Genomic DNA, 72,089 nt, shown 5'->3' on the forward strand with positions numbered 1-72,089 from the left:
TTTTCACCCAATCTTGATGACACTTTCAGGTAATGATCAGTACCCCAATCCCACTTGGCTCACCAAATTTCGTTCTTCTAGGTTAAACCGTTTTTTAGCAGTAACAGTTTTAATTTTTAGGTTTCACTCTTTTTTCTCCTATATGGATATATGTATTTGGAACTCTAAATCAAACACGGTTTGTGCTAGCTCCTTGAAACTTGACACAATAAAGTAATTCCAAGTTCTATCTCTATGGTTTGTTTCCCATTGATGTCTCCCTAAGCAGAGACTGTCGCAGAAGACTTTCATGGAAAGGGGTTGCTAAGCTTCCAAAAACTACGAGTTTCCTGAAATCTCAGCACACATTTTTTCACCCAATCTTGATGACACTTTCAGGTGATGATCAGTACCCCAATCCCACTTGGCTCACCAAATTTCGTTCTTCTAGGTTAAACCATTCGTTGTCAGTAACAGTTTTAATTTTTAGGTTTCACTCTGTTTTCTCCTATATGGATACATGTAGTTTGAACTCTAAATCAAACACGGTTTGTGCTAGCTCTTTGAAACTTGACACAATAAAGTAGTTCCAAGTTCTCTCTCTATGGTTTTTTTCCTATTGATGCAGCCCTAAGCAGAGACTGGCGCGAATCACTTTCATGGAAAGTGGTTGCCAAGCTTCCAAAAAACTACGAGTTTCCTGAAATCTCAGCACACATTTTTTCACCCAATCTTGATGACACTTTCAGGTAATGACCAGTACCCCAGTCCCACTTGGCTCACAGAATTTCGTTCTTCTAGGTTTAAACGTTCGTTGGCAGTAACAGTTTAAATTTTTAGGTTTCACTCTGTTTTCTTCTATATGGATACATGTAGTTGGAACTCTAAATCAAACACGGTTTGTGCTAGCTCTTTGAAACTTGACACAAGAAAGTAGTTCCAAGTTCTCTCACTATGGTTTGTTTCCTATTGATATATCCCTAAGCAGAGACTGGCGCATATCACTTACATTGAAAGGGGATGCCAAGCTTCCAAATAACAACGAGTTTCCTGAAATCTCAGCACATATTTTTTCACATAATCTTGATGACACTTTCAGGTAATGATCAGTACCCCAATACCACTTGGCTCACCAAATTTTGTTCTTCTAGGTTAAAGCGTTCGTTGGCAGTAACAGTTTTAATTTTTAGGTTTCACTCTGTTGTCTCCTATATGGATACATGCATTTGGAACTCTAAATCAAACACGGTTTGTGCTAGCTCTTTGAAACTTGACACAGTAAAGTAGTTCCAAGTTCTATCAATATGGTTTGTTTCCTATTGTTGTAGCCCTTAGCAGACCCTGGCGCATATCACCTTCATGCAAAGGGGTTGCCAAGCTTCCAAAAAACTACGAGTTTCCTGAAAGCTCAGCACACAATTTTTCACCCAATCTTGATGACAGTTTCAGGTAATGATCAGTACCCTAATCCCACTTGGCTCACCAAATTTCGTTCTTCTAGGTTAAAACGTTCGTTGTCAGTAACAGTTTTAATTTTTAGGTTTCACTCTGTTTTCTACTATATGGATACATGTAGTTGGAACTCTAAATCAAAGACGGTTTGTGCTAGCTCTTTGAAACTTGACACAATAAACTAGTTACAAGTTCTATCTCTATGGTTTGTTTCCTATTGATGTAGCCATAAGCAGAGACTGGCGCAAATCACTTTCATGGAAAGGGTTTGCCAAGCTTCCAAAAAACTACGAGTTTCCTGAAATCTCAGCCCACATTTTTTCACCCAATCTTGATGACACTTTCAGGTGATGATCAGTACCCCAATCCCACATGGCTCACCAAATTTCGTTCCTCTAGGTTAAAGCGTTCGTTGGCAGTAACAGTTTTAATTTTTAGGATTCACTCTGTTTTCTCCTATATGGATACATGTAGTTGGAACTCTAATTCAAAGATGGTTTGTGCTATCTCTTTGAAACTTGACACAATAAAGTAGTTCCAATTTCTATCTATATGGTTTGTTTCCTATTGATGTAGCCCTAAGCAGAGACTGGCGCAAAAGACTTTCATGGAAAGGAGTTACCAAGCTTCTAAAAAACTAGGAGTTTCCTGAAATCCCAGCACACATTTTTTCACCCAATCTTGATGACACTTTCAGGTAATGACCAGTACCCCAGTCCCACATGGCTCACCAGATTTCGTTCTTCTAGGTTAAAGCGTTCGTTGGGAGTAACAGTTTTAATTTTTAGGTTTCACTCTGTTTTCTCCTTTATGGATACATGTATTTGGAACTCTAATTCAAAGATGGTTTGTGCTATCTCTTTGAAACTTGACACAATAAAGTAGTTCCAAGTTCTATCTATATGGTTTGTTTCCTATTGATGTAGCCCTAAGCCGAGAGTGGCATGAATCACTTACATGGAAAGGGGTTGCAAGCTTTTAAAAAACAACGAGTTTCCTGAAATCTCAGCACACATTTTTTCACCCAATCTTGATGACACTTTCAGGTAATGATCAGTACCCCAATCCCACTTGGCTCATCAAATTTCGTTCTTCTAGGTTAAACCGTTCGTTGGCAGTAACAGTTTTAATTTTTAGGTTTCACTCTGTTTTCTCCTATATGAATACATGTAGTTGGAACTCTAAATCAAACACGGGTTCTGCTAGCTCTTTGAAACTTAACACAGTTCCAAGTTCTATCTCTATGGTTTGTTTCCTATTGATGTAGCCCGAAGCAGAGACTGGCGCAAATCACTTTCATGGAAAGTGGTTGCCAAGCTTCCAAAATCTACGAGTTTCCTGAAATCTCAGCACACATTTTTTCATCCAATCTTGATGGCACTTTCAAGTAATGATCAGTACCCCATTTCCCACTTGGCTCACCAAAATTCGTTCTTCTATGTTAAACCGTTCGTTGGCAGTAACAGTTTTAATTTTTAGGTTTCACTCTGTTTTCTCCTATATGGATACATGTAGTTGGAACTCTAAATCAAAGACGGTTTGTGCTAGCTCTTTGAAGCTTGACAAAATAAAGTAGTTACAAGTTCTATCTCTGTGGTTTGTTTCCTATTGATGTAGCCCTAAGCAGAGACTGGCGCAAATCACTTTCATGGAAAGGGTTTGCCAAGCTTCCAAAAAACTACGAGTTTCCTGAAATCTCAGCACACATTTATTAACCCAATCTTGATGGCACTTTCAGGTGATGATCAGTACCCCAATCCCACATGGCTCACCAAATTTCGTTCTTCTAGGTTAAAGCATTCGTTGGCAGTAAAAGTTTTAATTTTTAGGTTTCACTCTGTTTTCTCCTATATGGATACATGTAGTTGGAACTCTAATTCAAAGATGGTTTGTGCTATCTCTTTGAAACTTGACACAATAAAATATTTCCAAGTTCTATCTATATGGTTTGTTTCCTATTGATGTAGCCCTAAGCCGAGAGTGGCGTGAATCACTTACATGGAAAGGCATTGCAAGCTTTTAAAAAACAACGAGTTTCCTGAAATCTCAGCACACATTTTTTCACCCAATCTTGATGACACTTTCAGGTAATGATAAGTACCCCAATCCCACTTGGCTAACCAAATTTCGTTCTTCTATGTTAAACCGTTCGTTGGCAGTAACAGTTTTAATTTTTAGGTTTCACTCTGTTTTCTCCAATATGGATACATGTAGTTGGATCTCTAAATCAAACATGGGTTCAGCTAGCTCTTTGAAACTTGACACAGTTCCAAGTTCTATCTCTATGGTTTGTTTCCTATTGATGTAGCTCGAAGCAGAGACTGGCACAAATCACTTTCATGGAAAGTGGTTGCCAATCTTTCAAAATCTACGAGTTTCCTGAAATCTCAGCACACATTTTTTCACCCAATCTTGATGGCACTTTCAGGTAATGATCAGTACCCCAATCCCACTTGGCTCACCAAAATTCGTTCTTCTATGTTAAACCGTTCGTTGGCAGTAACAGTTTTAATTTTTAGTTTTCACTCTGTTTTCTCCTGTATGGATACAGGTAGTTGGAACTCTAAATCAAAGATGGTTGTGCTAGCTCTTCGAAACTTGACACACTAAAGTAGTTCCAAGTTCTATCTCTATGGTTGTTTCCCATTGAGGTCTCCCTAAGCAGAGACTGACCCAAAAGATTTTCATGGAAAGGGGTTGCCAAGCTTCCAAAAACTACGAGTTTCCTGAAATCTCAGCACACATTTTTTCACCCAATCTTGATGACACTTTCCGGTAATGATCAGTACCCCAATCCTACTTGGCTCACCTAATTTCATCTTCTAGGTTAAACAGTTCTTTGGCAGTAACAGTTTTAATTTTAGGTTTCACTCTGTTTTCTCCTATATGGATACATGTAGTTGGAACTCTAAATCAAACACGGTTTGTGCTAGCTCTTTGAAACTTGACACAATAAAGTAGTTCCAATTTCTATCTCTATGGTTTGTTTCCTATTGATGTAGCCCTAAGCAGAGACTGGCGCGAATCACTTTCATGGAAAGGGGTTGCCAAGCTTCCCAAAAACTACGAGTTTACTGAAATCTCAGCACACATTTTTTCACCCAAACATGATGACACTTTCAGGTAATGATCAGTACCCCAATCCCACTTGGCTCACAAAATTTCGTTCTTCTAGGTTAAACACTTCGTTGGCAGTAACAGTTTTAATTTTTAGGTTTCACTCTCTTTTCTCCTATATGGATACATGTAGTTGCAACTCTAAATCAAACACGGTTTGTGCTAGCTCTTTGAAACTTCACACAATAAACAAGTTCCAAGTTCTATCTCTATGGTTTGTTTCCTATTGATGTAGTCCTAAGAAGAGACTTGCGCATATCACTTTCATGGAAAGGGGTTGGCAAGCTTCCAAAAAACTACGAGTTTCCTGAAATCTCAGCACACATTTTTTCACCCAATCTTGATGGCACTTACAGGTAATGACCAGTACCCCAGTCCCACATGGCTCACCAAATTTCGTTCTTCTAGGTTAAAGCGTTCGTTGGCAGTAACAGTTTTAATTTTTAGGTTTCACCCAGTTTTCTCCTATATGGATACATGTAGATGGAACTCTAAATCAAACACGGTTTGTGCTAGCTCTTTGAAACTTGACACAATAAAGTAGTTCGAAGTTCTATCTCTATGGATTGTTTCCTATTGATGTAGCCCTAAGCAGAGACTGGCTCAAATCACTTTAATGGAAAGGGGTTGCCAAGCTTCCAAAAAACAACGAATTTCCTGAAATCTCCGCACACATTTTTTCACACAATCTTGATGACACTTTGAGGTGATGATCAGTACCCCAATCCCACTTGGCTCACCAAATTTCATTCTTCTAGGTTAAAGCATTCGTTGGCAGTAACAGTTTTAATTTTTAGGTTTCAGTCTGTTTTCTCCTATATGGATATATGTAGTTGGAACTCTAAATCAAACACGGGTTCTTCTAGCTCTTTGAAACTTGACAGAGTTCCAAGTTCTATCTCTATGGATGTTTCCTATTGATGTAGCCCGAAGCAGAGACTGGCGCAAATCACTTTCATGGAAAGTGGTTGCCAAGCTTCCAAAATCTACGAGTTTCCTGAAATCTCAGCACACATTTTTTCACCCAATCTTGATGGCACTTTCAGGTAATGATCAGTACCCCAATCCCACTTGGCTCACCAAATTTCATTCTTCTAGTTTAAACCGTTCGTTGGCAGTAACAGTTTTAATTTTTAGGTTTCACTCTGTTTTCTCCTATATGGATACATGTAGTGGGAACTCTATATCAAAGACAGTTTGTGCTAGCTCTTTGAAACTTGACCCAATAAAGTAGTTACAAGTTCTATCTCAATGGTTTGTTTCCAATTGATGTACCCCTTAGCAGAGACTGGCACAAATCACTTTCATGGAAAGGGTTTGCCAAGCTTCCAAACAACTACGAGTTTCCTGAAATCTCAGCACACATTTTTTACCCAAACTTGATGACACTTTCAGGTAATGATCAGTACCCCAATCCCACTTGGCTCACCAAATTTCGTTCTTCTAGGTTAAACAGTTCGTTGGCAGTAACAGTTTTAATTTTTACTTTTCACTCTGTTTTCTCCTGTATGGATACAGGTAGTTGGAACTCTAAATCAAAGATGGTTTGTGCTAGCTCTTCGAAACTTGACAAAATAAAGTAGTTCCAAGTTCTATCTCTATGGTTTGTTTCCTATTGATGTAGCCCTAAGCAGAGACTGACCCGAATCACTTTCATGGAAAGGGGTTGCAAGCTTTCAAAATACTACGAGTTTCCTGAAATCTCAGCACACATTTTTTCACCCAATCTTGATGACACTTTCAGGTAATGACCAGTACCCCAATCCCACTTGGCTCACCAAATTTCGTTCTTCTAAGTTAAATCGTTCGTTCGCAGTAACAGTTTTAATTTTTAGGTTTCTCTCTGTTTCCTCCTGTATGGATACATGTAGTTGGAACTCTAAATCAAACACGGTTTGTGCTACCTCTTTGAAACTTGACACAATAAAGTAGTTCCAATTTCTATCTCTATGGTTTGTTTCCAATTGATGTAGCCCTAAGCAGAGACTGGCGGGAATCACTTTCATGGAAAGGGGTTGCCAAGCTTCCAAAAAACTACGAGTTTCCTGAAATCTCAGCACACATTTTTTCACCCAAACATGATGACACTTTCAGGTAATGATCAGTACCCCAATCCCACTTGGCTCACCAAATTTCGTTCTTCTAGGTTAAACCCTTCGTTGGCAGTAAAAGTTTTAATTTTTAGGTTTCACTCTGTTTTCTCCTATATGGATACTTGTAGTTGCAACTCACAAATCAAACACGGTTTGTGCTAGCTCTTTGAAACTTCACACAATAAACTAGTTCCAAGTTCTCTCTCTATGGTTTGTTTCCTATTGATGTAGTCCTAAGAAGAGACTTGCGCAAATCACTTTCATGGAATGGGGTTGCCAAGCTTCCAAAAAACTACGAGTTTCCTGAAATCTCAGCACACATTTTTTCACCCAATCTTGATGACACTTTCAGGTAATGACCAGTACCCCAGTCCCACATGGCTCACCAAATTTCGTTCTTCTAGGTTAAAGCGTTCGTTGGCAGTACCAGTTTTAATTTTTAGGTTTCACTCTGTTTTCTCCTATATGGATACATGTAGTTGGAACTCTAATTCAAAGATGGTTTGTGCTAGCTCTTTGAAACTTGACACAATAAAGTAGTTCCAATTTCTATCTCTATGGTTTGTTTCCTATTGATGTAGCCCTAAGCAGAGACTGGCGCGAATCACTTTCATTGAAAGGGGTTGCCAAGCTTCCCAAAAACTACGAGTTTACTGAAATCTCAGCACACATTTTTTCACCCAAACATGATGACACTTTCAGGTAATGATCAGTACCCCAATCCCACTTGGCTCACAAAATTTCGTTCTTCTAGGTTAAACACTTCGTTGGCAGTAACAGTTTTAATTTTTAGGTTTCACTCTCTTTTCTCCTATATGGATACATGTAGTTGCAACTCTAAATCAAACACGGTTTGTGCTAGCTCTTTGAAACTTCACACAATAAACAAGTTCCAAGTTCTATCTCTATGGTTTGTTTCCTATTGATGTAGTCCTAAGAAGAGACTTGCGCATATCACTTTCATGGAAAGGGGTTGGCAAGCTTCCAAAAAACTACGAGTTTCCTGAAATCTCAGCACACATTTTTTCACCCAATCTTGATGGCACTTACAGGTAATGACCAGTACCCCAGTCCCACATGGCTCACCAAATTTCGTTCTTCTAGGTTAAAGCGTTCGTTGGCAGTAACAGTTTAAATTTTTAGGTTTCACTCAGTTTTCTCCTATATGGATACATGTAGATGGAACTCTAAATCAAACACGGTTTGTGCTAGCTCTTTGAAACTTGACACAATAAAGTAGTTCGAAGTTCTATCTCTATGGATTGTTTCCTATTGATGTAGCCCTAAGCAGAGACTGGCTCAAATCACTTTAATGGAAAGGGGTTGCCAAGCTTCCAAAAAACAACGAATTTCCTGAAATCTCCGCACACATTTTTTCACACAATCTTGATGACACTTTGAGGTGATGATCAGTACCCCAATCCCACTTGGCTCACCAAATTTCATTCTTCTAGGTTAAAGAATTCGTTGGCAGTAACAGTTTTAATTTTTAGGTTTCAGTCTGTTTTCTCCTATATGGATATATGTAGTTGGAACTCTAAATCAAACACGGGTTCTTCTAGCTCTTTGAAACTTGACAGAGTTCCAAGTTCTATCTCTATGGATGTTTCCTATTGATGTAGCCCGAAGCAGAGACTGGCGCAAATCACTTTCATGGAAAGTGGTTGCCAAGCTTCCAAAATCTACGAGTTTCCTGAAATCTCAGCACACATTTTTTCACCCAATCTTGATGGCACTTTCAGGTAATGATCAGTACCCCAATCCCACTTGGCTCACCAAATTTCATTCTTCTAGTTTAAACCGTTCGTTGGCAGTAACAGTTTTAATTTTTAGGTTTCACTCTGTTTTCTCCTATATGGATACATGTAGTGGGAACTCTAAATCAAAGACAGTTTGTGCTAGCTCTTTGAAACTTGACCCAATAAAGTAGTTACAAGTTCTATCTCAATGGTTTGTTTCCTATTGATGTACCCCTTAGCAGAGACTGGCACAAATCACTTTCATGGAAAGGGTTTGCCAAGCTTCCAAACAACTACGAGTTTCCTGAAATCTCAGCACACATTTTTTACCCAAACTTGATGACACTTTCAGGTAATGATCAGTACCCCAATCCCACTTGGCTCACCAAATTTCGTTCTTCTAAGTTAAACCGTTCGTTGGCAGTAACAGTTTTAATTTTTAGGTTTCACTCTGTTTTCTCCAATATGGATACATGTAGTTGGAACTCTAAATCAAACACGGGTTCTGCTAGCTCTTTGAAACTTGACACAGTTCGAAGTTCTATCTCTATGGTTTGTTTCCTATTGATGTAGCTCGAAGCAGAGACTGGAACAAATCACTTTCATGGAAAGTGGTTGCCAATCTTCCAAAATCTACGAGTTTCCTGAAATCTCAGCACACATTTTTTCACCCAATCTTGATGGCACTTTCAATTAATGATCAGTACCCCAATCCCACTTGGCTCACCAAAATTCGTTCTTCTATGTTAAACCGTTCGTTGGCAGTAACAGTTTTAATTTTTAGGTTTCACTCTGTTTTCTCCTATATGGATACATGTATTTGGAACTCTAAATCAAACACGGTTTGTGCTAGCTCTTTGAAACTTGACACAATAAAGTAATTACAAGTTCTATCTCTATGGTTTGTTTCCTATTGATGTAGCCCTAAGCAGAGACTGGCGCAAATCACTTTCATGGAAAGGGGTTGCCAAGCTTCCAAAAAACTACGAGTTTCCTGAAATCTCAGCACACATTTTTTCACCCAATCTTGATGACACATTAAGGTAGTGACCAGTACCCCAATCCCACTTGGCTCACCAAATTTCGTTCGCCTAGGTTAAACCGTTCATTGTCAGTAACAGTTTTAATTTTTAGATTTCACTCTGTTTTCTCCTATATGGATACATGTAGTTGGAACTCTAAATCAAAGACGGTTTGTGCTAGCTCTTTGAAACTTGACACAATAAAGTAGTTTCAAGTTCTATCTCTATGGTTTGTTTCCTATTGATGTAGCCCTAAGCAGAGACTGGCGCAAATCACTTTCATGGAAAGGGGTTGCCAAGCTTCCAAAAAACTACGAGTTTCCAGAAATCTCAGCACACATTTTTTCACCGAATCTTCATGACACTTTCAGGTGATGATCAGTACCCCTATCCCACTTGGCTCACTAAATTTCATTCTTCTAGGTTAAGCAGTTCGTTGGCAGTAACAGTTTTAATTTTTAGGTTTCACTCAGTTTTCTCCTATATGGATACATGTAGTTGGAACTCTAAATCAAACACGGTTTGTGCTAGCTCTTTGAAACTTGACACAATAAAGTAGTTCGAAGTTCTATCTCTATGGATTGTTTCCTATTGATGTAGCCCTAAGCAGAGACTGTTTCATATCACTTTAATGGAAAGGGGTTGCCAAGATTCCAAAAAACAACGAGTTTCCTGAAATCTCAGCACACATTTTTTCACCCAATCTTGATGACACTTTAAGGTAATGACCAGTACCCCAATCCCACTTGGCTCACCAAATTTCATTCGTCGAGGTCAAACCGTTCATTGTCAGTAATAGTTTTAATTTTTAGATTTCACTCTGTTTTCTCCTATATGGATACATGTAGTTGGAACTCTAAATCAAAGACGGTTTGTGCTAGCTCTTTGAAACTTGACACAATAAAGTAGTTCCAATTTCTATCTCTATGGTTTGTTTCCTATTGATGTAGCCCTAAGCAGAGACTGGCGCGAATCACTTTCATTGAAAGGGGTTGCCAAGCTTCCCAAAAACTACGAGTTTACTGAAATCTCAGCACACATTTTTTCACCCAAACATGATGACACTTTCAGGTAATGATCAGTACCCCAATCCCACTTGGCTCACCAAATTTCGTTCTTCTAGGTTAAACCGTTCGTTGGCAGTAACAGTTTTAATTTTTAGGTTTCACTCTGTTTTCTCCTATATGGATACATGTACTTGCAACTCTAAATCAAACACGGTTTCTGCTAGCTCTTTGAAACTTCACACAATAAACTAGTTCCAAGTTCTATCTCTATGGTTTGTTTCCTATTGATGTAGTCCTAAGAAGAGACTTGCGCAAATCACTTTCATGGAAAGGGGTTGCCAAGCTTCCAAAAAACTACGAGTTTCCTGAAATCTCAGCACACATTTTTTCACCCAATCTTGATGACACTTTCAGGTAATGACCAGTACCCCAGTCCCACTTGGCTCACAAAATTTTGTTCTTCTAGGTTGAAACGTTCGTTGGCAGTAACAGTTTAAATTTTTAGGTTTCAATCTGTTTTCTTCTATAAGGATACATGTAGTTGGAAATCTAAATCAAACACGGTTTGTGCTAGCTCTTGAAACTTTACACAAGAAAGTAGTTCCAAGTTCTCTCACTATGGTTTGTTTCCTATTGATGTATCCCTAAGCAGAGACTGGCGCATATCACTTACATTAAAAGGGGATGCCAAGCTTCCAAATAACTACGAGTTTCCTGAAATCTCAGCACACATTTTTTCACCCAATCTTGATGACACTTTCAGGTAATGATCAGTACCCCAATCCCACTTGGCTCACCAAATTTTGTTCTTCTAGGTTAAAGCGTTCGTTGGCAGTAACAGTTTTAATTTTTAGGTTTCACTCTGTTTTCTCCTATATGGATACATGTATTTGGAACTCTAAATCAAACACGGTTTGTGCTAGCTCTTTGAAACTTGACACAATAAAGTAGTTCCAAGTTCTATCTCTATGGTTTGTTTCCTATTGTTGTAGCCCTAAGCAGACCCTGGCGCAAATCACGTTCATGCAAAGGGGTTGCCAAGCTTCCAAAAAACTACGAGTTTCCTGAAATCTCAGTACACATTTTTTCACCCAATCTTGATGACACTTTCAAGTAATGATCAGTACCCTAATCCCACTTGGCTCACCAAATTTCGTTCTTCTAGGTTAAGCAGTTCGTTGGCAGTAACAGTTTTAATTTTTAGGTTTCACTCAGTTTTCTCCTATATGGATACATGTAGTTGGAACTCTAAATCAAAGACGGTTTGTGCTAGCTCTTTGAAACTTGACACAATAAAGTAGTTACAAGTTCTATCTCTATGGTTTGTTTCCTATTGATGTAGCCATAAGCAGAGACTGGTGCAAATCACTTTCATGGAAAGGGTTTGCCAAGCTTCCAAAAAACTACGACTTTCCTGAAATCTCAGCACACATTTTTTCACCCAATCTTGATGACACTTTCAGGTGATGATCAGTACCCCAATCCCACTTGGCTCACCAAATTTCGTTCTTCTAGGTTAAAGCGTTCGATGGCAGTAACAGTTTTAAGTTTTAGGTTTCACTCTGTTTTCTCCTATATGTATATATGTAGTTGGAACTCTAAATCAAACACGGTGTGTGCTAGCTCTTTGAAACTTGACAGAAGAAAGTAGTTCCAAGTTCTATCACTATGGTTTGTTTCCTATTAATATAGCCCTAAACGGAGACTGGCGCAAATCACTTCCATTGAAAGGGGTTGCCAAGCTTCCCAAAAACTACGAGTTTCCTGAAATCTCAGCACACATTTTTTCACCCAATCTTGATGACACTTTCAGGAAATGATCAGTACCCGAATCCCAATTATCTCACTAAATTTCGTTTTTCTAGGTTAAACCGTTCGTTGGCAGTAACAGTTTTAATTTTTAGTTTTCACTCTGTTTTCTCCTGTATGGATACATGTATTTGGAACTCTAAATCAAACACGGTTTGTGCTGGCTCTTCGAAACTTGACACAATAAAGTAGTTCCAAGTTCTATCTCTATGCTTTGTTTCCCATTGATGTCTCCCTAAGCAGAGACTGGCGCAAAAGACTTTCATGGAAAGGGGTTGCTAAGCTTCCAAAAACTACGAGTTTACTGAAATCTCAGCACACATTTTTTCACCCAATCTTGATGACACTTTCAGGTAATGATCAGTACCCCAATCCCACTTAGCTCACCAAATTTCGTTCTTCTAGGTTAAACCATTCGTTGGCAGTAACAGTTTTAATTTTTAGGTTTCACTCTGTTTTCTCCTATATGGATACATGTATTTGGAACTCTAAATCAAACACGGTTTGTGCTAGCTCTTTGAAACTTGACACAATAAAGTAGTTCCAAGTTCTATCTCTATGGTTTGTTTCCTATTGTTGTAGCCCTAAGCAGACCCTGGCGCAAATCACCTTCATGCAAAGGGGTTGCCAAGCTTCCAAAAAACTACGAGTTTCCTGAAATCTAAGCACACATTTTTTCACCCAATCTTGAAGACACTTTCAGGTAATGAGCAGTACCCCACTCCCACTTGGCTCACAAAATTTCGTTCTTCTAGGTTGAAACGTTCGTTGGCAGTAACAGTTTAAATTTTTAGGTTTCACTCTGTTTTCTTCTATATGGATATATGTAGTTGGAACTCTAAATCAAACACGGTTTGTGCTAGCTCTTTGAAACTTGACACAAGAAAGTTGTTCCAAGTTCTCTCACTATGGTTTGTTTCCTATTGATATATCCCTAAGCAGAGACTGGCGCATATCACTTATATTGAAAGGGGATGCCAAGCTTCCAAATAACTACGAGTTTCCTGAAATCTCAGCACACATTTTTTCACCCAATCTTGATGACACTTTCAGGTTATGATCAGTACCCCAATCCCACTTGGCTCACCAAATTTTGTTCTTCTAGGTTAAAGCGTTCGTTGGCAGTAACAGTTTTAATTTTTAGGTTTCACTCTGTTTTCTCCTATATGGATACATGTATTTGGAACTCTAAATCAAACACGGTTTGTGCTAGCTCTTTGAAACTTGACACAATAAAGTAGTTCCAAGTTCTATCTCTATGGTTTGTTTCCTATTGTTGTAGCCCTAAGCAGACCCTGGCGCAAATCACCTTCATGCAAAGGGGTTGCCAAGCTTCCAAAAAACTACGAGTTTCCTGAAATCTCAGTACACATTTTTTCACCCAATCTTGATGACACTTTCAAGTAATGATCAGTACCCTAATCCCACTTGGCTCACCAAATTTCGTTCTTCTAGGTTAAACCGTTCGTTGTCAGTAACAGTTTTAATTTTTAGGTTTCACTCTGTTTTCTCCTATATGGATACATGTAGTTGGAACTCTAAATCAAAGACGGTTTGTGCTAGCTGTTTGAAACTTGACACAATAAAGTAGTTACAAGTTCTATCTCTATGGTTTGTTTCCTATTGATGTAGCCATAAGCAGAGACTGGTGCAAAACACTTTCATTGAAAGGGTTTGCCAAGCTTCCAAAAAACTACGATTTTCCTGAAATCTCAGCACACATTTTTTCACCCAATCTTGAAGACACTTTCAGGTGATGATCAGTACCCGAATCCCACATGGCTCACCAGATTTCGTTCTTCTAGGTTAAAGCGTTCGTTGGCAGTAACAGTTTTAATTTTTAGGTTTCACTCTGTTTTCTCCTATATGGATACATGTAGTTGGAACTCTAATTCAAAGATGGTTTGTGCTATCTCTTTGAAACTTGACACAATAAAGTAGTTCCCAGTTCTATCTATATGGTTTGTTTCCTATTGATGTAGCCCTAAGCCGAGAGTGGCGTGAATCACTTACATGGAAAGGGGTTGAAAGATTTTAAAAAACAACGAGTTTCCTGAAATCTCAGCACACATTTTTTCAACCAATCTTGATGACACTTTCAGGTAATGATCAGTACCCCAATCCCACTTGGCTCACCAAATTTCGTTCTTCTAGGTTAAACCGTTCGTTGGCAATAACAGTTTTAATTTTTAGGTTTCACTCTGTTTTCTCCTATATGGATACATGTAGATGGAACTCTAAATCAAACACGGGTTCTGCTAGCTCTTTGAAACTTGACACAGTTCCAAGTTCTATCTCTATGGTTTGTTTCCTATTGATGTAGCCCGAAGCAGAGACTGGCACAAATCACTTTCATGGAAATTGGTTGCCAGTCTTCCAAAATCTACGAGTTTCCTGAAATCTCAGCACACATTTTTTCACCCAATCTTGATGGCACTTTCAGGTAATGATCAGTACCCCAATCCCACTTGGCTCACCAAAATTCGTTCTTCTATGTTAAACCGTTCGTTGGCAATAACAGTTTTAATTTTTAGGTTTCACTCTGTTTTCTCCTATATGGATACATGTAGTTGGAACTCTAAATCAAAGACGGTTTGTGCTAGCTCTTTGAAACTTGACACAATAAAGTAGTTACAAGTTCTATCTTTGTGGTTTGTTTCCTATTGATGTAGCCATAAGCAGAGACTGGCGCAAATCACTTTCATGGAAAGGGTTTGCCAAGCTTCCAAAAAACTACGAGTTTCCTGAAATCTCAGCACACATTTTTTAACCCAATCTTGATGACACTTTCAGGTGATGATCAGTACCCCAATCCCACATGGCTCACCAAATTTCGTTCTTCTAGGTTAAAGCGTTCGTTGGCAGTAAAAGATTTAATTTTTAGGTTTCACTGTTTTCTCCTATATGGATACATGTAGTTGGAACTCTAATTCAAAGATGGTTTGTGCTATCTCTTTGAAACTTGACACAATAAAGTAGTCCCAAGTTCTATCTATATGGTTTGTTTCCTTTTGATGTAGCCCTAAGCCGAGAGTGGCATGAATCACTTACATGGAAAGGGGTTGCAAGCTTTTAAAAAACAACGAGTTTCCTGAAATCTCAGCACACATTTTTTCACCCAATCTTGATGACACTTTCAGGTAATGATAAGTACCCCAATCCCACTTGGCTCAACAAATTTCGTTCTTCTAGGTTAAAACGTTGGTTGGCAGTATAAGTTTTAATTTTTAGGTTTCACTCTGTTTTCTCCTATATGGATACATGTAGTTGGAACTCTAAATCAAACACGGGTTCTGCTAGCTCTTTGAAACTTGACACAGTTCCAAGTTCTATCTCTATGGTTTGTTTCCTATTGATGTAGCTCGAAGCAGAGACTGGCACACATCACTTTCATGGAAAGTGGTTGCCAATCTTCCAAAATCCACGAGTTTCCTGAAATCTCAGCACACATTTTTTCACCCAATCTTGATGGCACTTTCAGGTAATGATCAGTACCCCAATCCCACTTGGCTCACCAAAATTCGTTCTTCTATGTTAAACCGTTCGTTGGCAGTAACAGTTTTAATTTTTAGGTTTCACTCTGTTTTCTCCTATATGGATACATGTAGTTGGAACTCTAAATCAAACACGGTTTGTGCTAGCTCTTTGAAACTTGACACAATAAAGTAATTACAAGTTCTATCTCTATGGTTTGTTTCCTATTGATGTAGGCCTAAGCAGAGACTGGCGCAAATCACTTTCATGGAAAGAGGTTGCCAAGCTTCCAAAAAACTACGTGTTTCCAGAAATCTCAGCACACATTTTTTCACCCAATCTTCATGACACTTTCAGGTGATGATCAGTACCCCTATCCCACTTGGCTCACTAAATTTCATTCTTCTAGGTTAAGCAGTTCGTTGGCAGTAACAGTTTTAATTTTTAGGTTTCACTCAGTTTTCTCCTATATGGATACATGTAGTTGGAACTCTAAATCAAACACGGTTTGTGCTAGCTCTTTGAAACTTGACACAATAAAGTAGTTCGATGTTCTATCTCTATGGATTGTTTCCTATTGATGTTGCCCTAAGCAGAGACTGGCTCAAATCACTTTAATTGAAAGGGGTTGCCAAGCTTCCAAAAAACAACGAGTTTCCTGAAATCTCAGCACACATTTTTTCACCCAATCTTGATGACACTTTAAGGTAATGACCAGTACCCCAATCCCACTTGGCTCACCAAATTTCGTTCGTCTAGGTTAAACCGTTCATTGTCAATAACAGTTTTAATTTTTAGATTTCACTCTGTTTTCTCCTATATAGATACATGTAGTTGGAACTCTAAATCAAAGACGGTTTGTGCTAGCTCTTTGAAACTTGACACAATAAAGTAGTTCCAATTTCTATCTCTATGGTTTGTTTCCTATTGATGTAGCCCTAAGCAGAGACTGGCGCGAATCACTTTCATGGAAAGGGGTTGCCAAGCTTCCCAAAAACTACGAGTTTACTGAAATCTCAGCACACATTTTTTCACCCAAACATGATGACACTTTCAGGTAATGACCATTACCCCAATCCCACTTGGCTCACCAAATTTTGTTCTTCTAGGTTAAACCCTTTGTTGGCAGTAACAGTTTTAATTTTTAGGTTTCACTCTGTTTTCTCCTATATGGATACATGTAGTTGCAACTCTAAATCAAACACGGTTTCTGCTAGCTCTTTGAAACTTCACACAATAAAGTAGTTCCAAGTTCTATCTCTATGGTTTGTTTCCTATTGATGTAGTCCTAAGAAGAGAGTTGCGCAAATCACTTTCATGGAAAGGGGTTGCCAAGCTTCCAAAAAACTATGAGTTTCTTGAAATCTCAGCACACATTTTTTCACCCAATCTTGATGACACTTTCAGGTAATGACCAGTACCCCAGTCCCACTTGGCTCACAAAATTTCGTTCTTCTAGGTTGAAAAGTTCGTTGGCAGTAACAGTTTAAATTTTTAGGTTTCAATCTGTTTTCTTCTATAAGGATTCATGTAGTTGGAACTCTAAATCTAACACGGTTTGTGCTAGCTCTTTGAAACTTTACACAAGAAAGTAGTTCCAAGTTCTCTCACTATGGTTTGTTTCCTATTGATGTAGCCCTAAGCTTAGACTGGCGCAAATCACTTTCATGGAAAAGGGTTGGCAAGCTCCCAAATAACTACGAGTTTCCTGAAATCTCAGCACAAATTTTTTCACCCAATCTTGATGACACTTTCAGGTAATGATCAGTACCCCAATCCCACTTGGCTCACCAAATTTTGTTCTTCTAGGTTAATCCGTTCATTGGGAGTAACAGTTTAAATTTTTAGGTTTCACTCTGTTTTCTCCTATATGGATACATGTAGTTGGAACTCTAAATTAAACACGGTTTTTGCTAGCTCTTTGAAACTTGACATAATAAAGCAGTTCCAAGTTCTATCTCTATGGTTTGTTTCCTATTGATGTAGCCCTAATAAGAGACCGGCGCAAATCACTTACATGGAAAGGGGTTGCCTATCTTCCAAAAAACAACCAGTTTCCTGAAATCTCAGCACACATTTTTCACCCAATTTGAGGACACTTTCAGGTGATGATCAGTACCCCAATCCCACTTGGCTCACCAAATTTCGTTCTTCTAGGTTACAGCGTTCGATGGCAGTAACAGTTTTAAGTTTTAGGTTTCACTCTGTTTTCTCCTATATGTATATATGTAGTTGGAACTCTAAATCAAACACGGTTTGTGCTAGCTCTTTGAAACTTGACAGAAGAAAGTAGTTCCAAGTTCTATCACTATGGTTTGTTTCCTATTAATATAGCCCTAAGCAGAGACTGGCGCAAATCACTTCAATTAAAGGGGTTGCCAAGCTTCCCAAAAACTACGAGTTTCCTGAAATCTCAGCACACAGTTTTTCACCCAATCTTGAAGACACTTTCAGGAAATGATCAGTACCCGAATCCCAATTTTCTCACTAAATTTCGTTTTTCTAAGTTAAACCGTTCGTTGGCAGTAACAGTTTTAATTTTTAGTTTTCACTCTGTTTTCTCCTGTATGGATACATGTAGTTGGAACTCTAAATCAAACACGGTTTGTGCTAGCTCTTTGAAACTTGACAAAATAAAGTAGTTCCAAGTTTTATCTCTGTGGTTTGTTTCCCATTGATGTCTCCCTAAGCAGAGACTGGCGCAAAAGACTTTCATGGAAAGTGGTTGCTAAGCTTCCAAAAACTACGAGTTTAGTGAAATCTCAGCACACATTTTTTCACCCAATCTTGATGACACTTTCAGGTAATGATCAGTACCCCAATCCCACTTGGCTCACCAAATTTCGTTCTTCTAGGTTAAACCGTTCGTTGGCAGTAACAGTTTTAATTTTTAGGTTTCACTCTGTTTTCTCCTATATGGATACATGTACTGGGAACTCTAAATCAAACACGGTTTGTGCTAGCTCTTTGAAACTTGACACAATAAAGTAGTTCCAAGTTCTATCTCTATGGTTTGTTTCCTATTGTTGTAGCCCTAAGCAGACCCTGGCGCAAATCACCTTCATGCAAAGGGGTTGCCAAGCTTCCAAAAAACTACGAGTTTCCTGAAATCTAAGCACACATTTTTTCACCCAATCTTGATGAAACTTTCAGGTAATGATCAGTACCCCAATCCCACTTGGCTCACCAAATTTCGTTCTTCTAGGTTAAACCGTTCGTTGGCAGTAAGAGTTTTAATTTTTAGATTTCACTCTGTTTTCTCCTACATGGACAAATGTAGTTGGAACTCTAAATAAAACATGGTTTGTGATAGCTCTTTGAAACTTGAAACAATAAAGCAGTTCCAAGTTCTATCTGTATGTTTTGTTTCCCATTGATGTAGCCCTAAGCAGAGACCGGTGCAAATCACTTTCATGGAAAGGGGTTGCCAATCTTCCAAAAAACTATGAGTTTCCTGAGATCTCAGCACACGTTTTTTCACCCAATCTTTATGACACTTTCAGGTAATGATCACTACCCCAATCCCACTTGGCTCACCAAATTTCGTTCTTCTAGTTTAAACCATTCGTTGGCAGTGCCAGTTTTAATTTTTAGGTTTCACTCTGTTTTCTCCTATATGGATACATGTAGTTGGAACTCTAAATCAAAGACGGTTTGTGCTAGCTCTTTGAAACTTGACAAAATAAAGTAGTTCCAAGTTCTATCTCTATGGTTGGTTTCCTATTGATGTAGCCCTAAGCAGAGACTGGCGCAAATCACTTACATGGAAAGGGGTTGCCAAGCTTCCAAAAAACAATGAGTTTCCTGAAATTTCAGCACACATTTTTTCACCCAATATTGGTGACACTTTCAGGTAATGTTCAGGACCCCAATCCCACTTGGCTCACCAAATTTCGTTCTTCTAGGTTAAACCGTTCGTTGGCAGTAAAAGTTTTAATTTTTAGGTTTCCCTCTTTTTTCTCCTGTATAGATACATGTAGTTGAAACTCTAAAACAAACACGGTTTGTGCAAGCTCTTTGAAACTTGACACAATAAAATAGTTCCAAGTTCTATCTTTATGGATTGTTTCCTATTGATGTAGCCCTAAGCAGAGACTGGCGCAAATCACTTTCATGGAAAGTGGTTGGCAAGCTTCCAAAAAACTACAATTTTCCTCAAATCTCAGCATACATTTTTTCACCCAATCTTGATGACACTTTCAGGTAATGATCAGTACCCAATCCCACTTGGCTAACCAAATTTCGTTCTTCTACTTTAATCCATTCGTTGGGAGTAACAGTTTTAATTTATAGGTTTCACTCTGTTTTCTCCTATATGGATACATGTATTTGGAACCCTAAATCAAAGACGGTTTGTGCTAGCTCTTTGAAACTTGACACAATAAAGTAGTTCCAAGTTCTATCTCTATGATTTCTTTCCTATTGATGTAGCCCTAAGCAGAGACTGGCGCAAATCACTTTCATGGAGAGGGGTTGCCAAGCTTCCAAAATCTACGAGTTTCCTTAAATCTCAGCACACAATTTTTCAACCAATTTTGATGACACTTTCAGGTAATGATCAGTACCCCAATCCCACTTGGCTCACCAAATTCCCTTCTTCTAGGTTAAATCGTTCGTTGGCATTAACAGTTTTAATTTGTAGGATTCACTCTGTTTTCTCCTATATGGATACATGTAGTTGGAACTCTAAATCAAACACGGTTTGTGCTAGCTCTTTGAAACTTGACACAATAAAATAGTTCCAAGTTCTATCTATGGATTGTTTCCTATTGATGTAGCCCTAAGCAGAGACTGGCGCAAATCACTTTCATGGAAAGGGGTTGCCAAGCTTTCAAAAAACTACGAGTTTCCTGAAATCTCAGCACACATTTTTTCACCCAAACTTGGTGACCCTTTCAGGTAATGATCATGACGCCAATCCCACTTGGCTCACCAAATTTCGTTCTTCTAGGTTAATCCGTTCGTTGGGTGTAACAGTTTAAATTTTTAGGTTTCACTCTGTTTTCTCCTATATGGATACATGTAGTTGGAACTCTAAATCAAACAGTGTTTGTGATAGCTCTTTGAAACTTGACACAATAAAGCAGTTCCAAGTTCTATCTCTATGGTTTGTTTGCTATTGATGTAGCCCTAATCAGAGACCGGCGCAAATCACTTACATGGAAAGGGGTTGCCTATCTTCCAAAAAACAACCAGTTTCCTGAAATCACAGCACACATTTTTTCACCCAATCTTGAGGACACTTTCAGGTAATGATCAGTACCCCAATACCACTTGTCTCACCAAATTTCATTCTTCTAGGTTAAACCGTTCGTTGGCAGTAACAGTTTTTATATTTAGGTTTCACTCTGTTTTCTCCTATATGGATACATGTAGTTGGAACTCTAAATCAAACACGGTTTGTGCTAGCTCTTTGAAACTTGACATAATAAAGTAGTTCCAAGTTCTATCACTATGGTTTGTTTCCTATTGATGTAGCCCTAAGCAGAGACTGGAGCAAATCACTTTCATGGAAAGGGGTTGGCAAGCTTCCAAAAAACTACGAGTTTCCTGAAATCTCAGCACACATTTTTTCACCCAATCTTGATGACACTTTCAGGTAATGATCAGTACCCCAATCCCGCTTGGCTCACCAAATTTCGTTCTTCTAGGTTAAATCGTTCGTTGCCATTAACAGTTTTAATTTGTAGGTTTCACTCTGTTTTCTCCTATACGGATACATGTAGTTGGAACTCTAAATCAAACACGGTTTGTGCTAGCTCTTTGAAACTTGACACAATAAAATAATTCCTAGTTCTATCTTTATGGATTTTTTCCTACTGATGTAGCCCTAAGCAGAGACTGGCGCAAATCACTTTCATAGAAAGGGGTTGCCAAGCGTCCAAAAAACGACGAGTTTCTTGAAATCTCAGCACACACTTTCTCACCCAATCTTGATGACACTTTCAGGTAATGATCAGTACCCCAATCCCACTTGGCTCACCAAATTTCCTTCTTCTAGGTTAAACCGTTCGTTGGCAGTAAGAGTTTTAATTTTTAGGTTTCACTCTATTTTCTCCTATATGGATACATGTAGTTGGAACTCTAAAACAAACACGGTTTGTGCTAGCTCTTTGAAACTTGACACAATAAAATAGTTCCAAGTTCTATCTCTATGGATTGTTTCCTATTGATGTAGGCCTAAGCAGAGACTGGCGCAAATCACTTTCATGGAAAGTGGTTGGCAAGCTTCCAAAAAACTACGATTTTCCTGAAATCTCAGCACACATTTTTTCACCCAATCTTAATGATACTTTCAGGTAATGATCAGTACACAATCCCACTTGGCTCACCAAATTTCGTTCTTCTTCTTTAATCCGTTCGTTGGGAGTAACAGTTTTAATTTTTAGGTTTCACTCTGTTTTCTCCTATATGGATACATGTATTTGGAACCCTAAATCAAAGACGGTTTGTGCTAGCTATTTGAAACTTGACACAATAAAGTAGTTCCAAGTTCTATCTCTACGATTTCTTTCCTATTGATGTAGCCCTAAGCAGAGACTGGCGCAAATCACTTTCATGGAGAGGGGTTGCCAAGCTTCCAAAAAACTATGAGTTTCCTGAAATCTCAGCACACATTTTTTCACCCAATCTTGATGACACTTTCAGGTAATGATCAATACCCCAATCCCACTTGGCTCACCAAATTCCCTTCTTCTAGGTTAAATCGTTCGTTGGTATTAACAGTTTTAATTTGTAGGATTCACTCTGTTTTCTCCTATATGGATACATGTATTTGGAACTCTAAATCAAACACGGTTTGTGCTAGTTCTTTGAAACTTGACACAATAAAATAGTTCCTAGTTCTATCTTTAAGGATTGTTTCCTACTGATGTAGCCCTAAGCAGAGACTGGCGCAAATCACTTTCATGGAAAGGGGTTGGCAAGCTTCAGAAATACTACGAGTTTCCTGAAATCTCAGCACACATTTTTTCACCGAATCTTGGTGACACTTTCAGGTAATAATCAGTACACCAATCCCACTTGGCTCACCAAATTTCATTCTTCTAGGTTAAACCGTTCGTTGGCAGTAACAGTTTTAATTTTTAGGTTTCACTCTGTTTTCTCATATATGGATACATGTAATTGCAACTCTAAATCAAAGACGGTTTGCGCTAGCTCTTTGAAACTTGACACAATAAATTAGTTCCAAGTTCTATCTCTATGGTTTGTTTCCTATTGATGTAGCTCTAAGCAGAGACTGGCGCAAATCACTTTCATGGAAAGGGGTTGCCAAGCTTCCAAAAAACTACGAGATTCCTGGAATCTCAGCACACATTTTTTCACCCAATCTTGATGACACTCTCAGGTAATGATCAGTACCCAAATCTCACTTGGCTCACCAAATTTCGTTCTTCTACGTTAAACCGTTCGTTGGCAGTAAGAGTTTTAATTTTTAGGTTTCACTCTGTTTTCTCCTATATGGATACATGTACTTGGAACTCTAAATCAAACACGGTTTGTGCTAGCTCTTTGAAACTTGACACAATAAAGTAGTTCCAAGTTCTATCTCTATGGTTTGTTTCCTATTGATGTAGCCCTAAGCAGAGACTGGCGCAAATCACTTTCATGGAAAAGGGTTGCCAAGCTTCCAAAAAACTACGAGTTTCCTGGAATCTCAGCACACACTTTTTCACCCTATCTTGATGACACTCTCAGGTAATGATCAGTACCCCAATCGCACTTGGCTCACCAAATTTCGTTCTTCTAGGTTAAACCTTTCGTTGGCAGTAAGAGTTTTAATTTTTAGGTTTCACTCTGTTTTCTCCTATATGGATACATGTAGTTGCAACTCTAAATCAAACACGGTTTGTGCTAGCTCTTTGACACTTGACACAATAAATTAGTTCCAAGTTTTATCTCTATGGTTTGTTTCCTATTGATGTAGCCCTAAGCAGAGAATGGCGCAAATCACTTACATGGAAAGGCGTTGCCAAGCTTCCAAATAACTACGAGATTCCTGAAATCTCAGCACACATTTTTGCACCCAATCTTGATGACACTTTCAGGTAAATATCTGTACCCCAATCCCACTTGGCTCACCAAATTTCGTTCTTCAAGTTTAATCCGTTCTTTGGCAGTAACAGTTTTAAATTTTAGGTTTCACTCTGTTTTCTCCTGTATGGATACATGTAGTTGGAACTCTAAATCAAACACGGTTTGTGCTAGTTCTTTGAAACTTGACACAATAAATCAGTTCCAAGATCTATTATGGATTGTTTCCTATTGATGTAGCCCTAAGCAGAGACTGGCGCAAATCACTTTCATGGAAAGGGGTTGCCAAGCTTCCAAAAAACTACGAGTTTCCGGAAATATCAGCACACATTTTTTCACCCAATCTTGATGACACTTTCAGGTAATGATCAGTACCCCAATTTCACTAGGCTCACCAAATTTCGTTCTTCTAGGTTAAACCGTTCGTTTGCAGTAACAGTTTAAATTTTTAGGTTTCACTCTGTTTTCTCCTATATGGATACATGTAGTTGGAACTCTAAATCAAAGACGGTTTGTGCTAGCACTTTGAAACTTGACACAATAAAATAGTTCCAGTTCTATCTCTATGGATTGTTTCCTATTGATGTAGCCCTAAGCAGAGACTGGCGAAAATCACTTTCATGGAAAGGGGTTGCCAAGCTTCCAAAAAACTACGAGTTTCCTGAAATCTCAGCACACTTTTTTTCACCCTATCTTGATGACACTTTCAGGTAATGATCAGTACCCCAATCCCACTTGGCTCACCAAATTTCGTTCTTCTAGGTTAAACTGTTTGTTGGCAGTAACAGTTTAAATTTTTAGGTTTCACTCTGTTTTCTCCTATATGGATACATGTAGTTGGAACTCTAAATCAAACACGGTTTGTGCTAGCTCTTTGAAACTTGACACAATAAAGTAGTTCCAAGTTCTATCTTTATGGTTTGTTTCCTCTTGATATAGCCCTAAGCAGAGACTGGTGCAAATCACTTATATGGAAAGGGGTTGCCAAGCTTCCAAAAAACTACGAGTTTCCTGAAATCTCAGCACACATTTTTTCACCCAATCTTGATGACCCTTTCAGGTAATGTTCAGAACCGCAATCCCACTTGGCTCACCAAATTTCATTCTTCTAGGTTAAACCGTTCGTTTGCAGTAACAGTTTAAATTTTTAGGTTTCACTCTGTTTTCTCCTATATGGATACATGTAGTTGCAACTCTAAATCAAACACGTTTTGTGCTAGCTCTTTGAAACTTGACACAATAAATTAGTTCCAAGTTCTATTTCTATGGTTTGTTTCCTATTGATGTAGCTCTAAGCAGAGACTGGCGCAAATCACTTTCATGGAAAGGGATTGCCAAGCTTCCAAAAAACTACGAGATTCCTGGAATCTCAGCACACATTTTTTCACCCAATCTTGATGACACTCTCAGGTAATGATCAGTACCCCAATCGCACTTGGCTCAACAAATTTCGTTCTTCTACGTTAAACCGTTCGTTGGCAGTAAGAGTTTTAATTTTTAGGTTTCACTCTGTTTTCTCCTATATGGATACATGTAGTTGCAACTCTAAATCAAACACGGTTTGTGCTAGCTCTTTGCAACTTGACACAATAAATTAGTTCCAAGTTTTATCTCTATGGTTTGTTTCCTATTGATGTAGCCCTAAGCAGTGACTGGCGCAAATAACTTTCATGGAAACGGGTTGACAAGCTTCCAAATAACTACGAGTATCCTGAAATCTCAGCACACATTTCTTAACCAAATCTGGTGACACTTTCAGGTAATGATCAGTACCCCAATCCCACTTGGCTCACCAAATTTCGTTCTTCTAGGTTAATCCGTTCGTTGGGATTAACAATTTAAATTTTTAGGTTTCACTCTGTTTTCTCCTATATGGATACATGTAGTTGGAACACTAAATCAAAGACGGTTTGTGCTAGCTCTTTGAAACTTGACACAATAAAATAGTTCCAGTTTTATCTCTATGGATTGTTTCCTATTGATGTAGCCCTAAGCAGAGACTGGCGAAAATCACTTTCATGGAAAGGGGTTGCCAAGCTTCCAAAAATCTACGAGTTTCCTGAAATCTCAGCACACATTTTTTCACCCAATCTTGATGACACTTTCTGGTAATGATCAGTACCCCAATCCCACTTGGCTCACCAAATTTCCTTCTTCTAGGTTAAACCGTTCATTGGCAGTAACAGTTTTAATTTTTTAGATTTCACTCTGTTTTCTCCTATATGGATACATGTACTTGGAACTCTAAATCAAACACGGTTTGTGCTACCTCTTTGAAACTTGACACAATAAAGTAGTTCCAAGTTCTATCTTTATGGTTTGTTTCCTATTGATGTAGCCCTAAGCAGAGACTGGTGCAAATCACTTATATGGAAAGGGGTGGACAAGCTTCCAAAAAACTACGAGTTTCCTGAAATCTCAGCACACATTTTTTCACCCAATCTTGATGACCCTTTCAGGTAATGTTCAGAACCCCAATCCCACTTGGCTCACCAAATTTCGTTCTCCTAGGTTAAACCGTTCATTGGCAGTAACAGTTTTAATTTTTAGGTTTCACTCTGTTTTCTCCTATATGGATACATGTAGTTGGAACTCTAAATCAAACGCGGTTTGTGCTAGCTCTTTGAAACTTGACACAATAAAGTAGTTACAAGTTCAATCTCTATGGTTTGTTTCCTATTGATGTAGCCCTAAGCTGAGACTGGCGCAAATCACTTTCATGGAAAGGGGTTGCCAAGCTTCCAAAAAACTACGAGTTTCTGGAAATCTCAGCACACATTTTTTCACCCAATCTTGATGACACTTTCAGGAAATGATCAGTACCCCAATTTCACTTGGCTCACCAAATTTCGTTCTTCTAGATTAAACCGTTAGTTTGCAGTAACAGTTTTAATTTTTAGGTTTCACTCTGTTTTCTCCTATATGGATACATGTAGTTGCAACTCTAAATCAAACACGGGTTGAGCTAGCTCTCTGAAACTTGACACAATAAATTAGTTCCAAGTTCTATCTCTACGGTTTGTTTCCTATTGATGTAGCTCTAAGCAGAGTCTGGCACAAATCACTTTCATGGAAAGGGGTTGCCAAGCTTCCAAAAAACTACGAGATTCCTGGAATCTCAGCACACATTTTTTCACCCAATCTTGATGACACTCTCAGTTAATGATCAGTACCCCAATCGCACTTGGCTCACCAAATTTAGTTCTTCTACGTTAAACCGTTCGTTGGCAGTAACAGTTTTAATTTTTAGGTTTCACTCTGTTTTCTCATATATGGATACATGTAGTTGCAACTCTAAATCAAACACGGTTTGTGCTAGCTCTTTGAAACTTGACACAATAAAGTAGTTCCAAGTTCTATCTTTATGGTTTGTTTCCTATTGATGTAGCCCTAAGCAGAGACTGGTGCAAATCACTTGTATTGTAAGGGGTGGCCAAGCTTCCAAAAAAGTACGAGTTTGCTGAAATCTCAGTACACATTTTTTCACCCAATCTTGATGACCCTTTCAGGAAATGTTCAGAACCCCAATCCCACTTGGCTCACCAAATTTCGTTCTTCAAGGTTAAACCGTTCGTTGGCAGTAACAGTTTTAATTTTTAGGTTTCACTCTGTTTTCTCCTATATTGATACATGTAGTTGCAACTCTAAATTAAACACGGTTTGTGCTAGCTCTTTTAAACTTGACACAATAAGTTAGTTCCAAGTTTTATCTCTATGGTTTGTTTACTATTGATGTAGCCATAAGCAGAGACTGGCACAAATCACTTTCATAGAAAGGGGTTGCCAAACTTCCAAAAAACTACGAATTCCTGAAATCTCAGCAAACTTTTTTTCACCCAATCTTGATGACACTTTCAGGTAATGATCAGTACCCCAATCCTACTTGGCTCACCAAATTTCGTTCTTCTAGGTTAAACCGTTCGTTGGCAGTAACAGTTTTAATTTTTGGGTTTCACTATGTTTTCTCCTATATGGATACATGTTGTTGGATCTCTAAATCAAACACGGTTTGTGCTAGCTCTTTGAAACTTGACACAATAAAACAGTTTCAAGTTCTATCTCTATGGATTGTTTCGTATTGATGTAGCCCTAAGCAGAGACTGGCGCAAATCACTTTCATTGAAAGGTGTTGCCAGCTTCCAAAAAAATACGAGTTTCCTGAAATCTCAGCACACATTTTTTCACCCAATCTTGATGACACTTTCAGGTAATGATCAGTACCCCAATCCCACTTATCTCACCAAATTTCGTTCTTCTAGGTTTAACCGTTCGTTGGCAGTAACAGTTTTAATTTTTAGGTTTCACTCTGTTTTCTCCTAAATGGATACATGTAGTTGGAACTCTAAATCAAACACGGTTTGTGCGAGCTCTTTGAAACTTGACACAATAAAGTTGTTCAATATTCTATCTCTATGGTTTATTTCCTATTGATGTAGCCCTAAGCAGAGACTGGCGGAAATCACTTTCATGGAAACGGGTTGCCAACCTTCCAAAAAACAACGAGTTTCCTGAAATGTCAGCACACATTTTTTCAGCCAATCTAGATGACACTTTCAGGTAATGATCAGTACCCCAATCCCAATTGGCTCACCAAATTTCCTTCTTCTAGGTTAAACCGTTCGTTGGCAGTAACAGTTTTAATTTTTAGGTTTCACTCTGTTTTCTCCTATATGGATACATGTAGTTGGAACTCTAATTCAAAGATGGTTTGTGCTATCTCTTTGAAACTTGACACAATAAAGTAGTTACAAGTTCTATCTCTATGGTTTGTTTCCTATTGATGTAGCCATAAGCAGAGACTGGTGCAAATCACTTTCATGGAAAGGGTTTGCCAAGCTTCCAAAAAACTACGACTTTCCTGAAATCTCAGCACACATTTTTTCACCCAATCTTGATGACACTTTCAGGTGATGATCAGTACCCCAATCCCACTTGGCTCACCAAATTTCGTTCTTCTAGGTTAAAGCGTTCGATGGCAGTAACAGTTTTAAGTTTTAGGTTTCACTCTGTTTTCTCCTATATGTATATATGTAGTTGGAACTCTAAATCAAACACGGTGTGTGCTAGCTCTTTGAAACTTGACAGAAGAAAGTAGTTCCAAGTTCTATCACTATGGTTTGTTTCCTATTAATATAGCCCTAAACAGAGACTGGCGCAAATCACTTCCATTGAAAGGGGTTGCCAAGCTTCCCAAAAACTACGAGTTTCCTGAAATCTCAGCACACATTTTTTCACCCAATCTTGATGACACTTTCAGGAAATGATCAGTACCCGAATCCCAATTATCTCACTAAATTTCGTTTTTCTAGGTTAAACCGTTCGTTGGCAGTAACAGTTTTAATTTTTAGTTTTCACTCTGTTTTCTCCTGTATGGATACATGTATTTGGAACTCTAAATCAAACACGGTTTGTGCTGGCTCTTCGAAACTTGACACAATAAAGTAGTTCCAAGTTCTATCTCTATGCTTTGTTTCCCATTGATGTCTCCCTAAGCAGAGACTGGCGCAAAAGACTTTCATGGAAAGGGGTTGCTAAGCTTCCAAAAACTACGAGTTTACTGAAATCTCAGCACACATTTTTTCACCCAATCTTGATGACACTTTCAGGTAATGATCAGTACCCCAATCCCACTTAGCTCACCAAATTTCGTTCTTCTAGGTTAAACCATTCGTTGGCAGTAACAGTTTTAATTTTTAGGTTTCACTCTGTTTTCTCCTATATGGATACATGTATTTGGAACTCTAAATCAAACACGGTTTGTGCTAGCTCTTTGAAACTTGACACAATAAAGTAGTTCCAAGTTCTATCTCTATGGTTTGTTTCCTATTGTTGTAGCCCTAAGCAGACCCTGGCGCAAATCACCTTCATGCAAAGGGGTTGCCAAGCTTCCAAAAAACTACGAGTTTCCTGAAATCTAAGCACACATTTTTTCACCCAATCTTGAAGACACTTTCAGGTAATGAGCAGTACCCCACTCCCACTTGGCTCACAAAATTTCGTTCTTCTAGGTTGAAACGTTCGTTGGCAGTAACAGTTTAAATTTTTAGGTTTCACTCTGTTTTCTTCTATATGGATATATGTAGTTGGAACTCTAAATCAAACACGGTTTGTGCTAGCTCTTTGAAACTTGACACAAGAAAGTTGTTCCAAGTTCTCTCACTATGGTTTGTTTCCTATTGATATATCCCTAAGCAGAGACTGGCGCATATCACTTATATTGAAAGGGGATGCCAAGCTTCCAAATAACTACGAGTTTCCTGAAATCTCAGCACACATTTTTTCACCCAATCTTGATGACACTTTCAGGTTATGATCAGTACCCCAATCCCACTTGGCTCACCAAATTTTGTTCTTCTAGGTTAAAGCGTTCGTTGGCAGTAACAGTTTTAATTTTTAGGTTTCACTCTGTTTTCTCCTATATGGATACATGTATTTGGAACTCTAAATCAAACACGGTTTGTGCTAGCTCTTTGAAACTTGACACAATAAAGTAGTTCCAAGTTCTATCTCTATGGTTTGTTTCCTATTGTTGTAGCCCTAAGCAGACCCTGGCGCAAATCACCTTCATGCAAAGGGGTTGCCAAGCTTCCAAAAAACTACGAGTTTCCTGAAATCTCAGTACACATTTTTTCACCCAATCTTGATGACACTTTCAAGTAATGATCAGTACCCTAATCCCACTTGGCTCACCAAATTTCGTTCTTCTAGGTTAAACCGTTCGTTGTCAGTAACAGTTTTAATTTTTAGGTTTCACTCTGTTTTCTCCTATATGGATACATGTAGTTGGAACTCTAAATCAAAGACGGTTTGTGCTAGCTGTTTGAAACTTGACACAATAAAGTAGTTACAAGTTCTATCTCTATGGTTTGTTTCCTATTGATGTAGCCATAAGCAGAGACTGGCGCAAAACACTTTCATTGAAAGGGTTTGCCAAGCTTCCAAAAAACTACGATTTTCCTGAAATCTCAGCACACATTTTTTCACCCAATCTTGAAGACACTTTCAGGTGATGATCAGTACCCGAATCCCACATGGCTCACCAGATTTCGTTCTTCTAGGTTAAAGCGTTCGTTGGCAGTAACAGTTTTAATTTTTAGGTTTCACTCTGTTTTCTCCTATATGGATACATGTAGTTGGAACTCTAATTCAAAGATGGTTTGTGCTATCTCTTTGAAACTTGACACAATAAAGTAGTTCCCAGTTCTATCTATATGGTTTGTTTCCTATTGATGTAGCCCTAAGCCGAGAGTGGCGTGAATCACTTACATGGAAAGGGGTTGAAAGATTTTAAAAAACAACGAGTTTCCTGAAATCTCAGCACACATTTTTTCAACCAATCTTGATGACACTTTCAGGTAATGATCAGTACCCCAATCCCACTTGGCTCACCAAATTTCGTTCTTCTAGGTTAAACCGTTCGTTGGCAATAACAGTTTTAATTTTTAGGTTTCACTCTGTTTTCTCCTATATGGATACATGTAGATGGAACTCTAAATCAAACACGGGTTCTGCTAGCTCTTTGAAACTTGACACAGTTCCAAGTTCTATCTCTATGGTTTGTTTCCTATTGATGTAGCCCGAAGCAGAGACTGGCACAAATCACTTTCATGGAAATTGGTTGCCAGTCTTCCAAAATCTACGAGTTTCCTGAAATCTCAGCACACATTTTTTCACCCAATCTTGATGGCACTTTCAGGTAATGATCAGTACCCCAATCCCACTTGGCTCACCAAAAGTCGTTCTTCTATGTTAAACCGTTCGTTGGCAATAACAGTTTTAATTTTTAGGTTTCACTCTGTTTTCTCCTATATGGATACATGTAGTTGGAACTCTAAATCAAAGACGGTTTGTGCTAGCTCTTTGAAACTTGACACAATAAAGTAGTTACAAGTTCTATCTTTGTGGTTTGTTTCCTATTGATGTAGCCATAAGCAGAGACTGGCGCAAATCACTTTCATGGAAAGGGTTTGCCAAGCTTCCAAAAAACTACGAGTTTCCTGAAGTCTCAGCACACATTTTTTAACCCAATCTTGATGACACTTTCAGGTGATGATCAGTACCCCAATCCCACATGGCTCACCAAATTTCGTTCTTCTAGGTTAAAGCGTTCGTTGGCAGTAAAAGATTTAATTTTTAGGTTTCACTGTTTTCTCCTATATGGATACATGTAGTTGGAACTCTAATTCAAAGATGGTTTGTGCTATCTCTTTGAAACTTGACACAATATAGTAGTCCCAAGTTCTATCTATATGGTGTGTTTCCTTTTGATGTAGCCCTAAGCCGAGAGTGGCATGAATCACTTACATGGAAAGGGGTTGCAAGCTTTTAAAAAACAACGAGTTTCCTGAAATCTCAGCACACATTTTTTCACCCAATCTTGATGACACTTTCAGGTAATGATAAGTACCCCAATCCCACTTGGCTCAACAAATTTCGTTCTTCTAGGTTAAAACGTTGGTTGGCAGTATAAGTTTTAATTTTTAGGTTTCACTCTGTTTTCTCCTATATGGATACATGTAGTTGGAACTCTAAATCAAACACGGGTTCTGCTAGCTCTTTGAAACTTGACACAGTTCCAAGTTCTATCTCTATGGTTTGTTTCCTATTGATGTAGCTCGAAGCAGAGACTGGCACACATCACTTTCATGGAAAGTGGTTGCCAATCTTCCAAAATCCACGAGTTTCCTGAAATCTCAGCACACATTTTTTCACCCAATCTTGATGGCACTTTCAGGTAATGATCAGTACCCCAATCCCACTTGGCTCACCAAAATTCGTTCTTCTATGTTAAACCGTTCGTTGGCAGTAACAGTTTTAATTTTTAGGTTTCACTCTGTTTTCTCCTATATGGATACATGTAGTTGGAACTCTAAATCAAACACGGTTTGTGCTAGCTCTTTGAAACTTGACACAATAAAGTAATTACAAGTTCTATCTCTATGGTTTGTTTCCTATTGATGTAGCCCTAAGCAGAGACTGGCGCAAATCACTTTCATGGAAAGAGGTTGCCAAGCTTCCAAAAAACTACGTGTTTCCAGAAATCTCAGCACACATTTTTTCACCCAATCTTCATGACACTTTCAGGTGATGATCAGTACCCCTATCCCACTTGGCTCACTAAATTTCATTCTTCTAGGTTAAGCAGTTCGTTGGCAGTAACAGTTTTAATTTTTAGGTTTCACTCAGTTTTCTCCTATATGGATACATGTAGTTGGAACTCTAAATCAAACACGGTTTGTGCTAGCTCTTTGAAACTTGACACAATAAAGTAGTTCGATGTTCTATCTCTATGGATTGTTTCCTATTGATGTTGCCCTAAGCAGAGACTGGCTCAAATCACTTTAATTGAAAGGGGTTGCCAAGCTTCCAAAAAACAACGAGTTTCCTGAAATCTCAGCACACATTTTTTCACCCAATCTTGATGACACTTTAAGGTAATGACCAGTACCCCAATCCCACTTGGCTCACCAAATTTCGTTCGTCTAGGTTAAACCGTTCATTGTCAGTAACAGTTTTAATTTTTAGATTTCACTCTGTTTTCTCCTATATAGATACATGTAGTTGGAACTCTAAATCAAAGACGGTTTGTGCTAGCTCTTTGAAACTTGACACAATAAAGTAGTTCCAATTTCTATCTCTATGGTTTGTTTCCTATTGATGTAGCCCTAAGCAGAGACTGGCGCGAATCACTTTCATGGAAAGGGGTTGCCAAGCTTCCCAAAAACTACGAGTTTACTGAAATCTCAGCACACATTTTTTCACCCAAACATGATGACACTTTCAGGTAATGACCATTACCCCAATCCCACTTGGCTCACCAAATTTTGTTCTTCTAGGTTAAACCCTTTGTTGGCAGTAACAGTTTTAATTTTTAGGTTTCACTCTGTTTTCTCCTATATGGATACATGTAGTTGCAACTCTAAATCAAACACGGTTTCTGCTAGCTCTTTGAAACTTCACACAATAAACTAGTTCCAAGTTCTATCTCTATGGTTTGTTTCCTATTGATGTAGTCCTAAGGAGAGAGTTGCGCAAATCACTTTCATGGAAAGGGGTTGCCAAGCTTCCAAAAAATTATGAGTTTCTTGAAATCTCAGCACACATTTTTTCACCCAATCTTGATGACACTTTCAGGTAATGACCAGTACCCCAGTCCCACTTGGCTCACAAAATTTCGTTCTTCTAGGTTGAAAAGTTCGTTGGCAGTAACAGTTTAAATTTTTAGGTTTCAATCTGTTTTCTTCTATAAGGATTCATGTAGTTGGAACTCTAAATCTAACACGGTTTGTGCTAGCTCTTTGAAACTTTACACAAGAAAGTAGTTCCAAGTTCTCTCACTATGGTTTGTTTCCTATTGATGTAGCCCTAAGCTTAGACTGGCGCAAATCACTTTCATGGAAAAGGGTTGGCAAGCTCCCAAATAACTACGAGTTTCCTGAAATCTCAGCACAAATTTTTTCACCCAATCTTGATGACACTTTCAGGTAATGATCAGTACCCCAATCCCACTTGGCTCACCAAATTTTGTTCTTCTAGGTTAATCCGTTCATTGGGAGTAACAGTTTAAATTTTTAGGTTTCACTCTGTTTTCTCCTATATGGATACATGTAGTTGGAACTCTAAATTAAACACGGTTTTTGCTAGCTCTTTGAAACTTGACATAATAAAGCAGTTCCAAGTTCTATCTCTATGGTTTGTTTCCTATTGATGTAGCCCTAATAAGAGACCGGCGCAAATCACTTACATGGAAAGGGGTTGCCTATCTTCCAAAAAACAACCAGTTTCCTGAAATCTCAGCACACATTTTTCACCCAATTTGAGGACACTTTCAGGTGATGATCAGTACCCCAATCCCACTTGGCTCACCAAATTTCGTTCTTCTAGGTTACAGCGTTCGATGGCAGTAACAGTTTTAAGTTTTAGGTTTCACTCTGTTTCTCCTATATGTATATATGTAGTTGGAACTCTAAATCAAACACGGTTTGTGCTAGCTCTTTGAAACTTGACAGAAGAAAGTAGTTCCAAGTTCTATCACTATGGTTTGTTTCCTATTAATATAGCCCTAAGCAGAGACTGGCGCAAATCACTTCCATTAAAGGGGTTGCCAAGCTTCCCAAAAACTACGAGTTTCCTGAAATCTCAGCACACAGTTTTTCACCCAATCTTGAAGACACTTTCAGGAAATGATCAGTACCCGAATCCCAATTTTCTCACTAAATTTCGTTTTTCTAAGTTAAACCGTTCGTTGGCAGTAACAGTTTTAATTTTTAGTTTTCACTCTGTTTTCTCCTGTATGGATACATGTAGTTGGAACTCTAAATAAAACACGGTTTGTGCTAGCTCTTTGAAACTTGACAAAATAAAGTAGTTCCAAGTTTTATCTCTGTGGTTTGTTTCCCATTGATGTCTCCCTAAGCAGAGACTGGCGCAAAAGACTTTCATGGAAAGTGGTTGCTAAGCTTCCAAAAACTACCAGTTTAGTGAAATCTCAGCACACATTTTTTCACCCAATCTTGATGACACTTTCAGGTAATGATCAGTACCCCAATCCCACTTGGCTCACCAAATTTCGTTCTTCTAGGTTAAACCGTTCGTTGGCAGTAACAGTTTTAATTTTTAGGTTTCACTCTGTTTTCTCCTATATGGATACATGTACTGGGAACTCTAAATCAAACACGGTTTGTGCTAGCTCTTTGAAACTTGACACAATAAAGTAGTTCCAAGTTCTATCTCTATGGTTTGTTTCCTATTGTTGTAGCCCTAAGCAGACCCTGGCGCAAATCACCTTCATGCAAAGGGGTTGCCAAGCTTCCAAAAAACTACGAGTTTCCTGAAATCTAAGCACACATTTTTTCACCCAATCTTGATGACACTTTCAGGTAATGATCAGTACCCCAATCCCACTTGGCTCACCAAATTTCGTTCTTCTAGGTTAAACCGTTCGTTGGCAGTAAGAGTTTTAATTTTTAGATTTCACTCTGTTTTCTCCTACATGGACAAATGTAGTTGGAACTCTAAATAAAACATGGTTTGTGATAGCTCTTTGAAACTTGAAACAATAAAGCAGTTCCAAGTTCTATCTGTATGTTTTGTTTCCCATTGATGTAGCCCTAAGCAGAGACCGGTGCAAATCACTTTCATGGAAAGGGGTTGCCAATCTTCCAAAAAACTATGAGTTTCCTGAGATCTCAGCACACGTTTTTTCACCCAATCTTTATGACACTTTCAGGTAATGATCACTACCCCAATCCCACTTGGCTCACCAAATTTCGTTCTTCTAGTTTAAACCATTCGTTGGCAGTGCCAGTTTTAATTTTTAGGTTTCACTCTGTTTTCTCCTATATGGATACATGTAGTTGGAACTCTAAATCAAAGACGGTTTGTGCTAGCTCTTTGAAACTTGACAAAATAAAGTAGTTCCAAGTTCTATCTCTATGGTTGGTTTCCTATTGATGTAGCCCTAAGCAGAGACTGGCGCAAATCACTTACATGGAAAGGGGTTGCCAAGCTTCCAAAAAACAATGAGTTTCCTGAAATTTCAGCACACATTTTTTCACCCAATATTGGTGACACTTTCAGGTAATGTTCAGGACCCCAATCCCACTTGGCTCACCAAATTTCGTTCTTCTAGGTTAAACCGTTCGTTGGCAGTAAAAGTTTTAATTTTTAGGTTTCACTCTTTTTTCTCCTGTATAGATACATGTAGTTGAAACTCTAAAACAAACACGGTTTGTGCAAGCTCTTTGAAACTTGACACAATAAAATAGTTCCAAGTTCTATCTTTATGGATTGTTTCCTATTGATGTAGCCCTAAGCAGAGACTGGCGCAAATCACTTTCATGGAAAGTGGTTGGCAAGCTTCCAAAAAACTACAATTTTCCTCAAATCTCAGCATACATTTTTTCACCCAATCTTGATGACACTTTCAGGTAATGATCAGTACCCAATCCCACTTGGCTCACCAAATTTCGTTCTTCTACTTTAATCCATTCGTTGGGAGTAACAGTTTTAATTTATAGGTTTCACTCTGTTTTCTCCTATATGGATACATGTATTTGGAACCCTAAATCAAAGACGGTTTGTGCTAGCTCTTTGAAACTTGACACAATAAAGTAGTTCCAAGTTCTATCTCTATGATTTCTTTCCTATTGATGTAGCCCTAAGCAGAGACTGGCGCAAATCACTTTCATGGAGAGGGGTTGCCAAGCTTCCAAAATCTACGAGTTTCCTTAAATCTCAGCACACAATTTTTCAACCAATTTTGATGACACTTTCAGGTAATGATCAGTACCCCAATCCCACTTGGGTCACCAAATTCCCTTCTTCTAGGTTAAATCGTTCGTTGGCATTAACAGTTTTAATTTGTAGGATTCACTCTGTTTTCTCCTATATGGATACATGTAGTTGGAACTCTAAATCAAACACGGTTTGTGCTAGCTCTTTGAAACTTGACACAATAAAATAGTTCCAAGTTCTATCTATGGATTGTTTCCTATTGATGTAGCCCGAAGCAGAGACTGGCGCAAATCACTTTCATGGAAAGGGGTTGCCAAGCTTTCAAAAAACTACGAGTTTCCTGAAATCTCAGCACACATTTTTTCACCCAAACTTGGTGACCCTTTCAGGTAATGATCATGACGCCAATCCCACTTGGCTCACCAAATTTCATTCTTCTAGGTTAATCCGTTCGTTGGGTGTAACAGTTTAAATTTTTAGTTTTCACTCTGTTTTCTCCTATATGGATACATGTAGTTGGAACTCTAAATCAAACAGTGTTTGTGATAGCTCTTTGAAACTTGACACAATAAAGCAGTTCCAAGTTCTATCTCTATGGTTTGTTTGCTATTGATGTAGCCCTAATCAGAGACCGGCGCAAATCACTTACATGGAAAGGGGTTGCCTATCTTCCAAAAAACAACCAGTTTCCTGAAATCACAGCACACATTTTTTCACCCAATCTTGAGGACACTTTCAGGTAATGATCAGTACCCCAATACCACTTGTCTCACCAAATTTCATTCTTCTAGGTTAAACCGTTCGTTGGCAGTAACAGTTTTTATATTTAGGTTTCACTCTGTTTTCTCCTATATGGATACATGTAGTTGGAACTCTAAATCAAACACGTTTTGTGCTAGCTCTTTGAAACTTGACATAATAAAGTAGTTCCAATTTCTATCACTATGGTTTGTTTCCTATTGATGTAGCCCTAAGCAGAGACTGGAGCAAATCACTTTCATGGAAAGGGGTTGGCAAGCTTCCAAAAAACTACGAGTTTCCTGAAATCTCAGCACACATTTTTTCACCCAATCTTGATGACACTTTCAGGTAATGATCAGTACCCCAATCCCGCTTGGCTCACCAAATTTCGTTCTTCTAGGTTAAATCGTTCGTTGCCATTAACAGTTTTAATTTGTAGGTTTCACTCTGTTTTCTCCTATATGGATACATGTAGTTGCAACTCTAAATCAAACACGGTTTGTGCTAGCTCTTTGAAACTTGACACAATAAAATAATTCCTAGTTCTATCTTTATGGATTTTTTCCTACTGATGTAGCCCTAAGCAGAGACTGGCGCAAATCACTTTCATAGAAAGGGGTTGCCAAGCGTCCAAAAACGACGAGTTTCTTGAAATCTCAGCACACACTTTCTCACCCAATCTTGATGACACTTTCAGGTAATGATCAGTACCCCAATCCCACTTGGCTCACCAAATTTCCTTCTTCTAGGTTAAACCGTTCGTTGGCAGTAAGAGTTTTAATTTTTAGGTTTCACTCTATTTTCTCCTATATGGATACATGTAGTTGGAACTCTAAAACAAACACGGTTTGTGCTAGCTCTTTGAAACTTGACACAATAAAATAGTTCCAAGTTCTATCTCTATGGATTGTTTCCTATTGATGTAGGCCTAAGCAGAGACTGGCGCAAATCACTTTCATGGAAAGTGGTTGGCAAGCTTCCAAAAAACTACGATTTTCCTGAAATCTCAGCACACATTTTTTCACCCAATCTTAATGATACTTTCAGGTAATGATCAGTACACAATCCCACTTGGCTCACCAAATTTCGTTCTTCTTCTTTAATCCGTTCGTTGGGAGTAACAGTTTTAATTTTTAGGTTTCACTCTGTTTTCTCCTATATGGATACATGTATTTGGAACCCTAAATCAAAGACGGTTTGTGCTAGCTATTTGAAACTTGACACAATAAAGTAGTTCCAAGTTCTATCTCTACCATTTCTTTCCTATTGATGTAGCCCTAAGCAGAGACTGGCGCAAATCACTTTCATGGAGAGGGGTTGCCAAGCTTCCAAAAAACTATGAGTTTCCTGAAATCTCAGCACACATTTTTTCACCCAATCTTGATGACACTTTCAGGTAATGATCAATACCCCAATCCCACTTGGCTCACCAAATTCCCTTCTTCTAGGTTAAATCGTTCGTTGGTATTAACAGTTTTAATTTGTAGGATTCACTCTGTTTTCTCCTATATGGATACATGTATTTGGAACTCTAAATCAAACACGGTTTGTGCTAGTTCTTTGAAACTTGACACAATAAAATAGTTCCTAGTTCTATCTTTAAGGATTGTTTCCTACTGATGTAGCCCTAAGCAGAGACTGGCGCAAATCACTTTCATGGAAAGGGGTTGGCAAGCTTCAGAAATACTACGAGTTTCCTGAAATCTCAGCACACATTTTTTCACCGAATCTTGGTGACACTTTCAGGTAATAATCAGTACACCAATCCCACTTGGCTCACCAAATTTCATTCTTCTAGGTTAAACCGTTCGTTGGCAGTAACAGTTTTAATTTTTAGGTTTCACTCTGTTTTCTCATATATGGATACATGTAATTGCAACTCTAAATCAAAGACGGTTTGCGCTAGCTCTTTGAAACTTGACACAATAAATTAGTTCCAAGTTCTATCTCTATGGTTTGTTTCCTATTGATGTAGCTCTAAGCAGAGACTGGCGCAAATCACTTTCATGGAAAGGGGTTGCCAAGCTTCCAAAAAACTACGAGATTCCTGGAATCTCAGCACACATTTTTTCACCCAATCTTGATGACACTCTCAGGTAATGATCAGTACCCAAATCTCACTTGGCTCACCAAATTTCGTTCTTCTACGTTAAACCGTTCGTTGGCAGTAAGAGTTTTAATTTTTAGGTTTCACTCTGTTTTCTCCTATATGGATACATGTACTTGGAACTCTAAATTAAACACGGTTTGTGCTAGCTCTTTGAAACTTGACACAATAAAGTAGTTCCAAGTTCTATCTCTATGGTTTGTTTCCTATTGATGTAGTCCTAAGCAGAGACTGGCGCAAATCACTTTCATGGATAAGGGTTGCCAAGCTTCCAAAAAACTACGAGTTTCCTGGAATCTCAGCACACACTTTTTCACCCTATCTTGATGACACTCTCAGGTAATGATCAGTACCCCAATCGCACTTGGCTCACCAAATTTCGTTCTTCTAGGTTAAACCTTTCGTTGGCAGTAAGAGTTTTAATTTTTAGGTTTCACTCTGTTTTCTCCTATATGGATACATGTAGTTGCAACTCTAAATCAAACACGGTTTGTGCTAGCTCTTTGACACTTGACACAATAAATTAGTTCCAAGTTTTATCTCTATGGTTTGTTTCCTATTGATGTAGCCCTAAGCAGAGAATGGCGCAAATCACTTACATGGAAAGGCGTTGCCAAGCTTCCAAATAACTACGAGATTCCTGAAATCTCAGCACACATTTTTGCACCCAATCTTGATGACACTTTCAGGTAAATATCTGTACCCCAATCCCACTTGGCTCACCAAATTTCGTTCTTCAAGTTTAATCCGTTCTTTGGCAGTAACAGTTTTAAATTTTAGGTTTCACTCTGTTTTCTCCTGTATGGATACATGTAGTTGGAACTCTAAATCAAACACGGTTTGTGCTAGTTCTTTGAAACTTGACACAATAAATCAGTTCCAAGATCTATTATGGATTGTTTCCTATTGATGTAGCCCTAAGCAGAGACTGGCGCAAATCACTTTCATGGAAAGGGGTTGCCAAGCTTCCAAAAAACTACGAGTTTCCGGAAATATCAGCACACATTTTTTCACCCAATCTTGATGACACTTTCAGGTAATGATCAGTACCCCAATTTCACTAGGCTCACCAAATTTCGTTCTTCTAGGTTAAACCGTTCGTTTGCAGTAACAGTTTAAATTTTTAGGTTTCACTCTGTTTTCTCCTATATGGATACATGTAGTTGGAACTCTAAATCAAAGACGGTTTGTGCTAGCACTTTGAAACTTGACACAATAAAATAGTTCCAGTTCTATCTCTATGGATTGTTTCCTATTGATGTAGCCCTAAGCAGAGACTGGCGAAAATCACTTTCATGGAAAGGGGTTGCCAAGCTTCCAAAAAACTACGAGTTTCCTGAAATCTCAGCACACTTTTTTTCACCCTATCTTGATGACACTTTCAGGTAATGATCAGTACCCCAATCCCACTTGGCTCACCAAATTTCGTTCTTCTAGGTTAAACTGTTTGTTGGCAGTAACAGTTTTAATTTTTAGGTTTCACTCTGTTTTCTCCTATATGGATACATGTAGTTGGAACTCTAAATCAAACACGGTTTGTGCTAGCTCTTTGAAACTTGACACAATAAAGTAGTTCCAAGTTCTATCTTTATGGTTTGTTTCCTCTTGATATAGCCCTAAGCAGAGACTGGTGCAAATCACTTATATGGAAAGGGGTTGCCAAGCTTCCAAAAAACTACGAGTTTCCTGAAATCTCAGCACACATTTTTTCACCCAATCTTGATGACCCTTTCAGGTAATGTTCAGAACCGCAATCCCACTTGGCTCACCAAATTTCATTCTTCTAGGTTAAACCGTTCGTTTGCAGTAACAGTTTAAATTTTTAGGTTTCACTCTGTTTTCTCCTATATGGATACATGTAGTTGCAACTCTAAATCAAACACGTTTTGTGCTAGCTCTTTGAAACTTGACACAATAAATTAGTTCCAAGTTCTATTTCTATGGTTTGTTTCCTATTGATGTAGCTCTAAGCAGAGACTGGCGCAAATCACTTTCATGGAAAGGGATTGCCAAGCTTCCAAAAAACTACGAGATTCCTGGAATCTCAGCACACATTTTTTCACCCAATCTTGATGACACTCTCAGGTAATGATCAGTACCCCAATCGCACTTGGCTCACCAAATTTCGTTCTTCTACGTTAAACCGTTCGTTGGCAGTAAGAGTTTTAATTTTTAGGTTTCACTCTGTTTTCTCCTATATGGATACATGTAGTTGCAACTCTAAATCAAACACGGTTTGTGCTAGCTCTTTGCAACTTGACACAATAAATTAGTTCCAAGTTTTATCTCTATGGTTTGTTTCCTATTGATGTAGCCCTAAGCAGAGACTGGCGCAAATAACTTTCATGGAAAGGGGTTGACAAGCTTCCAAATAACTACGAGTATCCTGAAATCTCAGCACACATTTCTTAACCCAATCTGGTGACACTTTCAGGTAATGATCAGTACCCCAATCCCACTTGGCTCACCAAATTTCGTTCTTCTAGGTTAATCCGTTCGTTGGGATTAACAATTTAAATTTTTAGGTTTCACTCTGTTTTCTCCTATATGGATACATGTAGTTGGAACACTAAATCAAAGACGGTTTGTGCTAGCTCTTTGAAACTTGACACAATAAAATAGTTCCAGTTTTATCTCTATGGATTGTTTCCTATTGATGTAGCCCTAAGCAGAGACTGGCGAAAATCACTTTCATGGAAAGGGGTTGCCAAGCTTCCAAAAATCTACGAGTTTCCTGAAATCTCAGCACACATTTTTTCACCCAATCTTGATGACACTTTCTGGTAATGATCAGTACCCCAATCCCACTTGGCTCACCAAATTTCCTTCTTCTAGGTTAAACCGTTCATTGGCAGTAACAGTTTTAATTTTTTAGATTTCACTCTGTTTTCTCCTATATGGATACATGTACTTGGAACTCTAAATCAAACACGGTTTGTGCTAGCTCTTTGAAACTTGACACAATAAAGTAGTTCCAAGTTCTATCTTTATGGTTTGTTTCCTATTGATGTAGCCCTAAGCAGAGACTGGTGCAAATCACTTATATGGAAAGGGGTGGACAAGCTTCCAAAAAACTACGAGTTTCCTGAAATCTCAGCACACATTTTTTCACCCAATCTTGATGACCCTTTCAGGTAATGTTCAGAACCCCAATCCCACTTGGCTCACCAAATTTCGTTCTCCTAGGTTAAACCGTTCATTGGCAGTAACAGTTTTAATTTTTAGGTTTCACTCTGTTTTCTCCTATATGGATACATGTAGTTGGAACTCTAAATCAAACGCGGTTTGTGCTAGCTCTTTGAAACTTGACACAATAAAGTAGTTACAAGTTCAATCTCTATGGTTTGTTTCCTATTGATGTAGCCCTAAGCTGAGACTGGCGCAAATCACTTTCATGGAAAGGGGTTGCCAAGCTTCCAAAAAACTACGAGTTTCTGGAAATCTCAGCACACATTTTTTCACCCAATCTTGATGACACTTTCAGGAAATGATCAGTACCCCAATTTCACTTGGCTCACCAAATTTCGTTCTTCTAGATTAAACCGTTAGTTTGCAGTAACAGTTTTAATTTTTAGGTTTCACTCTGTTTTCTCCTATATGGATACATGTAGTTGCAACTCTAAATCAAACACGGGTTGAGCTAGCTCTCTGAAACTTGACACAATAAATTAGTTCCAAGTTCTATCTCTACGGTTTGTTTCCTATTGATGTAGCTCTAAGCAGAGTCTGGCACAAATCACTTTCATGGAAAGGGGTTGCCAAGCTTCCAAAAAACTACGAGATTCCTGGAATCTCAGCACACATTTTTTCACCCAATCTTGATGACACTCTCAGTTAATGATCAGTACCCCAATCGCACTTGGCTCACCAAATTTCGTTCTTCTACGTTAAACCGTTCGTTGGCAATAACAGTTTTAATTTTTAGGTTTCACTCTGTTTTCTCATATATGGATACATGTAGTTGCAACTCTAAATCAAACACGGTTTGTGCTAGCTCTTTGAAACTTGACACAATAAAGTAGTTCCAAGTTCTATCTTTATGGTTTGTTTCCTATTGATGTAGCCCTAAGCAGAGACTGGTGCAAATCACTTGTATTGTAAGGGGTGGCCAAGCTTCCAAAAAAGTACGAGTTTGCTGAAATCTCAGTACACATTTTTTCACCCAATCTTGATGACCCTTTCAGGAAATGTTCAGAACCCCAATCCCACTTGGCTCACCAAATTTCGTTCTTCAAGGTTAAACCGTTCGTTGGCAGTAACAGTTTTAATTTTTAGGTTTCACTCTGTTTTCTCCTATATTGATACATGTAGTTGCAACTCTAAATTAAACACGGTTTGTGCTAGCTCTTTTAAACTTGACACAATAAGTTAGTTCCAAGTTTTATCTCTATGGTTTGTTTACTATTGATGTAGCCATAAGCAGAGACTGGCACAAATCACTTTCATAGAAAGGGGTTGCCAAACTTCCAAAAAACTACGAATTCCTGAAATCTCAGCAAACTTTTTTTCACCCAATCTTGATGACACTTTCAGGTAATGATCAGTACCCCAATCCTACTTGGCTCACCAAATTTCGTTCTTCTAGGTTAAACCGTTCGTTGGCAGTAACAGTTTTAATTTTTGGGTTTCACTATGTTTTCTCCTATATGGATACATGTTGTTGGATCTCTAAATCAAACACGGTTTGTGCTAGCTCTTTGAAACTTGACACAATAAAACAGTTTCAAGTTCTATCTCTATGGATTGTTTCGTATTGATGTAGCCCTAAGCAGAGACTGGCGCAAATCACTTTCATTGAAAGGTGTTGCCAGCTTCCAAAAAAATACGAGTTTCCTGAAATCTCAGCACACATTTTTTCACCCAATCTTGATGACACTTTCAGGTAATGATCAGTACCCCAATTCCACTTATCTCACCAAATTTCGTTCTTCTAGGTTTAACCGTTCGTTGGCAGTAACAGTTTTAATTTTTAGGTTTCACTCTGTTTTCTCCTAAATGGATACATGTAGTTGGAACTCTAAATCAAACACGGTTTGTGCGAGCTCTTTGAAACTTGACACAATAAAGTTGTTCAATGTTCTATCTCTATGGTTTATTTCCTATTGATGTAGCCCTAAGCAGAGACTGGCGGAAATCACTTTCATGGAAACGGGTTGCCAACCTTCCAAAAAACAACGAGTTTCCTGAAATGTCAGCACACATTTTTTCAGCCAATCTAGATGACACTTTCAGGTAATGATCAGTACCCCAATCCCAATTGGCTCACCAAATTTCCTTCTTCTAGGTTAAACCGTTCGTTGGCAGTAACAGTTTTAATTTTTAGGTTTCACTCTGTTTTCTCCTATATGGATACATGTAGTTGGAACTCTAAATCAAACACGGTTTGTCCAAGCTCTTTGAAACCTGACACAATAATGTAGTTCCAACTTCTATCTCTATGGTGTGTTTCCTATTGATGTAGCCCTAAGCACAGACTGGCACAAGTCACTTTTATGGATAGGGGTTGCCAAGCTTCCCAAAAACTACGAGTTTCCTGAAATCTCAGCACACATTTTTTTCACCCAATCTTGATGACACTTTCAGGTAATGATCAGTACCCCAATCTCACTTGGCTCACCAAATTTCGTTTTTCTAGGTTAAACCGTTCGTTGGCAGTAACAGTTTTAATTTTTAGGTTTCACTCTGTTTTCTACGATATTGATACATGTAGTTTTAACTCTAAATCAAACACGGTTTGTGTTAGCTCTTTGAAACTTGACTAATAAACTAGTTCCAAGTTCTATCTCTATGGTTTGTATCCTATTGATGTAGCCCTAAGCAGAGACTGGCGCAAATTCCTTTCAAGCAAAGGGGTTGCCAAGCTTCCAAAAAACTACGAGTTTCCTGAAATCTCAGCACACATTTTTTCACCCAATCTTGATGACACTTTCAGGTAATAATCCATTCGCCAATCACATTTGGCTCACCAAATTTCGTTCTTCTAGGTTAAACCGTTCGTTGGCAGTAACAGTTTTAATTTTTAGGTTTCACTCTGTTTTCTACGATATTGATACATGTAGTTTTAACTCTAAATCAAACACGGTTTGTGCTAGCTCTTTGAAACTTGACACAATATAGTAGTTCCAAGTTCTATCCCTATGCATTGATTCCTATTGATGTAGCCCTAAGCAGAGACTGGCGCAAATCACTTTCATGGAAAGGGGTTGCCAAGCTTCCAAAAAACTACGAGTTTCCCGAAATCTCAGCACACATTTTCTCACCCAATCTTGATGACACTTTCAGGTAATGATCAGTACCCCAAAATCACTTGGCTCACCAAGTTTCGTTCTTCTAGGTTAAACCGTTCCTTGGCAGTAACAGTTTAAATTTTTAGGTTTCACTCTGTTTTCTCCTATATGGATAGATGTAGTTGGAACTCTAAATCAAACACGGTTTCTGCTAGCTCTTTGAAACTTGACACAATAAAGTAGTTCCAAGTTCTATCTCTATGGTTTGTTTCCTATTGATGTAGCCCTAAGCAGAGACTGGCACAAATCACTTTCATGGAAAGGGGTTGCCAAGCTTCCAAAAAACTACGAGTTTCCTGAAATCTCAGCACACATTTTTTCACCCAATCTTGATGACACTTTCAGGTAATGATCAGTACCCCAATCCCACTTGGCTCACCAAATTTCCTTCTTCTAGTTTAAACCGTTCGTTCTCAGTAACAGTCTTAATTGTTAGGTTTCACTCTGTTTTCTCCTATATGGATACATGTATTTGGAAATCTAAATCAAACACGGTTTGTGCTAGCTCTTTGAAACTTGACACAATAAAGTAGTTCCAAGTTCTATCCCTATGGTTTGTTTCCTATTGATGTAGCCCTAAGCAGAGACTGGCGCAAATCACTTTCATTGAAAGGGGTTGCCAAGCTTCCAAGAAACTATGAGTATCCTGAAATCTCAGCACACATTTTTTCAAACAATCTTGATGACACTTTCAGGTGATGATCAGTACCCCAATCACACTTGGCTCACCAAATTTCGTTCTTCTAGGTTAAACCGTTCGTTGGCATTAACAGTTTAAATTTTTAGGTTTCACTCTTTTTTCTCCTATATGGATACATGTAGTTGGAACTCTAAATCAAACACGGTTTCTGCTAGCTCTTTGAAACTTGACACAATAAAGTAGTTCCAAGTTCTATCTATATGGTTTGTTTCCTATTGATGTAGCCCTAAGCAGAGACTGGGGCAAATCACTTTCATGGAAAGGGGTTGCCAATGTTCCAAAAACTACGAGTTTCTTGAAGTCTCAGCATACATTTTTTCACCCAATCTTGATGTCACTTTCTGGAAATGATCAGTACCCCAATCCCACTTAGCTCACCAAATTTCGTTCTCTTAGGTTAAACCGTTCGTTGGCAGTAAGAGTTTTAATTTTTAGGTTTTACTCTGTTTTCTCCTATATGGATACATGTACTTGGAAGTCTAAATCAAACATGGTTTGTGCTAGCTCTTTGAAATTGACACAAGAAAGTAGTTCCAAGTTCTATCTCTATGGATTGTTTCCTATTGATGTAGCCCTAAGCACAGACTGGCACAAGTCACTTTTATGGAAAGGGGTTGCCAATCTTCCAAAAAACTACGAGTTTCCTGAAATCTCAGCACACTTTTTTTCACACAATCTTGATGACACTTTCAGGTAATGATCAGTACCCCAATCCCACTTGGCTCACCAAATTTCCTTCTTCGAGGTTAAACCGTTCCTTGGCAGTAACAGTTTTAATTTTTAGGTTTCACTCTGTTTTCTCCTATATGGGTACATGCAGTTGGAACACTAAATCAAACACGGTTTGTGCTAGGTCTTTGAAACTTGACACAATAATGTAGTTCCGAGTTCGATCTCTATGGTTTGTTTCCTATTGATGTAGTCCTAAGCAGAGAATGGCACAAATCACTTTCATGGAAAGGGGTTGTCAAGCTTCGAAAAATCTACGAGTTTCCTGAAATCTCAGCACAATTTTTTCACCCAATCTTGATGACACTTTCAGGTAATGATCAGTACGCCAATCCCACTTGGCTCACCAAATTTCCTTCTTTTTAGGTTCAACCGTTCGTTGGCAGTGACAGTTTTAATTTTTACGTTTCACTCTGTTTTCTACTATATGGATACATGTAGTAGGAACTCTAAAACAAACACGGTTTGTGCTAGCTCTTTTAAACTCGACAAAACAAAGTAGTTCCAAGTTCTATCTCTATGGTTTGTTTACTATTGATGTAGCCCTAAGCAGAGACTGGCGCAAATCACTTTCATGGAAAGGGGTTGCCAATCTTCCAAGAAACTACGAGTTTCCTGAAATCTCACCACACATTTTTTCACCCAAACTTGATGACACTTTCAGGTAATGATCAGTACCCCAATCCCAGTTGGCTCACCAAATTTCATTCTTCTAGGTTAAACCATTCGTTGGCAGTAACAGTTTCAATTATTAGGTTTCACTCTGTTTTCTCCTACATGGATATATGTAGTTGGAACTCTAAATCAAACACGGTTTGTGTTAGCTCTTTGAAACTTGACACAATCAAGTAGTTCCTAGTTCTATCTCTATGGTTTGTTTCCTATTGATGTAGCCCTAAGCAGAGGCTGGCTCAAATCACTTTCATGGAAACTGGTTGCCAAGCCTCCAAAATACTACGAGTTTCCTGAAATCTCAGCACACATTTTTTCACCCAATCTTGATGACACTTTCAGGTAATGATCAGTACCCCAATCCCACTTGGCTCACCAAATTTCGTTCTTCTCGGTTAAACCGTTCGATGGCAGTAACAGTTTTAATTTTTAGGTTTCACTCTGTTTTCTCCTATATGGATACATGTATTTGGAACTCTAAATCAAAGACGGTTTGTGCTAGCTCTTTGAAACTTGACACAATAAAGTAGTTCCAAGTTCTATCTCTATGGTTTGTTTCCTATTGATGTAGCCCTAAGCAGAGACTGGCGCAAATCACACTCATGGAAAGGGGTTGCCAAGCTTCCAAAAAACTACGAGTTTCCTGAAATCTCAGCACACATTTTTTCACCCAATCTTGATGACACTTTCTGGTAATGATCAGTACCACAATCCCACTTGGCTCACCAAATTTCTTTCTTCTCGGTTAAACCGTTCGATGGCAGTAACAGTTTTAATTTTTAGGTTTCACTCTGTTTTCTCCTATATGGATACATGTAGTTGGAACTCTAAATCAAACACGGTTTGTGCTAGCTCTTTGAAACTGACACAATAAAGTAGTTCCAAGTTCTATCTCTATGGTTTGTTTCCTATTGATGTAGCCCTAAGCAGAGGCTGGCGCAAATCACTTCCATGGAAACAGGTTGCCAAGCTTTCAAAAAACTACGAGTTTCCTGAAATATCAGCACACGTTTTCTCACCCAATCTTAATGACACTTTCAGATAATGATCAGTACCCCTATCCCACTTGGCTCACTTAATTTCATTCTTCTAGGTTAAACAGTTCGCTGGCAGTAACACTTTTAATTTTTAAGTTTCACTCAGTTTTCTCCTATATGGATACATGTAGTTGGAACTCTAAATCAAACACAGTTTGTGCTAGCTATTTGAAAGTTATCACAATAAAGTAGTTCGAAGTTCTATCTGTGTCGCGACCCCCTTGCCCGCAAGGAAGACGCAACACCGGGAATCTTCTTCCAGTCGTTTATTCAGGTTCTCGAGATCTCTTCCACTCTACTCTCTTCTTCATCTTCCTCCTCTCTTCCCCCGAATGCTCCTACCAGCCTTAATAAAGCATCTCAAGCCCCAATGCGAAGCTGCCACGTGGAGCTTTCTCATAGGGTGTTAGAAAACCACGCACCAACTCTCCCAATTAAGGAGTTGTTTGTCACAAACCACAGTCGAGCCAGCGCCATCTTGTAATGGCGACCGCAGTCCGCAGAAATGGCTCACTACAGTTCCCCCTTTTGTTTTCTAAAAACAATACAGGCGAGAGTAGAAGTCCTATCCCACTGTGCAGAAGTGGCTGCATAGTATGGCTCAGGCCCAAGGAGGGCCCTTCCCCAGATCTGAGGCCATATCAGCCGACGCTTTTCTCGTGGGACGGGGCGTGGACGCGTCTAACCCGCATGCAATAGGACATGCTCTCCTTGAGGTCCACTTCAAGGATCACTCAAGTGCAATGCCTTGCCTCGCATCCTGTATCGTGATGGACGAAGGGGGATAGCCGAGGCTGAACTGTGGCTGTTTAGAAAAACAACGACAAACAAGTTGGTAACACCCTAAAAGAAAGGCACGGGTCTTAAGGCGATAGAAAAGCACTAGTGTGGAAACCCATCTGCGTGCAATGGCAGTAAAGCCGGCAGAGTGCAAGGGCTTTCCAACACTAAGAGAATAACAAAGAAAGACATGTCGTTCCCAGTGCAATGTTCGTAAAACTTGGGGTGCAACGACCATGTCAAAGATTTACTGTTTAATCTACGCAAGCCAGACTTGAGGTGAATTGCCATTACTCATACTAAGCCTTCAACCAGGAACCTTTATCAGACCCAAGCAGGTCAGGACGTTCCCACATGACCGTTATTGGCTGAATATGAAAACAGACACCACCAATCTTTCAAGGCCTTGTGAGCTGGCCTCTTTGGCGTGCACACAAGAAACCAGGGCCGGTACCAAGCCCCGGGGGCCAGGGGGAATCCGAGCCAGCAGTTCCCCCTCTTTCGTTTGTTGCACGTCAAAGGGAATCAAGTAGCCCCTGTCTTAGGTCATCCACTGCCCTTACACTGCTTACCCGTCTTTGGGGAGGCCCCATTCCCCTGTCTTAGGTTGCAGTGCAAGCGTGAAAGTTGCCCGTCTCTGGGTACTACAAGATCAGCTTGTTGTTGCCAAGGCGTTCAGTGGTATCTATTCAGCCAGTCATTATAGGGTCTTTAATTGGTTCCGGTTCAACAAGGCATAGAGTAAAAATAAAGAAGAAAAAGGGGGCAAAAGGAGGAAGGCATGAAGCAGGGATCATTGTAGAAAAATCATCTTCGAATTGGTCGGAGACAAACTTCAGCAAGATCATCCTTGGTCTGCAGGCGTTGATAATGGATCTGTATTGGCTTAGAAGTCAGAATGTTAATTTGGTCTTTAATAAATTGTGTCATTCTCTTACCTAGGCAGGGGCCTACAGCAGCTATAAGGAGGAGACCGAAAAGCGGTCCCATTACAGTGGATATCAAAGGAGTTAACCATGGGGTATTTTTAAACCACTGTTCAAACCATCCTTGTTGTGCTTCAAACTCCTTTTGTCTTTTAGCCAATCTTTCCGTGACCTTTTCCATAGTTTCACGGATTACCCCAGTATGATCTACATAAAAACAACACTGTTCCTTTAAGGCTACACATAGTCCTCCTTCCCTTAGGAATAATAAATCTAGTCCCCTCCTATTTTGTAACACAACTTCTGAGAGGGAGGTGAGGGACTTTTCCAAAGCAGTAATTGACTTGGCCATGGCTGTTAAATCTTATAGCTGGGTAGAGAATAACATTTAAGATCTACAGTGGTATTAGAGGATAATTTAGACAGTATTACTACCCCTTCATAATAGGGCGGCCTGGAGGTCAAGCATAGCCAGCAATCTTGGGTCCTGTTAGGACTAGTGGCATTGAGAGCGAAAAAGGCTCCTTGGATCAAATCAAAAAGACGATCTCCAGTTCCAGGGTGTATGGGCCCAGGGGCACAATCAAAGGTTTGATAGCCCACAGTTATTGTTTGACCGCTGGGGGAAGATATTACTGCTGGGGCTATAGGCTGTTTGGGTCCAGATGGGGCCTTTTGATCTCTGAGCACCTGATTGGGTCCTATTAAACTTCCAGTAGGCTGTTCTGTGGTCAATTTAAGCCGAAAAAGCAGGCCAGGATTGTACTGTCCGGGGGTGCAAACACCCAGCCCCCAGAGATATCCTTAAGTCCAATCTGGCTGCTGTTTTCCATTGGAAGTAAACTGAATAGTAATATCTGATTCTCCCTCTATTGTTTGCCAGAAGTGGGTAACATCAGTTTGCCAGACATCATTGGTGTGTAAGCCTCTAGGATTAACACTTAGACTAGGGGAATGAATGAATGGAGCACACACTGGGCATAAGAAAACAATTTGTAGAGTCTGATCACGTGAGCACCCCGTACGGAAGCGTAAGGATTGTGCATTTAGATGGAATTTAGCATGGAGCTAAAGAGCTGATCCGTTTGTAATTGTTCCATGATAGTAAATTGTCTGCCAATATAAGGGGTTGCCTCAATAACTGAGGCTAAATTAGCAACATAGAGACTATCAGTATACACATCAAGTGGGATGGAATTGTATAGTTTAAGGGCCATAATTAGAGCCTCAACTTCTGATATTTGGGCAGACAGTCTAGGAACAGGGTGTCGAATTACTTGAGATCCATCAAAAACAACAGCAAACCCCCCTCTTGCTCCGTCTGTATAAACAGTCTGAGCTCCCGGGATAGATTCCCCTTTAATAATTTTAGGAGAAATAATAGGACATTTTTTAAGGTCTTCTAGAAGTTTATGTTGGGGAGAGTGATTATCAATTTGACCTTTGAAATTACAAGGGAAGAGACACCAAAGATCATGTTCTTGTTGGAAATTTAAAATCATATCCTGGGTATAAGGTTGAATGAGAATGTCAAAAGTTTTTCCAAACAGTGCATCACCCAAATATTTGGCTTTCCAGATCAAATTTGTCACTAGTTCATAAAAGGGAGTTATTACCCGAGAGTTAGAAGCAGGTAAATGGACCCAATAGATGGGACCTATTTGTCAAAACACTGTAGTAGGAGTTAATTTTGATGGCAGGATTATAAATGATAGGGGTATAGAATAGTTTATCTGGGTAACCTGCATATCTTGTAGGGCCTTCTCTATCAGTCTTAATGATTGTAGAGCCTCAGGTGTGGGATTCTCTTGTAGGGCCTTCTCTATCAGTCTTAATGATTGTAGAGCCTCAGGTGTGGGATTCCTGACTGAGCTGGGGGAAGGGTCTCCTTGGAGGAGATCATACAGAGGCTTAAGTTCCTGGAAAGAGAGGAGTTGGCACTGTTGTCAAAGTTATAAACATACCTCTTAAGAGAGGGGGAAAAGGAGAAACCTTTAGCAACTTGACGTTTCTCCCAAGAATGATCCTGACAAGGCGTAAATGTTGGGGGGAAACCAAGATTAGGGGTACAGTAAGGAGAGGCCTTAAAATGAGTGGCATTATAAAGACTATTAGAAGAAGGAGGCACTGGGATTAGTACTTCGGAGATAATAGCCAAGGTAGTTATGTTTAAAGCAGAGCTATTTACGGGGGTTCCTGAGCCTGATTGTTCCCCTGAGGCTACTTAGCTCAATACAGCACTGAGAATGCTCCCTGAGACCTGACTGGACCGCAATGGGTCCTTCCAGTTAGTCAAATTCTTGGTCTTAAGGCTAATACAATGAGCGTTCCCGAAGCCAAAACAAGAAACTCCTGTGAGATTAACTTGAGATTGATTAAAAATGCTTTCCACCTGAGTTAGTGTGAAGGCGGCATCCACTCCATAAGTGCGCACAGACTCCGCCAGGGTCTTCAATTTATCATCTTATGAGTTTAACATAGAAACCTGTGGAATCAAATTTTGTCTGAAAAAGATATCTTCCGTTAGCATTTACAGGTAGACATTTTTAAAAATACAGTTTCTGAGTAGCTCCGGTAGAAATCTGAAACGCAGCAGTACAGGTTAGTGGCTGGAAGGCGGGACTAGAAGTCCTGTCTGAGTGACTGTGGAAGAACCAATCGGTAGCCCCCAAGAGTGTGGGAGGTGGGACCAGGAAGCCGCTCTTCCGCCAGGCAGCCCATGGTTACCATGGTGATGCAAGCAACACGGAGTCCGTCGCTCACCCTCAGGGCAAAAGTTCCCCAAGATTTCCTAGCCGACCGCACCTTGCCTGATTTTGTTTGCATTTTTCCCCGCCTGGCCAAGCTCTTACTGCGGCAGCAGCCTGCTCTGTTTCTGGACCATCCCCGCACACTCCGGCTTCCGGGCCGGGGCGGGCTCCTGTTCCCTTTTCCCGGCTGCAGTGGGCGTCCCTGGGCATAGATCCCAGGGTCATAATTAATCTGCTGCTGCGGCACCCATGGCACAGCAACAAAAGGAACACAGAAAACGAAAGACACAGACGACAAAAAAAGAACACAGAAAACAAAAGTGAAAGTACACATAGCAGCTGCAATAAAATATGAGGCTCTCTCTTTCTTTGTAGAGGAGCTGACCCCGCTTTGGTCGCGGATCCCACTTACCGGGACTATCCCCGCTTTGGTCGCGGGTCCCACTTACCTGGGACTATCCCCGCTTTGGTCGCGGGTCCCACTTACTGGGACTATCCGGTGCACCACCCCTGACGACTGAAAGTTCTGGTTCCCGGGTCTCGGCACCACTTGTCGCGACCCCCTTGCCCGCAAGGAAGACGCAACACCGGGAATCTTCTTCCAGTCGTTTATTCAGGTTCTCGAGATCTCTTCCACTCTACTCTCTTCTTCATCTTCCTCCTCTCTTCCCCCGAATGCTCCTACCAGCCTTAATAAAGCATCTCAAGCCCCAATGCGAAGCTGCCACGTGGAGCTTTCTCATAGGGTGTTAGAAAACCACGCACCAACTCTCCCAATTAAGGAGTTGTTTGTCACAAACCACAGTCGAGCCAGCGCCATCTTGTAATGGTGACCGCAGTCCGCAGAAACGGCTCACTACATATCTGTATGGATTATTTTCTATTGATGTAGCCCTAAGCAGAGACTGGCACAAATCACTTTAATGGAAAGGGGTTGCCAAGCTTCCAAAAAACTATGAGTTTCCTGAAATCTCAGCACACATTTTTTCACCCAATATTGATGACACTTCAAGGTAATGACCAGTACCCCAATCCCACTTGGCTCACCAAATTTCGTTCTTCTAGTTTAAACCGTTCGTTGGCAGTAACAGTTTAAATTTTTAGGTTTCACTCTGTTTTCTCCTATATGGATACATGTAGTTGGAACTCTAAATCAAACACGGTTTGTGCTAACTCTTTGAAACTTGACACAATAAAGTAGTTCCGAGTTCTATCTCTATGGTTTGTTTCCTATTGATGTAGCCCTAAGCAGAGACTGGCGCAAATCACTTTCATGGAAAGGAGTTGCCAAGCTTCCAAAAGTTACGAGTTTCCTGAAATCTCAGCACACATTTTTTCACCCAATCTTGATGACACTTTCAAATAATGATCAGTACCCCAATTTCATTGGCTCACCAAATTTCGTTCTTCTAGTTTAAACCGTTCGTTGGTAGTAAAAGTTTTAATTTTTAGGTTTCACTCTGTTTTCTCCTATATGGATACATGTAGTTGGAACTCTAAATCAAAGACAGTTTGTGCTAGCTCTCTGAAACTTGACACAATAAAGTAGTTCCAATTTCTATCCCTATGCATTGTTTCCTATTGATGTAGCCCTAAGCAGGGACTGGCGCACACCACTTTCATGGAAAGGGGTTGCCAAGCTTCCAAAAAACTACGAGTTTCCTGAAATCTCAGCACACATTTTTTCAACCAATCTTGATGACACTTTCAGGAAATGATCAGTACCCCATTCCCAATTGGCTCACCAAATTTCGTTCTTCTAGGTTAAATCGTTCGTTGGCAGTAACAGTTTAACTTTTTAGGTTTCACTCTGTTTTCTAGTATATGGATACATGTAGTTGGAACTCTAAATCAAAGACGGTTGTGCTAGCTCCTTGAAACTTGACACAATAAAGTAGTTCCAAGTTCTATCCCTATGCATTGTTTCCTATTGATGTAGCCCTAAGCAGAGACTGGCGCACATCACTTTCATGGAAAGGGGTTGCCAAGCTTCCAAAAAACTACGAGTTTCCTGAAATCTCAGCACACATTTTTCACCTAATCTTGATGACAAATTCAGGTAATGATCAGTATGCCAATCCCACTTGGGTCACCAAATTTCGTTCTTCTAGGTTAAACCGTTCGTTGGCAGTAACAGTTTTAATTTTTAGGTTTCACTCTGTTTTCTCCTATATGGATACATGTAGTTGGAACTATAAATCAAACACGGTTTGTGCTAGCTCTTTGAAACTTGACACAATAAAGAAGTTCCAAGTTCTATCTCTATGGTTTGTTTCCTATTGATGTAGCACTAAGCAGAGACTGGCGCAAATCACTTTCATGGAAACTGGTTGCCAAGGTTCCAAAAAACTACGAGTTTCCTGAAATGTCAGCACATATTTTTTCACCCAATCTTGATGTCACTTTCAGGTAATGATCAGTATCCCAATCCCACATGGCTCACCAAATTTCGTTCTTCTAGGTTAAACCGTTCGTTGGCAGTAACAGTTTTAATTTTTAGGTTTCACTCTGTTTTCTCCTATATGGATACATGTAGTTGGAACTGTAAATCAAACACGGTTTGTGCTAGCTCTTTGAAACTTGACACAATAAAGAAGTTCCAAGTTCTATCTCTATGGTTTGTTTCCTATTGATGTAGCACTAAGCAGAGACTTGCGCGAATCACTTTCATGGAAAGGGGTTGCCAATCTTCCAAGAAACTACGAGTTTCCTGAAATTTCAGCACACATTTTTTCACCCAATCTTGATGACACTTTCAGGTAATGATCAGTACCCCAATCCCACTTGGCTCACGAAATTTCGTTCTTCTAGTTTAAACCATTCGTTGGCAGTAACAGTTTTAATTTTTAGGTTTCAATCTGTTTTCTCCTATATAAATACATGTTTTGGAAGTCTAAATCAAAGACGGTTTGTGCTAGCTCTTTGAAACTTGACACAAGAAAGTAGTTCCAAGTTCTATCTTTATGGTTTGTTTCCTATTGATGTAGCCCTAAGCAGAGACTGGCGCAAATCACTTTCATGGAAAGGGGTTGCCAAGCTTCCAAAAAACTACGAGTTTCCTGAAATCTCAGCATACATTTTTTCACCCAATCTTGATGTCACTTTCAGGAAATGATCAGTACCCCAATCCCACTTGGCTCACCAAATTTCGTTCTTCTAGGTTAAATCGTTCGGTGGCAGTAACAGTTTAAATTTTTATGTTTCACTCTGTTTTCTCCTAAATGGATACATGTAGTTGGAACTCTAAATCAAACACGGTTTGTGCTAGCTCGTTGAAACTTGACACAATACAATAGTTCCAAGTTCAATCTCTATGGTTTGTTTCCTATTGATGTAGCCCTAAGCAGAGACTGGTGCAAATCACTTTCATGGAAAGGGGTTGCCAAGCTTCCAAAAAAATACGAGTTTCCTGAAATATCAGCACATATTTTTTCACCCAATCTTGATGTCACTTTCAGGTAATGATCAGTACCCCAATCCCACATGGCTCACCAAATTTCGTCCTTCTAGGTTAAACCGTTCGTTGGCAGTAACAGTTTTAATTTTTAGGTTTCACTCTGTTTTCTCCTATATGGATACATGTAGTTGGAACTCTAAATCAAAAACGGTTTGTGCTAGCTCTTTGAAACTTGACACAATAAAGAAGTTCCAAGTTCTATCTCTATGGTTTGTTTCCTATTGATGTAGCCCTAAGCAGAGACTGGCGCAAATCACTTTCATGGAAAGGGGTTGCAAAGGTTCCAAAAAACTACGAGTTTCCTGAAATCTCAGCACACATTTTTTCAAACAATCTTGATGAGAATTTCTGGTAATGATCAGTACCCCAATCCCACTTGGCTCACCAAATTTCATTCTTCTAGTTTAAACCGTTCGTTGGCAGTAACAGTTTTAATTTTTAGGTTTCACTCTGTTTTCTCCTATATGGATACATGTAGTTGAAACTCTAAATCAAACACGGTTTGTGCTAGCTCTTTGAAATTTGACACAATAAAGAATTTCCAAGTTCTATCTCTATGGTTTGTTTCCTATTGATGTAGCCCTAAGCAGAGACTGGCGCGAATCACTTTCATGGAAAGGGGTTGCCAATCTTCCAAGAAACTACGAGTTTCCTGAAATTTCAGCACACATTTTTTCACCCAATCTTGATGACCCTTTCAGGTAATGATCAGTACCCCAATCCCACTTGGCTCACCAAATTTCGTTCTTCTAGTTTAAACCATTCGTTAGCAGTAACAGTTTTAATTTTTAGGTTTCAATCTGTTTTCTCCTATATAAATACATGTTTTGGAAGTCTAAATCAAAGACGGTTTGTGCTAGCTCTTTGAAACTTGACACAAGAAAGTAGTTCCAAGTTCTATCTTTATGGTTTGTTTCCTATTGATGTAGCCCTACGCAGAGACTGGTGCAAATCACTTTCATGGAAAGGGGTTGCCAAACTTCCAAGCAACTACGAGTTTCCTGAAATCTCAGCACACATTTTTTCACCCAATCTTGATGACAATTTCAGGTAATGATCAGTACCCCAATCCCACTTGGCTCACCAAATTTCATTCTTCTAGGTTAAACCGTTCGTTGGCAGTAACAGTTTTAATTTTTAGGTTTAACTCTGTTTTGTCCTATATGGATACATGTAGTTGAAACTCTAAATCAAACACGGTTTGTGCTAGCTCTTTGAAACTTGACACAATAAAGTAGTTCCAAGTTCTCTCTCTATGGTTTTTTTCCTATTGATGTAGCCCTAAGCAGAGACTGGCGCAAATCTCTTTCATGGAAAGGGGTTGCCAAGCTTCCAAGAAACTACGAGTTTCCTGAAATTTCAGCACACATTTTTTCACCCAATCTTGATGACCCTTTCAGATAATGATCAGTACCCCTATCCCACTTGGCTCACTTAATTTCGTTCTTCTAGGTTAAACAGTTCGCTGGCAATAACACTTTTAATTTTTAAGTTTCACTCAGTTTTCTCCTATATGGATACATGTAGTTGGAACTCTAAATCAAACACGGTTTGTGCTAGCTATTTGAAAGTTATCACAATAAAGTAGTTCGAAGTTCTAGCTGTATGGATTATTTTCTATTGATGTAGCCCTAAGCAGAGACTGGCACAAATCACTTTAATGGAAAGGGGTTGCCAAGCTTCCAAAAAACTATGAGTTTCCTGAAATCTCAGCACACATTTTTTCACCCAATATTGATGACACTTCAAGGTAATGACCAGTACCCCAATCCCACTTGGCTCACCAAATTTCGTTTTTCTAGTTTAAACCGTTCGTTGGCAGGAACAGTTTAAATTTTTAGGTTTCACTCTGTTTTCTCCTATATGGATACATGTAGTTGGAACTCTAAATCAAACACTGTTTGTGCTAACTCTTTGAAACTTGACACAATAAAGTAGTTCCGAGTTCTCTCACTATGGTTTGTTTCCTATTGATGTAGCCCTAAGCAGAGACTGGCGCAAATCACTTTCATGGAAAGGAGTTGCCAAGCTTCCAAAAGTTACGAGTTTCCTGAAATGTCAGCACACATTTTTTCACCCAATCTTGATGACACTTTCAAATAATGATCAGTACCCCAATTTCATTGGCTCACCAAATTTCGTTCTTCTAGTTTAAACCGTTCGTTGGTAGTAAAAGTTTTAATTTTTAGGTTTCACTCTGTTTTCTCCAAATGGATACATGTAGATGAAACTCTAAATCAAACACGGTTTGTGTTAGCTCTTTGAAACTTGACACAATAAAGTAGTTCCAAGTTCTCTCTCTATGTTTTTTTTTTCCTATTGATGTAGCCCTAAGCAGAGACTGGCGCAAATCACTTTCATGGAAAGGGGTTGCCAAGCTTCCAAAAAACTACGAGTTTCAGGAAATCTCAGCAGACATTTTTTCAACCAATCTTGATGACACTTTCAGGAAATGATCAGAACCCAAGTCCCACTTGGCTCACCAAATTTCGTTCTTCTATGTTAAACCGTTCGATGGCAGTTACAGTTTTAAGTTTTAGGTTTCAATCTGTTTTCTCCTATATGGATATATGTAGTTGGAACTATAAATCAAACACGGTTTGTGCTAACTCTTTGAAACTTGACACAAGAAAGTAGCTCCAAGTTCTATCTTTATGGTTTGTTTCCTATTGATTAGCCCTAAGCAGAGACTGGCGCAAATGACTTCCATTGAAAGGGGTTGCCAAGCATCCAAAAAATTACGAGTTTCCTTAAATCTCAGCAAACATTTTTTCACCCAATCTTGATGACACTTTCAGGAAATGATCAGTACCCCAATCCCAATTGTCTCATTAAATTTCGTTCTTCTAGGTTAAACCGTTCGTTGGCAGTAACAGTTTTAATTTTTAGGTTACACTCTGTTTTCTCCTGTATGGATACATGTAGTTGGAACTCTAAATCAAACACGGTTTGTGCTAGCTCTTTGAAACTTGACACAATAAATTAGTTCCAAGTTCTATCTCTATGGTTTGTTTCCCATTGATGTAGCCCTAAGCAGAGACTGGCGCAAAAGACTTTCATGGAAAGGAGTTGCCAAGCTTCAAAAAAACTACGAGTTTCCTGAAATCTCAGCACACATATTTTCACCCAATCTTGATGACACTTTCCGGTAATGATCAGTACCCCAATCCCACTTGGCTCACCAAATTTCATTCTTCTAGGTTAAACCGTTCGTTGGCAGTAACAGTTTTAATTTTAGGTTTCAATCTGTTTTCTCCTACATGGATACATGTAGTTGGAACTCTAAAGCAAACACGGTTTGTGCTAGCTTTTTGAAACTTTGCACAATAAAATAGTTCTAAGTTCTATCTCCATGGATTGTTTACTATTGATGTAGCCCTAAGCAGAGACCTGCGCAAATCACTTTCATGGAAAGGGGTTGCCAAGATTCCAAAAAACTACGAGTTTCCTGAAATCTCAGCACACATTTTTTCACCCAATCTTGATGACACTTTCAGTTAATGATCAGTACCCGAATCCCACTTGTCTCACCAAATTTCGTTCTTCTAGTTTAAACCGTTCGTTGGCAGTAACAGTTTTAATTTTTAGGTTTCACTCTGTTTTCTCCTATATGGATACATGTAGTTGGAACTCTAAATCAAACACGGGTTCTGCTAGCTCTTTGAAACTTGACACAATAAAGTAGTTCCATGTTCTATATCGATGGTTTGTTTCCTATTGATGTAGTCCTAAGCAGAGACAGGCGCAAATCACTTTCATGGAAAGGGGTTGAAAAGCTTCCAGAAAACGACGAGTTTCCTGAAATCTCAGCACACATTTTTTCACCCAATCTTCATGATACTTTCAGGTAATGATCAGTACCCCAATCCCACTTGGCTCACTAAATTTCCTTCTTCTAGGTTAAACAGTTCGTTGGCAGCAACAGTTTTAATTTTTAGGTTTCACTCTGTTTTCTCCGATATGGATACAAGTAGTTGGAATATAAATCAAACACGGTTTGTGCTAGCTCTTTGAAACTTGACACAATAAAATAGTTCCCAGTTCTATCACTATGGTTTCTTTCCTATTGGTGTAGCCCTAAGCAGAGAATGGCGCAAATCACTTTCATGGTAAGGGGTTGCCATGCTTCCAAAAAACGAGGAGTTTCCTGAAATCTCCGCACACATTTTTTCACCCAATCTTGATGACACTTTCAGGTAATGATCAGTACACCAATCCCACTTGGCTCACCAAATTTCGTTCTTCTAGGTTAAACCGTTGGTTTGTAGTAACAGTTTTAATTTTTAGGTTTCACTCTGTTTTCTCTTATATGGATACATGTAGCTGGAACTCTAAATCAAACACGGTTTGTGCTAGCTCTTTGAAACTTGACACAATAAAGTAGTTCCAAGTTCTATCCCTATGGTTTGTTTCCTATTGATGTAGCCCTAAGGAGAGACTATCGCAAATCACTTTCATGGAAAGGGGTTGCCAAGCTTCCAAAATCTATGAGTTTCCTGAAATCTCAGCACACATTTTTTCACCCAAACTTGATGACAATTTCAGGTAATGATCAGTACCCCAATCCCACTTGGCTCACCAAATTTCCTTCTTCTAGGTTAAACAGTTCGTTGGCAGCAACAGTTTTAATTTTTAGGTTTCACTCTGTTTTCTCCGATATGGATACAAGTAGTTGGAATATAAATCAAACACGGTTTGTGCTAGCTCTTTGAAACTTGACACAATAAAGTAGTTCCAAGTTTTATCTCTACTGTTTCTTTCCTATTGATGTAGTCCTAAGCAGAGACTGGAGCAAATCACTTTCATGGAAAGGGTTGCCAAGCTTCCAGAAAACGACGAGTTTCCTGAAATCTCAGCACACATTTTTTCACCCAATCTTCATGATACTTTCAGGTAATGATCAGTACCCAAATCCCACTTGGCTCACCAAATTTCCTTCTTTAGGTTAAACCGTTCGTTGGCAGTAATAGTTTTAATTTTTAGGTTTCACTCTGTTTTCTCTTATATGGATACATGTAGTTGGAACACTAAATCAAACACAGTTTGTGCTAGCTCTTTCAAACTTGACACAATAAAGTAGTTCCAAGTTCTATCTCTATGGTTTGTTTCCTATTGATATAGCCCTAAGCAGATACTGGCGCAAATCACTTTCATGAAAAGGGGTTGCCAAGCTTCCAAAATCTACGAGTTTCCTGAAATCTAAGCACACATTTTTTCACCCAATCTTGATGACACTTTCAGTTAATGATCAGTACCCCATTCCCACTTGGCTCACCAAATTTGCTTCTTCTTCCTTAAACCATTGGTTGGCAGTAAGAGTTTTAATTTTTAGGTTTCATTCTCTTTTCTCCTATATGGATAGATGTAGTTGGAACTCTAAATCAAACACGGTTTGTGCTAGCGCTTTGAAACTTGACACAATAAAATAGTTCCCAGTTCTATCACTATGGTTTCTTTCATATTGGTGTAGCCCTAAGCAGAGACTGGCACAAATCACTTTCATGGAAAAGGGTTGCCATGCTTCCAAAAAACGAGGAGTTTCCTGAAATCTCCGCACACATTTTTTCACCCAATCTTGATGACACTTTCAGGTAATGATCAGTACCCCAATCCCACTTGGCTCACCAAATTTCATTCATCTAGGTTAAACCGTTTGTTAGCAGTAACAGTCTTATTTTTTAGGTTTCACTCTGTTTTCTCCTATATGGATACATGTAGTTGGAACTCTAAATCAAACACGGTTTGTGCTACCTCTTTGAAACTTGACACAATAAAGTAGTTCCAAGTTCTCTCTCTATGGTTTGTTTCCTATTGATGTATCACTAAGCAGAGACTGGCGCAAATCACTTTCATGGAAAGGGGTTGCCTAGCTTCCAAAAAAATACGAGTTTCCTGAAATCTCAGCACACATTTTTTCACCCAATGTTGATGACACTTTCAGGTAATGATCAGTACCCCAATCCCACTTGGCTCACCAAATTTCGTTCATCTAGTTTAAACAGTTCGTTGGCAGTAACAGTCTTAATTTTTAGGTTTCACTGTGTTTTCTCCTATATGGATACATGTAGTTGGAACTCTAAATCAAACACGGTTTGTGCTAGCTCTTTGAAACATGACACAATAAAGTAGTTCCAAGTTCTATCTACATGGTTTGTTTCCTATTGATGTAGCCCTAAGCAGAGACTGGCGCAAATCAGTTTCATGTAAAGGGGTTGCCAAGCTTCCAAAATCTACGAGCTTCCTGATATCTCAGCACATATTTTTTTCCCAATCTTGATGACACTTTCAGGTAATGATCAGTACCCCAATCCCACTTGGCTCACCAAATTTCCTTCTTCTAGGTTAAACCGTTCGTTGGCAGTAACAGTTTGAATTTTTAGGTTTCACTCTGTTTTCTCCTATGTGGATACATGTAGTTGGAACTCTAAATCAAACACGGTTTGTGCTAGCTCTTTGAAACTTGACACAATAAAGTAGTTCCAAGTTCTATCTCTATGGTTTGTGTCCTATTGATGTAGCCCTAAGCAGAGACTATCGCAAATCACTTTCAAGGAAAGGGGTTACCAAGCTTCCAAAATCTATGTGTTTCCTGAAATCTCAGCACACATTTTTTCACCCAATCTGGATGACCCTTTCAGGTAATGATCAGTACCCCAATCCCACTTGGCTCACCAAATTTCGTTCTTCTAGGTTAAACCGTTGGTTTGTAGTAACAGTTTTAATTATTAGGTTTCACTCTGTTTTCTCCGATATGGATACAAGTAGTTGGAATATAAATCAAACACGGTTTGTGCTAGCTCTTTGAAACTTGACACAATAAAGTAGTTCCAAGTTTTATCTCTACTGTTTCTTTCCTATTGATGTAGTCCTAAGCAGAGACTGGCGAAAATCACTTTCATGGAAAGGGGTTGCCAAGCTTCCAGAAAACGACGAGTTTCCTGAAATCTCAGCACGCATTTTTTCACCCAATCTTGATGATACTTTCAGGTAATGATCAGTACCCAAATCCCACTTGGCTCACCAAATTTCCTTCTTCTAGGTTAAACCGTTCGTTGGCAGTAATAGTTTTAATTTTTAGGTTTCACTCTGTTTTCTCTTATATGGATACATGTAGTTGGAACACTAAATCAAACACAGTTTGTGCTAGCTCTTTCAAACTGGACACAATAAAGTAGTTCCAAGTTCTATCTACATGGTTTGTTTCCTATTGATATAGCCCTAAGCAGATACTGGCGCCAATAACTTTCATGAAAAGGGGTTGCCAAGCTTCCAAAATCTACGAGTTTCCTGAAATCTAAGGACACATTTTTTCACCCAATCTTTTTTTTTTTTTTTTTTTTTATTGGATGTTCACAACATTACAAAACTCATGACACATCATATTTCATAGATTAGAATCAATTGGGTTATGAACTCCCATTTTTACCCCAAATACAGATTGCAGAATCACATCGGCTACACATCACATTTTTACATACTGCCATATTAGTGACTGTTGTATTCTGCTACCTTTACTATCCTCTAAAATCCCCCCTCCCCTTCCCTCCCATCTTCTCTCTCTACCCCATCTATTGAAATTCATTTCCCTCCATGTTTGTTATCCCCTTCCCCTCGTAAACTCTTATATATAATTTTGTATTACAATGAGGGTCTCCCTCCATTTCCATGTGATTTCCCTTTTTTTTTTTTCCTTTCCCTCCCGCCTCATGTCTCTATTTAATGCTAGTCTTTTCTTCCTGCTCAGCCTCACTGTTCTGCTCTTAGTTGCTCTCATTATATCAAAGAAGACATTTGGTATTTGTTTTTTAGGGATTGGCTAGCTTCACTAAGCATAATCTGCTCTAGTGCCATCCATTTCCCTGCAAATTCCGTGATTTTGTCATTTTTTAGTGCTGCGTAATATTCCATGGTATATAAATGCCACATTTTTTTATCCATTTATCTATTGAAGGGCATCTGGGTTGATTCCACAGTCTAGCTATTGTGAATTGTGCTGCTATGAACATCGATGTGGCAGTATCCCTGTAGTGTGCTCTTTTAAGGTCTTCAGGAAATAGTCCGAGTAGGGCAATAGCTGGCACTTTCAGGTAATGATCAGTACCCCAATCCCACTTGGCTCACCAAATTTCCTTCTTCTAGGTTAAACCGTTCGTTGGCAGTAACAGTCTTAATTTTTAGGTTTCACTCTGTTTTCTCCTATATGGATACATGTAGTTGGAACTCTAAATCAAACACGGTTTGTGCTAGCGCTTTGAAACTTGACACAATAAAATAGTTCCCAGTTCTATCACTATGGTTTCTTTCCTATTGGTGTAGCCCTAAGCAGAGAATGGCGCAAATCACTTTCATGGAAAGGGGTTGCCATGCTTCCAAAAAACGAGGAGTTTCCTGAAATCTCCGCACACATTTTTTCACCCAATCTTGATGACACTATCAGGTAATGATCAGTACCCCAATCCCACTTGGCTCACCAAATTTCATTCATCTAGGTTAAACCGTTTGTTAGCAGTAACAGTCTTATTTTTTAGGTTTCACTCTGTTTTCTCCTATATGGATACATGTAGTTGGAACTCTAAATCAAACACGGTTTGTGCTACCTCTTTGAAACTTGACACAATAAAGTAGTTCCAAGTTCTCTCTCTATGGTTTGTTTCCTATTGATGTATCACTAAGCAGAGACTGGCGCAAATCACTTTCATGGAAAGGGGTTGCCTAGCTTCCAAAAAAATACGAGTTTCCTGAAATCTCAGCACACATTTTTTCACCCAATCTTGATGACACTTTCAGGTAATGATCAGTACCCCAATCCCACTTGGCTCACCAAATTTCGTTCATCTAGTTTAAACAGTTCGTTGGCAGTCACAGTCTTAATTTTTAGGTTTCACTGTGTTTTCTCCTATATGGATACATGTAGTTGGAACTCTAAATCAAACACGGTTTGTGCTAGCTCTTTGAAACATGACACAATAAATTAGTTCCAAGTTCTATCTCTATGGTTTGTTTACTATTGATGTAGCCCTAAGCAGAGACTGCCGCAAATCAGTTTCATGTAAAAAGGTTGCCAAACTTCCAAAATCTACGAGTTTCCTGATATCTCAGCACACATTTTTTCACCCAATCTTGATGACACTTTCAGGTATTGATCAGTACCCCAATCCCACTTGGCTCACCAAATTTCCTTCTTCTAGGTTAAACCGTTCGTTGGCAGTAACAGTTTTAATTTTTAGGTTTCACTCTGTTTTCTCCTATATGGATACATGTAGTTGGAACTCTAAATCAAAAACGGTTTGTCCTAGCTCTTTGAAACTTGACACAATAAAGTAGTTCCAAGTTCTATCTATATGGTTTGTTTCCTATTGATGTAGCACTAAGCAGAGACTGGCGCAAATCAGTTTCATGTAAAGGGGTTGCCAAGCTTCCAAAATCTACGAGCTTCCTGATATCTCAGCACACATTTTTTTACCCAATCTTGATGACACTTTCAGGTAATGATCAGTACCCCAATCCCACTTGGCTCACCAAATTTCCTTCTTCTATGTTAAACCGTTCGTTGGCAGTAACAGTTTGAATTTTTAGGTTTCACTCTGTTTTCTCCTATGTGGATACATGTATTTGGAACTCTAAATCAAACACGGTTTGTGCTAGCTCTTTGAAACTTGACACAATAAAGTAGTTCCAAGTTCTATCTCTATGGTTTGTGTCCTATTGATGTAGCCCTAAGCAGAGAATATCGCAAATCACTTTCATGGAAAGGGGTTGCCAAGCGTCCAAAATCTATGTGTTTCCTGAAATCTCAGCACATATTTTTTCACCCAATCTGGATGACACTTTCAGGTAATGATCAGTACCCCAATCCCACTTGGCTCACCAAATTTCCTTCTTCTAGGTTAAACCGTTGGTTTGTAGTAACAGTTTTAATTTTTAGGTTTCACTCTGTTTTCTCTTATATGGATACATGTAGCTGGAACTCTAAATCAAACAAGGTTTGTGCTAGCTCTTTGAAACTTGACACAATAAAGTAGTTCCAAGTTCTATCCCTATGGTTTGTTTCCTATTGATGTAGCCCTAAGGAGAAACTATCGCAAATCACTTTCATGGAAAGGGGTTGCCAAGCTTCCAAAATCTATGAGTTTCCTGAAATTTCAGCACACATTTTTTCACCCAATCTTGATGACACTTTCAGGTAATGATCAGTACCCCAATCCCACTTGGCTCACTAAATTTCCTTCTTCTAGGTTAAACAGTTCGTTGGCAGCAACAGTTTTAATTTTTAGGTTTCACTCTGTTTTCTCCGATATGGATACAAGTAGTTGGAATATAAATCAAACACGGTTTGTGCTAGCTCTTTGAAACTTGACACAATAAAATAGTTCCCAGTTCTATCACTATGGTTTCTTTCCTATTGGTGTAGCCCTAAGCAGAGAATGGCGCAAATCACTTTCATGGTAAGGGGTTGCCATGCTTCCAAAAAACTAGGAGTTTCCTGAAATCTCCGCACACATTTTTTCACCCAATCTTGATGACACTTTCAGGTAATGATCAGTACACCAATCCCACTTGGCTCACCAAATTTCGTTCTTCTAGGTTAAACCGTTGGTTTGTAGTAACATTTTTAATTTTTAGGTTTCACTCTGTTTTCTCTTATATGGATACATGTAGCTGGAACTCTAAATCAAACACGGTTTGTGCTAGCTCTTTGAAACTTGACACAATAAAGTAGTTCCAAGTTCTATCCCTATGGTTTGTTTCCTATTGATGTAGCCCTAAGGAGAGACTATCGCAAATCACTTTCATGGAAAGGGGTTGCCAAGCTTCCAAAATCTATGAGTTTCCTGAAATCTCAGCACACATTTTTTCACCCAAACTTGATGACACTTTCAGGTAATGATCAATACCCCAATCCCACTTGGCTCACCAAATTTCCTTCTTCTAGGTTAAACAGTTCGTTGGCAGCAACAGTTTTAATTTTTAGGTTTCACTCTGTTTTCTCCGATATGGATACAAGTAGTTGGAATATAAATCAAACACGGTTTGTGCTAGCTCTTTGAAACTTGACACAATAAAGTAGTTCCAAGTTTTATCTCTACTGTTTCTTTCCTATTGATGTAGTCCTAAGCAGAGACTGGAGCAAATCACTTTCATGGAAAGGGTTGCCAAGCTTCCAGAAAACGACGAGTTTCCTGAAATCTCAGCACACATTTTTTCACCCAATCTTGATGATACTTTCAGGTAATGATCAGTATCCAAATCCCACTTGGCTCACCAAATTTCCTTCTTTAGGTTAAACCGTTCGTTGGCAGTAATAGTTTTAATTTTTAGGTTTCACTCTGTTTTCTCTTATATGGATACATGTAGTTGGAACACTAAATCAAAGACAGTTTGTGCTAGCTCTTTCAAACTTGACACAATAAAGTAGTTCCAAGTTCAATCTCTATGGTTTGTTTCCTATTGATATAGCCCTAAGCAGATACTGGCGCAAATCACTTTCATGAAAAGGGGTTGCCAGGCTTCCAAAATCTACGAGTTTCCTGAAATCTAAGCACACATTTTTTCACCCAATCTTGATGACACTTTCAGGTAATGATCAGTACCCCATTCCCACTTGGCTCACCAAATTTGCTTCTTCTTCCTTAAACCATTGGTTGGCAGTAACAGTTTTAATTTTTAGGTTTCATTCTCTTTTCTCCTATATGGATAAATGTAGTTGAAACTCTAAATCAAACACGGTTTGTGCTAGCGCTTTGAAACTTGACACAATAAAATAGTTCCCAGTTCTATCACTATGGTTTCTTTCCTATTGGTGTAGCCCTAAGCAGAGACTGGCGCAAATCACTTTCATGGAAAGGGGTTGCCATGCTTCCAAAAAACGAGGAGTTTCCTGAAATCTCCGCACACATTTTTTCACCCAATCTTGATGACACTTTCAGGTAATGATCAGTACCCCAATCCCACTTGGCTCACCAAATTTCATTCATCTAGGTTAAACCGTTTGTTAGCAGTAACAGTCTTATTTTTTAGGTTTCACTCTGTTTTCTCCTATATGGATACATGTAGTTGGAACTATAAAGCAAACACGGTTTGTGGTAGCTCTTTGAAACTTGACACAATAAAGTAGTTCCAAGTTGTATCACTATGGTTTGTTTCCTATTGATGTAGCCCTAAGCAGAGACTGGCGCAAATCACTTTCATGGAAAGCGGTTGCCAAGCTTCCAAATAACTACAAGTTTCCTGAAATCTCAGCAAACATTTTTTCACCCAATCTTGATGACACTTTCAGGTATTGATCAGTACCCCAATCCCACTTGGCTCACCAAATTTCGTTCTTCTAGGCTAAACCGTTCTTTGGCAGTAACAGTTTGAATTTTTAGGTTTCACTCTGTTTTCTCCTATGTGGATACATGTAGTTTTAACTCTAAATCAAACACGGTTTGTGCTAGCTCTTTGAAACTTGACACAATAAAGTAGTTCCAAGTTCTATCTCTATGGTTTGTGTCCTATTGATGTAGCCCTAAGCAGAGACTATCGCAAATCACTTTCATGGAAAGGGGTTGCCAAGCTTCCAAAATCTATGTGTTTCCTGAAATCTCAGCACACATTTTTTCACCCAATCTGGATGACACTTTCAGGTAATGATCAGTACCCCAATCCCACTTGGCTCACCAAATTTCGTTCTTCTAGGTTAAATCGTTGGTTTGTAGTAACAGTTTTAATTTTTAGGTTTCACTCTGTTTTCTCTTATATGGATACATGTAGCTGGAACTCTAAATCAAACACGGTTTGTGCTAGCTCTTTGAAACTTGACACAATAAAGTAGTTCCAAGTTCTATCCCTATGGTTTGTTTCCTATTGATGTAGCCCTAAGGAGAGACTATCGCAAATCACTTTCATGGAAAGGGGTTGGCAAGCTTCCAAAATCTATGAGTTTCCTGAAATCTCAGCACACATTTTTTCACCCAATCTTGATGACACTTTCTGGTAATGATCAGTACCCCAATCCCACTTGGCTCACCAAATTTCCTTCTTCTAGGTTAAACAGTTCGTTGGCAGCAACAGTTTTAATTTTTAGGTTTCACTCTGTTTTCTCCGATATGGATACAAGTAGTTGGAATATAAATCAAACACGGTTTGTGCTAGCTCTTTGAAACTTGACACAATAAAGTAGTTCCAAGTTTTATCTCTACTGTTTCTTTCCTATTGATGTAGTCCTAAGCAGAGACTGGCGAAAATCACTTTCATGGAAAGGGGTTGCCAAGCTTCCAGAAAACGACGAGTTTCCTGAAATCTCAGCACGCATTTTTTCACCCAATCTTGATGATACTTTCAGGTAATGATCAGTACCCAAATCCCACTTGGCTCACCAAATTTCCTTCTTCTAGGTTAAACCGTTCGTTGGCAGTAATAGTTTTAATTTTTAGGTTTCACTCTGTTTTCTCTTATATGGATACATGTAGTTGGAACACTAAATCAAACACAGTTTGTGCTAGCTCTTTCAAACTTGACACAATAAAGTAGTTCCAAGTTCTATCTACATGGTTTGTTTCCTATTGATATAGCCCTAAGCAGATACTGGCGCAAATTACTTTCATGAAAAGGGGTTGCCAAGCTTCCAAAATCTACGAGTTTCCTGAAATCTAAGCACACATTTTTTCACCCAATCTTTTTTTTTTTTTTTTTTTTTTTTATTGGATGTTCACAACATTACAAAACTCATGACACATCATATTTCATAGATTAGAATCAATTGGGTTATGAACTCCCATTTTTACCCCAAATACAGATTGCAGAATCACATCGGCTACACATCACATTTTTACATACTGCCATATTAGTGACTGTTGTATTCTGCTACCTTTACTATCCTCTAAAATCCCCCCTCCCCTTCCCTCCCATCTTCTCTCTCTACCCCATCTATTGAAATTAATTTCCCTCCATGTTTGTTATCCCCTTCCCCTCGTAAACTCTTATATATAATTTTGTATTACAATGAGGGTCTCCCTCCATTTCCATGTGATTTCCCTTTTTTTTTCCTCCCTTTCCCTCCCGCCTCATGTCTCTATTTAATGCTAGTCTTTTCTTCCTGCTCAGCCTCACTGTTCTGCTCTTAGTTGCTCTCATTATATCAAAGAAGACATTTGGTATTTGTTTTTTAGGGATTGGCTAGCTTCACTAAGCATAATCTGCTATAGTGCCATCCATTTCCCTGCAAATTCCGTGATTTTGTCATTTTTTAGTGCTGCATAATATTCCATGGTATATAAATGCCACATTTTTTTTATCCATTTATCTATTGAAGGGCATCTGGGTTGATTCCACAGTCTAGCTATTGTGAATTGTGCTGCTATGAACATCGATGTGGCAGTATCCCTGTAGTGTGCTCTTTTAAGGTCTTCAGGAAATAGTCCGAGTAGGGCAATAGCTGGCACTTTCAGGTAATGATCAGTACCCCAATCCCACTTGGCTCACCAAATTTCCTTCTTCTAGGTTAAACCGTTCGTTGGCAGTAACAGTCTTAATTTTTAGGTTTCACTCTGTTTTCTCCTATATGGATACATGTAGTTGGAACTCTAAATCAAACACGGTTTGTGCTAGCGCTTTGAAACTTGACACAATAAAATAGTTCCCAGTTCTATCACTATGGTTTCTTTCCTATTGGTGTAGCCCTAAGCAGAGAATGGCGCAAATCACTTTCATGGAAAGGGGTTGCCATGCTTCCAAAAAACGAGGAGTTTCCTGAAATCTCCGCACACATTTTTTCACCCAATCTTGATGACACTATCAGGTAATGATCAGTACCCCAATCCCACTTGGCTCACCAAATTTCATTCATCTAGGTTAAACCGTTTGTTAGCAGTAACAGTCTTATTTTTTAGGTTTCACTCTGTTTTCTCCTATATGGATACATGTAGTTGGAACTCTAAATCAAACACGGTTTGTGCTACCT

The sequence above is a fragment of the Spermophilus citellus genome (assembly GCF_964194105.1).
Source record: "Spermophilus citellus genome assembly, chromosome: 1".
Classification (NCBI taxonomy): domain Eukaryota; kingdom Metazoa; phylum Chordata; class Mammalia; order Rodentia; family Sciuridae; genus Spermophilus; species Spermophilus citellus.